Here is a 72089-nt window from a genome sequence, read left to right on the forward strand (position 1 = left end):
AACTGTTTTCAAGTTTTTTCAATTTTACCCCCGTGGGATATATATTCTACCACACACATTTGGAACTCTCCTGGGGTACCCTCACACATATTATTCCCTCATTTAGTGGATATTTTCACAAAAAAGTGAAATTTTCAAAAATCCAGAAAATTGGCTGAAAACGACTAAATATCAAGTACTCATTGGGCGAATCGATCTGGAACTGAAATCGAAACGCTCACTGAAATTTCCCCTATCTGAAAGTCTGATAAACCCCGGAAAAAGGACAGTCCAAAAAAAAAATTATTTTCAACTTTTTTCAATTTTACCCCCGTGGGATATATATTCTACCCACACACATTTGGAACTCTCCTGGGGTACCCTCACACATATTATTCCCTCATTTAGTGGATATTTTCACAAAAAAGTGAAATTTTCAAAAATCCAAAATATTGGATGAAAACGACTAAATATCAAGGACTCATTGGGCGAATCGCTCTGGAACTGAAATTGGAACGCTCACTGACATTTGCCCTATCTGAAAGCCTGATAAACGCCGGAAAAATGACTAAGTACCAAAAAATAAATTATTCAACTTTTTTCAATTTTACCCCCGTGGGATATATATTCTACCGACACATATTTGGAACTCTCCTGGGGTGTCCTCACACATATTATTCCCTCATTTAGTGGATATTTTCACAAAAAAGTGAAATTTTCAAAAATCCAGAAAATTGGCTGAAAACGACTTAATATCGAGGACTCATAGGGCGAATCGCTCTGGAACTGAAATCGAACGCTCACTGACATTTCCCCTATCTGAAAGACTGATAAACGCCGGAAAAATGACAGTCCCAAAAAAAAAATTTTTCAACTTTTTTCAATTTTACTCCCGTGGGATATATATTCTACCCACACACATTTGGAACTCTCCTGGGGTACCCTCACACATATTATTCCCTCATTTAGTGGATATTTTCACAAAAAAGTGAAATTTTCAAAAATCCAGAAAATTGGCTGAAAATGACTAAATATCAAGGACTCTTGGGCGAATCGCTCTGGAACTGAAATCGGAACGCTCACTGACATTTACCATTTCTGAAAGTCTGATAAACGCCGGAAAAATGACTAAGTCCCCCAAAAAATTTTTTCAACTTTTTTCAATTTTACCCCCGTGGGATATATATTCTACCCACACACTTTTGGAACTCTCCTGGGGTACCCTCACACATATTATTCCCTCATTTAGTTGATATATTCACAAAAAAGTGAAATTTTCAAAAATCCAGAAAATTGGCTGAAAACGACTTAATATCAAGGACTCATTGGGCGAATCGCTCTGGAACTGAAATCGGAACGCTCACTGACATTTCCCCTATCTGAAAGTCTGATAAACGCCGGAAAAATTACTAAGTCCAAAAAAAAATTATTTTCAACTTTTTTCAATTTTACCCCCGTGGGATATATATTCTACCCACACACATTTGGAACTCTCCTGGGGTACCCTCACACATATTATTCCCTCATTTAGTGGATATTTTCACAAAAAAGTGAAATTTTCAAAAATCCAAAATATTGGATGAAAACGACTAAATATCAAGGACTCAATGGGAGAATCGCTCTGGAACTGAAATTGGAACGCTCACTGACATTTGCCATTTCTGAAAGTCTGATAAACGCCGGAAAAATTACTAAGTCCCCAAAAAATTTTTTTAAACTTTTTTCAATTTTACCCCCGTGGGATATTTATTCTACACACACACATTTGGAACTCTCCTGGGGTACCCTCACACATATTGTTCCCTCATTTAGTGGATATTTTCACAAAAAAGTGAAATTTTCAAAAATCCAGAAAATTGGCTGAAAATGACTAAATATTAAGGACTCATTGGGCGAATCGCTCTGGAACTGAAATCGGAACGCTCACTGACATTTCCCCTATCTGAAAGTCTGATAAAACGCCGGAAAAATGACTAAGTCAAAAAAAAAAATATTTTCAACTTTTTTCAATTTTACCCCCGTGGGATATATATTCTACCCACACACATTTGCAACTCTCCTGGGGTACCCTCACACATATTATTCCCTCATTTAGTGGATATTTTCACAAAAAAGTGAAATTTTCAAAAATCCAGAAAATTGGCTGAAAACGACTAAATATCAAGGACTCATTGGGCGAATTGATATGTAATTGAAATCGGAATGCTCACTGACATTTCCCCTATCTGAAAGTCTGATAAACGCCGGAAAAATGACAGTCCAAAAAAAAAATTATTTTCAACTTTTTTCAATTTTACCCCCGTGGGATATATATTCTACCCACACACATTTGGAACTCTCCTGGGGTACCCTCACACATATTATTCCCTCATTTAGTGGATATTTTCACAAAAAAGTGAAATTTTCAAAAATCCAGAAAATTGGCTGAAAACGACTTAATATCAAGGACTCATTGGGCGAATCGCTCTGGAACTGAAATCGGAACGCTCACTGACATTTGCCATTTCTGAAAGTCTGATAAACGCCGGAAAAATGACTAAGTCCCCCAAAAAATTTTTTAAACTTTTTTCAATTTTACCACCGTGGGATATATATTCTACCCACACACATTTGGAACTCTCCTGGGGTACCCTCATACATATTTTTCCCTCATTTAGTGGATATTTTCACAAAAAAGTGAAATTTTCATAAATCCAAAATATTGGCTGAAAACGACTAAATATCAAGGACTCATTGGGCGAATCGCTGAGGAACTGAAATCGGAACGCTCACTGACATTTGCCCTATCTGAAAGTCTGATAAACGCCGGAAAAATTACTAAGTCCCCAAAAAATTTTTTTTACACTTTTTCAATTTTACCCCTGTGGGATATATATTCTACCCACACACATTTGGAACTCTCCTGGGGTACCCTCACACATATTATTCCCTCATTTAGTGGATATTTTCACAAAAAAGTGAAATTTTCAAAAATCCAGAAAATTGGCTGAAAACGCCTAAATATTAAGGACTCATTGGGCGAATCGCTCTGGAACTGAAATCGGAACGCTCACTGACATTTCCCTTATCTTAAAGTCTGATGAACGCCGGAAAGATGATTAATTCCCCAAAAAAAATGTTTTCAACTTTTTTCAATTTTACCCCCGTGGGATATATATTCTACCCACACACATTTGTAACTCTCCTGGGGTACCCTCACACATATTATTCCCTCATTTAGTTGATATTTTCACAAAAAAGTAAAATTTTCAAAAATCCAGAAAATTGGCTGAAAACGACTAAATATCAAGGACTCATTGGGCGAATTGCTCTGGAACTGAAATCGGAACGTTCACTGACATTTCCCTTATCTGAAAGTCTGATAAACGCCGGAAAAATGACAAAGTCCCCAAAAAAAAATTTTTCAACTTTTTTCAATTTTACCCCCGTGGGATATATATTCTACCCACACACATTTGGAACTCTCCTGGGGTACCCTCACACATATTATTCCCTCATTTAGTGGATATTTTCACAAAAAAGTGAAATTTTGAAAAATCCAGAAAATTGGCTGAAAACGACTAAATATTAAGGACTCATTGGACGAATCGCTCTGGAACTAAAATCGGAACGCTCACTGACATTTGCCCTATCTGAAAGTCTGATGAACGCCGGAAATATGACTAAGTCCAAAAAAAAATTATTTTCAACTTTTTTCAATTTTACCCCCGTGGGATATATATTCTACCCACACACATTTGGAACTCTCCTGTGGTACCCTCACACATATTATTCCCTCATTTAGTGGATATTTTCACAAAAAAGTGAAATTTTCAAAAATCCAGAAAAATGGCTGAAAACTACTTAATATCAAGGACTCATTGGGCGAATCGCTCTGGAACTGAAATCGGAATGCTCACTGACATTTGCCATATCTGAAAGTCTGATAAACGCCGGAAAAATAACTAAGTCCCAAAAAAAAACATTTTTCAACTTTTTTCAATTTTACCCCCGTGGGATATATATTCTACCCACACACATTTGGAACTCTCCTTGGGTACCCTCACACATATTATTCCCTCATTTAGTGGATATTTTCACAAAAAAGTGAAATTTTCAAAAATCCAGAAAATTGGCTGAAAACGAATAAATATTAAAGACTCATTGGGTGAATCGCTCTGGAACTGAAATCGGAACGCTCACTGACATTTCCCCTATCTGAAAGTCTGATAAACGCCGGAAAAATTACTAAGTCCAAAAAAAAATTATTTTCAACTTTTTTCAATTTTACCCCCGTGGGATATATATTCTACCCACACACATTTGGAACTCTCCTGGGGTACCCTCACACATATTATTCCCTCATTTAGTGGATATTTTCACAAAAAAGTGAAATTTTCAAAAATCCAAAATATTGGATGAAAACGACTAAATATCAAGGACTCAATGGGAGAATCGCTCTGGAACTGAAATTGGAACGCTCACTGACATTTGCCATTTCTGAAAGTCTGATAAACGCCGGAAAAATTACTAAGTCCCCAAAAAATTTTTTTTAAACTTTTTTCAATTTTACCCCCGTGGGATATTTATTCTACACACACACATTTGGAACTCTCCTGGGGTACCCTCACACATATTGTTCCCTCATTTAGTGGATATTTTCACAAAAAAGTGAAATTTTCAAAAATCCAGAAAATTGGCTGAAAATGACTAAATATTAAGGACTCATTGGGCGAATCGCTCTGGAACTGAAATCGGAACGCTCACTGACATTTCCCCTATCTGAAAGTCTGATAAAACGCCGGAAAAATGACTAAGTAAAAAAAAAAAATATTTTCAACTTTTTTCAATTTTACCCCCGTGGGATATATATTCTACCCACACACATTTGCAACTCTCCTGGGGTACCCTCACACATATTATTCCCTCATTTAGTGGATATTTTCACAAAAAAGTGAAATTTTCAAAAATCCAGAAAATTGGCTGAAAACGACTAAATATCAAGGACTCATTGGGCGAATTGATATGTAATTGAAATCGGAATGCTCACTGACATTTCCCCTATCTGAAAGTCTGATAAACGCCGGAAAAATGACAGTCCAAAAAAAAAATTATTTTCAACTTTTTTCAATTTTACCCCCGTGGGATATATATTCTACCCACACACATTTGGAACTCTCCTGGGGTACCCTCACACATATTATTCCCTCATTTAGTTGATATTTTCACAAAAAAGTAAAATTTTCAAAAATCCAGAAAATTGGCTGAAAACGACTAAATATTAAGGACTCATTGGGCGAATTGCTCTGGAACTGAAATCGGAACGTTCACTGACATTTCCCTTATCTGAAAGTCTGATAAACGCCGGAAAAATGACAAAGTCCCCAAAAAAAAATTTTTCAACTTTTTTCAATTTTACCCCCGTGGGATATATATTCTACCCACACACATTTGGAACTCTCCTGGGGTACCCTCACACATATTATTCCCTCATTTAGTGGATATTTTCACAAAAAAGTGAAATTTTCAAAAATCCAGAAAATTGGCTGAAAACGACTAAATATTAAGGACTCATTGGGCGAATCGCTCTGGAACTGAAATCGGAATGCTCACTGACATTTCCCCTATCTGAAAGTCTGATAAACGCCGGAAAAATGACTAAGTCCCAAAAAAAAATTTTTTCAACTTTTTTCAATTTTACCCCCGTGGGATATATATTCTACCCACACACATTTGGAACTCTCCTGGGGTACCCTCACACATATTATTCCCTCATTTAGTAGATATTTTCACAAAAAAGTGAAATTTTCAAAAATCCAGAAAATTGGCTGAAAACGACTAAATATCAAGGACTCATTGGGCGAATCGCTCTGGAACTGAAATTGGAACGCTCACTGACATTTCCCCTATCTGAAAGTCTGATAAACGCCGGAAAAATGACTAAGTCCAAAAAAAAAAATATTTTGAACTTTTTTCAATTTTACCCCCGTGGGATATATATTCTACCCACACACATTTGGAACTCTCCTGGGGTACCCTCTCACATATTATTCCCTCATTTAGTGGATATTTTCGCAAAAAAGTGAAATTTTCAAAAATCCAGAAAATTGGCTGAAAACGACTTAATATCAAGGACTCATTGGGCGAATCGCTCTGGAACTGAAATCGGAACGCTCACTGACATTTGCCATTTCTGAAAGTCTGATAAACGCCGGAAAAATGACTAAGTCCCCCAAAAAATTTTTTAAACTTTTTTCAATTTTACCACCGTGGGATATATATTCTACCCAAACACATTTGGAACTCTCCTGGGGTACCCTCATACATATTTTTCCCTCATTTAGTGGATATTTTCACAAAAAAGTGAAATTTTCATAAATCCAAAATATTGGCTGAAAACGACTAAATATCAAGGACTCATTGGGCGAATCGCTGAGGAACTGAAATCGGAACGCTCACTGACATTTGCCCTATCTGAAAGTCTGATAAACGCCGGAAAAATTACTAAGTCCCCAAAAAATTTTTTTTACACTTTTTCAATTTTACCCCTGTGGGATATATATTCTACCCACACACATTTGGAACTCTCCTGGGGTACCCTCACACATATTATTCCCTCATTTAGTGGATATTTTCACAAAAAAGTGAAATTTTCAAAAATCCTGAAAATTGGCTGAAAACGACTAAATATTAAGGACTCATTGGGCGAATCGCTCTGGAACTGAAATCGGAACGCTCACTGACATTTCCCTTATCTTAAAGTCTGATGAACGCCGGAAAGATGATTAATTCCCCAAAAAAAATGTTTTCAACTTTTTTCAATTTTACCCCCGTGGGATATATATTCTACCCACACACATTTGTAACTCTCCTGGGGTACCCTCACACATATTATTCCCTCATTTAGTTGATATTTTCACAAAAAAGTAAAATTTTCAAAAATCCAGAAAATTGGCTGAAAACGACTAAATATCAAGGACTCATTGGGCGAATTGCTCTGGAACTGAAATCGGAACGTTCACTGACATTTCCCTTATCTGAAAGTCTGATAAACGCCGGAAAAATGACAAAGTCCCCAAAAAAAAATTTTTCAACTTTTTTCAATTTTACCCCCGTGGGATATATATTCTACCCACACACATTTGGAACTCTCCTGGGGTACCCTCACACATATTATTCCCTCATTTAGTGGATATTTTCACAAAAAAGTGAAATTTTGAAAAATCCAGAAAATTGGCTGAAAACGACTAAATATTAAGGACTCATTGGACGAATCGCTCTGGAACTAAAATCGGAACGCTCACTGACATTTGCCCTATCTGAAAGTCTGATGAACGCCGGAAATATGACTAAGTCCAAAAAAAAATTATTTTCAACTTTTTTCAATTTTACCCCCGTGGGATATATATTCTACCCACACACATTTGGAACTCTCCTGTGGTACCCTCACACATATTATTCCCTCATTTAGTGGATATTTTCACAAAAAAGTGAAATTTTCAAAAATCCAGAAAAATGGCTGAAAACTACTTAATATCAAGGACTCATTGGGCGAATCGCTCTGGAACTGAAATCGGAATGCTCACTGACATTTGCCATATCTGAAAGTCTGATAAACGCCGGAAAAATAACTAAGTCCCAAAAAAAAACATTTTTCAACTTTTTTCAATTTTACCCCCGTGGGATATATATTCTACCCACACACATTTGGAACTCTCCTTGGGTACCCTCACACATATTATTCCCTCATTTAGTGGATATTTTCACAAAAAAGTGAAATTTTCAAAAATCCAGAAAATTGGCTGAAAACGAATAAATATTAAAGACTCATTGGGTGAATCGCTCTGGAACTGAAATCGGAACGCTCACTGACATTTCCCCCATCTGAAAGTCTGATAAACGCCGGAAAAATGACTAAGTCCAAAAAAAAAATTATTTTCAACTTTTTTCAATTTTACCCCCGTGGGATATATATTCTACCCACACACATTTGGAACTCTCCTGGGGTACCCTCACACATATTATTCCCTCATTTAGTGGATATTTTCACAAAAAAGTGAAATTTTCAAAAATCCAGAAAATTGGCTGAAAACGACTAAATATTAAGGACTCATTGGGCGAATCGCTCTGGAACTGAAATCGGAACGCTCACTGACATTTCCCCTATCTGAAATTCTGATAAACGCCGGAAAAATGAGAAAGTAAAAAAAAAAATTATTTTCAACTTTTTTCAATTTTACCCCCGTGGGATATATATTCTACCCACACACATTTGGAACTCTCCTGGGGTACCCTCACACATATTATTCCCTCATTTAGTGGATATTTTCACAAAAAAGTGAAATTTTCATAAATCCAAAATATTGGCTGAAAACGACTAAATATCAAGGACTCATTGGGCGAATCGCTCTGGAACTGAAATCGGAACGCTCACTGTCATTTGCCATTTCTGAAAGTCTGATAAACGCCGGAAAAATGACTAAGTCCCCAAAAAAATTTTTTAAACTTTTTTCAATTTTACCCCCGTGGGATATTTATTCTACACACACACATTTGGAACTCTCCTGGAGTACCCTCACACATATTATTCCCTCATTTAGTGGATATTTTCACAAAAAAGTGAAATTTTCAAAAATCCAGAAAATTGGCTGAAAATGACTAAATATTAAGGACTCATTGGGCGAATCGCTCTGGAACTGAAATCGGAACGCTCACTGACATTTCCCCTATCTGAAAGTCTGATAAACACCGGAAAAATGACTAAGTCAAAAAAAAAATTATTTTCAACTTTTTTCAATTTTACCCCCGTGGGATATATATTCTACCCACACACATTTGGAACTCTCCTGGGGTACCCTCACACATATTATTCCCTCATTTAGTGGATATTTTCACAAAAAAGTGAAATTTTCAAAAATCCAAAATATTGGATGAAAACGACTAAATATCAAGGACTCATTGGGCGAATCGCTCTGGAACTGAAATTGGAATGCTCACTGACATTTGCCCAATCTGAAAGCCTGATAAACGCCGGAAAAATGACTAAGTCCTAAAAAAAAATTTTTTGATCTTTTTTCAATTTTACCCCCGTGGGATATATATTCTACCCACACACATTTGCAACTCTTCTGGGGTACCCTCACACATATTATTCCCTCATTTAGTGGATATTTTCACAAAAAAGTGAAATTTTCAAAAATCCAAAATATTGGATGAAAACGACTAAATATCAAGGACTCATTGGGCGAATCGCTCTGGAACTGAAATTGGAACGCTCACTGACATTTGCCCTATTTGAAAGTCTGATAAACGCCGGAAAAATGACTAAAGGCCCTGTCACACATAACGAGATCGCTAGCGAGATCGTTGATACATCACAGTTTTGAGATCGCTGGAGAGATCGTTCGGGAGCCGTCAAACATGCATAACTTGCCAACGATTTCAGCCGCCCCAGCGATCTAACTAACGATCTCGTTGGTCGCTGGGACACTGTCACACAGCAGCTATTTCAACGATCCACATAACGATACACACTTTGAGGGACTGTACTGTGACAGAAAGGCGTGCATAAAATTACCTTTCCGCGCCCACTCATCTCCGATTGGTAGACGCTACTGCGTTCTGATTGGCGGCCGGGTTTTAAAAAAAAGGCAACGTTGGGGCAATTCCGCTCCCTTGTTCCTATCTGCGCTCTGCTTTCGGATCGTAGCAGTGTTCTCCGGGCAAGTTTCGTCCATCTGGGATTTGTTGCAGCCTTGTCAGCGTCCTGATTTTTGGATCCTAGTTGCGTTCTACTGCTGTGATTCCATTCATTTGTGGATTTTCTTCAGCTGTGACTGAACATTGTCTTTTGGGTTCTTCAGGCACTGTATTGCTTTGTTTCCACGGTAAGTTATTTTAGTGGATTTTTATCACACTCAATAAGTATATATTTGCTTATACATTGGAGGCCATTTTTAGTCAGCAAATGGTGTGTAGTACTTTTTACTTTGTTTTAAAACGTTTCATGTATGCTCACTGTATTGCTATCCTTTTCAGATGGCTTTCAAAAGTGAAGAGTTTGTGAGGGAAATGATTGACCTCTACCGCTCCCTGCCGTGCCTTTGGCAAATAAAATCAACAGACTACTGCAATAGAGAGAAAAAGAGGGAGGCCTACCAGCAATTGATTTCCCTCTTTAAAAGGCATGGCCCCAACGAGAAGGTGGATGAAGAGCTGGTGAAGAGAAAGATCCAGGGTCTACGCACCGTATATAAGAAAGAACTCAACCGGGTGGAGAAATCAAAGAAGTCAGGTACCGGCACAGATGAGGTTTATGTGCCGACATTATGGTATTATGATTTGCTTGCCTTCACCCGTGACCAGGAGCTACCTCGGCGAATGGCGTGTACGATGCGGCCGACCCCAGAAGAAGACCCCGACATACGGACTGACTCCCCTGTTGAAGATGTAAGTACCTTCTTTGCTTCCCTGTAAATAGCATTTATACTTTCAATGTACATGCCATAGTTTAGCCGCCCCTCATATTTGTTTTTTAGTGCACGTGTACCCATGCTGGTCATAACATACCTGCTGGATGTTGTAACCAAATCTTAACTTTAATTTTGTGTTCCCACAGCACCATCGGCAAGATGACGACATCTCGGCTACGGAACGTGGTATGGAGGAGGCGAGTGTTATGTCAAGGAATGAGGAACCTATGGCATCGGTGAATGAAGACCCTATGGCCTCTACAAGTGAAGACCTTGTGCCTCGGCGACAGAGAAAATCAAGGAAAAGAAAGGCCAGCTTGCCGCCATCGCCAGATCTAGTATCTCTGGCGAACAAGATTCTACTTCTGCAGACCCAGGACAAGCGGGACAGCTTTGCAACATATGGTGGCGAGAGACTACAGAGGCTGGATGACCGACAGAGGGCGCATGCAGAAAGGGTCATGTTTGAGACTTTAAATAAAGCGGCAGCCGGTGAACTTAATGAAACGTCTACTGTACATACTCTGATTGACCCTGGCCATTTTCAACAACATTCTTGGACCCATAGGCCGGACCCACTTCACAGCACACCAGTGCAGAGGATCCGGCGTCCACAAAGCCTTGCCCCCCCCCCCACAGTATCCCATGTGTTCTGATTCTTTTGTTTCCCCCAGGCACGGATACACAAATACAGGTAATCGATATGAAGAACTGTAGTGATGTTTCATTTCAATTTTTTTTTATCATTTTGTAAATATTGTTAATTTAATACTTATTTAAATTGTTAAAATTGTTTATATTTTTGTTTGTTTATAAAAAAAAGTTATATTGTCCTCTTTTTTAACTTTACCCCTGCCCTCTGATCTCACCCTGATTGAAATAAAAATGTTTTTTGGTTGCCTTATTTTCTGCTTTACCTCTTCCCGAGGGTGGGACCCCTCACCCCTGCCCTCCGATCCCTTCCCAATCTCCGTTCCCTCCCCTCCATTCTCTACCGTCTATTCCCATCCCTGCTCTCCGCTGGTGATCACCTCCTCCCCTTCTCCTCCTCCGGCTCCAGGCTTTATCACCTGTCTTCTGTCTTCTCCCTGTGTCCTCTGGTCTTCTTCACAGCTGGTTTTCTTCCCCTCCTCTTCCTACTTCCCTTCTTTTAGTCTTTGGGGTCATAGTCATGGTGCACGGTATGGCAATGATCTGCCATACCATGCACCATGAGTCTGACTCAGATTATAGGTTGTATATACTAGATTCTTGATAGGGCGTTGATCCAGGGAACTAGTCTGATTGCCGTATGTGGAGTCAGGAAGGAATTTTTTTTCCCAAAACGGAGCATGGGTTTTTTTTGCCTTCCTCTGGATCAACATGTTAGGTCTTCCTTATAGTTTTCATACTATGTTCCTATTCTTTCCTCTTCTCTCTTCTTCTTGAATTAGCTGGCATCTGTGAAAGCCGACTTCAGATGGCTTTCCTGCCCCCACACAACTTCAGCAAATAATATCAATAAGTAGGCGGCAATGAAAGCCGACTTCAGACGGCTTTCCTGCCCCTACACTACTTCAGCTGATAACATCAATTAGTAGACAGCTATTAAAGCCGACTTCAGACGGCTTTCCTGCCCCCACACAACTTCAGCTGATAATATCAATAAGTAGGCGGCAATGAAAGCCGACTTCAGACGGCTTTCCTGCCCCTACACTACTTCAGCTGATAACATCAATTAGTAGACAGCTATTAAAGCCGACTTCAGACGGCTTTCCTGCCCCCACACAACTTCAGCTAATAATATCAATAAGTAGGCGGCAATGAAAGCCGACTTCAGACGGCTTTCCTGCCCCTACACTACTTCAGCTGATAACATCAATTAGTAGACAGTTATTAAAGCCGACTTCAGATGGCTTTCCTGCCCCCACACAACTTCAGCTGATAACATCAATAAGTAGGCGGCAATGAAAGCCTACTTCAGACTGCTTTCCTGCCCCTACACAACTTCAGCTGATAACATCAATAAGCAGGAGGGTGTGAAAGCCGACATTGGAGTGGGCTTTACTGCCCCTGCACTGCTTGTTAGGCAGTATCACACAGGATAGGATTAGATACACAACCCGTCAGGCAGTATCACACAGGATAGGATTAGATACACAACTCTTTAGGCAGTATATCACAGGATAGGATTAGATACACAACCCGTCAGGCAGTATCACACAGGATAGGATTAGATACACAACTCTTTAGGCAGTATCACACAGGATAGGATTAGATACACAACTCTTTAGGCAGTATCACACAGGATAGGATTAGATACACAACCCGTCAGGCAGTATCACACAGGATAGGATTAGATACACAACTCTTTAGGCAGTATCACACAGGATAGGATTAGATACACAACCCGTCAGGCAGTATCACACAGGATAGGATTAGATACACAACCCGTCAGGCAGTATCACACAGGATAGGATTAGATACACAACCTGTCAGGCAGTATCACACAGGATAGGATTAGATACACAACCCGTCAGGCAGTATCACACAGGATAGGATTAGATACACAAGCCGTCAGGCAGTATCACACAGGATAGGATTAGATACACAAAACGTCAGGCAGTATCACACAGGATAGGATTAGATGTAACAAAGTGTAGACAATAGTGGATATAAACTAATTTTTTTTTATAAAAATATAAAAAATATAACCAACCAAATAATATCAACTACATAACAAAAAAGAATTTATTGGCTGCCGTGACGGTCATGGGCTGCCACAAATCTTGCCAGCATCACTCCGTGCTGGTGGATCTCTTCACTCAGTCTCCGTTGTGATGCCAGGAGATCTTGTAGTGTTGGGATTTCTACGGAGGTAATAGTTAAACTTAAAAGTCCAATAATTCTGTACATTCATCAAATTAAGGCTATGTGCCCACGATGCACCACTCCCGGGTACCATCCACACATTAGAACGCGCTAATTACGCAAGTACAGATGCAGTATTGCGGAATTGGCGCATTATAATGCAAGTCAATGGCGACGCAAAAAAACCACCTTATGCAAAATAATTGGTAATGCTGCGTTTTTTTCCGCAATGATAATGTGCAGCGGAAATTTCCGCAGCATGTGCACAGCACATGCGGATTATCATTGGGGAACATGGCAGGCCTTCTACCATGCGCTTTTAATGCGTTTCCACAGCAGCAAAAACGCTGCAGAAACACCTTAAAAAACGCATCGTGGGCACACAGCCTATCAGGTACATGTTTGGTATTTAACACTTACGGTTTTCAGGTTGCTCGGATGATGACGAGCTTAAGGACCACCCGGATCCCCTGGCACCACCGGCTAGAGAAAGACACAACACTTAATAGTACATGACAACCCTATACTTTCCAAGTTGTATGGACCGTATTTTATGTCAAAGCATTACCGAAAGATGAAGCTGCACCTATATCACGGAGTGATGCTGGCGAGCTGGCAGAGGAATGCTGCTGGGGCTCCAGGGCTGGAGGTGACTCCCTTGGGGACTCTGGGGCTGCAGGCGCTGGAAAACAAATAACATTAGATACCTAAGGTGATTGCAGTTGTAACTAATGTACTGCCATATATTGTGTTAACATATTTTAAAACCACTCACCACTGCGGGGCAGGGACCGTGACCGGATGCTGACGATTCGGTCGGCAGACCTATATTTCAGGTCCGCCAGCTTTTTACGGATTTGGGTAGCAGAGCGCTGCACCCCAAATCTCCGGAACAGGCCCCGACCGATCCTCTGCAGCACCGCCTGCTTATGGAGCACTGGATGCTCAGAGTGCACATGGCACTCATAATCAAGTGCATCCAGATGCTCCACAAGGTAGCACACCTCAGCATCACCCCAAGGAGATGCCCTGACCCTGGATGCCATAATGCTCTTAATAAGCTAGGCCGCAACTACGTCGTTAGACCCGCCCACGACGCATGAACGTCGGTAACCACGCCCACGACGCATGAACGTCGCCAATAAACCCGCGGTTTATTAGAGAACCCTATTGTGACTTGAATTATTAGCGTGTCGGACTAGAGACGCTGTATTGATAATGCGACATCTGTAGAACGCAGCAGTGTCTGTATTGTGACGGTCACACAGGAACACTGGTGTTTAGGTGGTTTTATGTAGAAATATGTATCTATATTTTTATGTCGGTATGCATACTTCTGTGTCTGTGAGTATGTGTGTGTATAGCTGGTTATCTGTATATAAGTGTGGATATGGGTGTAGATTTTTATGTATCTGAATATGTATGTGTATATGGATGTATATATGGATGTATACATACGAGTACAACAGTGGTGTACCGCCATTGGTGGCAGGCCACATAACTGCTATGGGGCCCGTGGCCGTAGGGGGCCCGTGAGCCAGCGGACCCCATAGCAGTCTCCCCCATTCTGTACCCCACGCTCCTCTGTTTGATTGCCGCCACCGCCCACTGCCACTGTGTTCAGACATGGCCAACACCTTTAATTGTGCTTGAGTGGGCCCTGCTGCGGCATTACTACAAGGCACAGCCGCACAACACACTACACGCAGCCATTACTGAGTACAGTGCCGGTGGGTGGCGGTTAATCAAACAGCGGCGCGGCAACGCTGCTACGATGCACCACGCTGTGTCAGACAGTGGAGCTGCCAGCTGCTGTCGTGATGAGAGAGACTCGCTGCAGAGACTGAAGCAGCGGGGAATACGGAGTGGTAAGTATGTATTTATATATTTTTGTAAATCAGTCAGTACTGATAATACTGGAGGACTGGGGCTGCCTTTTACCCTATGGGGGGCTGCATTATACTGTGTGCTCTCCCATCCTGGTATACAGGGCTGCGGAGTCGATAAGCCAAACCGACTCCTCAATTTCCATTACTCCGACTCCACCTCCCTCATACATGGCTCATGTGATACATTAGGGTCATTACACTGTGCATGTGGAGGCTAAAAAGGAGGAAGTCACCATCGGGGTATCATACTGTGTTAAGGGGGACACTTTTGTTGGCATCACATTTTTATGGGGCTATGAAAGAGTAATTTAGGAGTTCAGAAAGGAAGAAAGGCTGGAAGGTTGTGGGATCTGCTCTTCTGTGTCCCCAACAATTATTTCCTTTTTTTTTTTCTTTTTTTTTTGTGGGGGGGGGTCCCAATTATAACTTCTGCTATGAGCTCCCATGATTCCTATGTCCGCCCCTGTAGTACACGTATGTGTATACGGGCCCTTACTATTGAAACAATGATAAACAAATCTTTTGCAAAGTTAAACACAGTTTATTACACAAATCAATACAAAACTGAAAGTAGTGTATAATTGTCAGTAGTTGCCCACTATAAGTTCTGATGTTGCCAAGTAACAGCACCAGGACCGTTAAAATACTGGCAGTAGTTGTCGCGGCTGGTCTTCGCATCCTGGGTGTTTCTGCCATATCCCACTGGTTGAAGGCCTGCAATTGCAGGATCGTTTGAACGCCATTCACCGAGCTCCACTTCCCCATTGGCTAGGTCCACAGAGTCCACGAAGCCAGGCGGACAGTACGTAATTGCATCACGTCGACGAAGAAAGTTGTGAAGTGTGCAACAGGCCAAAACAACAGAGTCTATTGATGCAAGCTTCATGTTAATTGGCGTGTGAAAAACTCTGAAGCGGTTGGCCATGATACCGAAGGCATTTTCGACAACACGACGTGCCCTTGACAAACGATAATTGAAAATTCTTCTTTCCTGGGTAAGACTTTTTTGGGGGAACGGTTTAATAAGATTGGGATGAAGTGGGAAGGCTTCATCGCCGACAAAAACAAAATTAAGGTTACCTGTAGTCTCTGAGTTGGGAGGCAAGTGTAGGTCACAGTTGTCCAATCGCTCTCCAAAAAGTGTGTGCTCTAAAACACCACCATTAGAAACCCTGCCGTTCATGCCAACATCTACATTTATAAATTCGTAATTGGCATTAACAAGGGCCATCATGATGATGCTGAAATAGCCCTTATAATTATAAAAATAGGATCCGCTATTTGGTGGCTGAGTGATTCGGACATGTTTCCCGTCCAAAGCCCCACCACAGTTAGGGAACTGCCACAGCTGCTCAAAATCAGAGGCAATCTTTTTCCATTCCTCCTCCGTGTTGGGAAACTGTATGTAACTACGTAGACTGTGGTAAATTGCATTACATGTCTCCGGGATTAGAACACTGAGCATGGGCCTTGAAATGGCTGCAGAAAAATGCAAGTCTTGGAGTGAGCGTCCGGTGGCCAGGAATCTCAGTGTGACTGCCAATCTTTCATCTGCCGGAATGGCAGCACGCATCGCTGTATCCTTCCGTTGAATACGTGGCGTAACTCGTTCCAATAACTCTTTAAAAGATTCCTCTGACATCCTCAGATAGTTGCGGAAATCATGAGGGTTCTTCTCCTGAAGCTCTCTTACAAGTTGCATGTGGGACAATTCAGACCTCTTCTGCAGCCACTCTCTGGTCCACATGCGATGCTTTCGTTTGGAACGCCTCTGTAGCTCTCGTGCCTCATCTTGACTCCGAGCTTCCTCAACCAGCAATGCAGCAACCACAATAGCACACTGCCCGTCGTCCATGATGTGCAAACTGCAAACATAACATGAAAAGATGAGAACACTTTCAACAAAACAATTAACACAAGTATTGAAACTGTATATAAAAAATATCATGGAAAACCATATTCCATTCTGTTAGTGAGCATGACAGAAAATGCGCTGTGTGGGTGCATGTGCATGAGACCCCTAAAATATCTGCCCATGCAAAAGCATACATATATATATATATATACAAATAGAAGCCAAGCCCTCCCTCCCTGAAAAGCAAAGATAACAGATAATTAGTAAATGTGTGATAAAAGATTAAAAAATGGAAACGCATTTGAGACCTCAAACAATACCTACCTTACTAAAGATGTCTGATATGTTCAAAGCGGAGTCACAGCTGGAGAACGCTGCAATGATCCGCAAAAATCAGCACTAGTCCAATGAACGGATATTAGTAGCCCGGAGAACTCTGGTAGGATCTGCAATAAGCACAAGGTCAGAAACAAAGGACGGAATCGCTATTCTGTTGCCTTTTTTATGCACGTCCGGAAATGAGAACGCCGTAGCGACCACCAATCGGGGACGAGGGGCGCGGAATAGTCCAATTTATACACGCCTACGTGTCTGAGTTCTGAATCGCTGGACGAGGTCGTTGGCTAGGTGTCAAATACAGCGATGCACACTGCCCAGCGGGAGTGCAACGACCCAGGAATGGTCCAGGGAGCTTTGTAACGATTAACGATCTCGCAGCAGGGGCCTGGTCGTTGCTACCTGTCAAACGTAGCGAGATCGCTAGCGATGTCGCTGTTGCGTCACAAAACCCGTGACGTATCAACGATCTCGCTAGCGATCTCGTTATGTGTGACAGGGCCTTAAGTCCCAAAAAAAAAATGTTTCAACTTTTTTCAATTTTACCCCCGTGGGATATATATTCTACCCACACATATTTGGAACTCTCCTGGGGTGCCCTCACACATATTATTCCCTTATTTAGTGGATATTTTCACAAAAAAGTGAAATTTTCAAAAATCCAGAAAATTGGCTGAAAACGACTTAATATCAAGGACTCATTGGGCGAATCGCTCTGGAACTGAAATCGGAACGCTCACTGACATTTCCCATATCTGAAAGTCTGATAAACGCCGGAGAAATGACAGTCCCAAAAAAAAATTTTTTCAACTTATTTCAATTTTACCCCCGTGGGATATATATTCTACCCACACACATTTGGAACTCTCCTGGGGTACCCTCACACATATTATTCCCTCATTTAGTGGATATTTTCACAAAAAAGTGAAATTTTCAAAAATCCAGAAAATTGGCTGAAAACGACTAAATATTAAGGACTCATTGGGCGAATCGCTCTGGAACTGAAATCGGAACGCTCACTGACATTTCCCATATCTGAAAGTCTGATAAACGCCGGAAAAATGACAGTCCCAAAAAAAATTTTTTCAACTTTTTTCAATTTTACCCCCGTGGGATATATATTCTACCCACACACATTTGGAACTCTCCTGGGGTACCCTCACACATATTATTCCCTCATTTAGTGGATATTTTCACAAAAAAGTGAAATTTTCAAAAATCCAGAAAATTGGCTGAAAACGACTAAATATTAAGGACTCATTGGGCGAATCGCTCTGGAACTGAAATCGGAATGCTCACTGACATTTCCCCTCTCTGAAAGTCTGATAAACGCCGGAAAAATGACTAAGTCCCAAAAAAAAATTTTTTCAACTTTTTTCAATTTTACCCCCGTGGGATATATATTCTACCCACACACATTTGGAACTCTCCTGGGGTACCCTCACACATATTATTCCCTCATTTAGTGGATATTTTCACGAAAAAGTGAAATTTTCAAAAATCCAAAAAAATGGCTGAAAACGACTTAATATCAAGGACTCATTGGGCGAATCGCTCTGGAACTGAAATCGGAATGCTCACTGACATTTGCCATTTCTGAAAGTCTGATAAACGCCGGAAAGATGACTAATTCCCCCAAAAAAATGTTTTCAACTTTTTTCAATTTTACCCCCGTGGGATACATATTCTACCCACACACATTTGTAACTCTCCTGGGGTACCCTCACACATATTATTCCCTCATTTAGCGGATATTTTCACAAAAAAGTGAAATTTTCAAAAATCCAGAAAATTGGCTGAAAAGACTAAATATCAAGGACTCATTGGGCGAATCGCTCTGGAACTGAAGTCGGAACGCTCACTGACATTTCCCTTATCTGAAAGTCTGATGAACGCCGGAAATATGACTAAGTCCAAAAAAAAATTATTTTCAACTTTTTTCAATTTTACCCCCGTGGGATATATATTCTACACACACACATTTGGAACTCTCCTGGGGTACCCTCACACATATTATTCCCTCATTTAGTGGATATTTTCACAAAAAAGTGAAATTTTCAAAAATCCAGAAAATTGGCTGAAAACTAGTTAATATCAAGGACTCATTGGGCGAATCGCTCTGGAACTGAAATCCGAACGCTCACTGACATTTGCCATATCTGAAAGTCTGATAAATGCCGGAAAAATAACTAAGTCCAAAAAAAAAATTTTTTCAACTGTTTTCAATTTTACCCACGTGGGAAATATATTCTACCCACACACATTTGGAACTCTCCTGGGGTACCCTCACACATATTATTCCCTCATTTAGTGGATATTTTCACAAAAAAGTGAAATTTTCATAAATCCAAAATATTGGCTGAAAACGACTAAATATCAAGGACTCATTGGGCGAATCGCTCAGGAACTGAAATCGGAACGCTCACTGACATTTGCCCTATCTGAAAGTCTGATAAACGCCGGAAAAATGACTAAGTCCCAAAAAAAATTTTTTACACTTTTTCAATTTTACCCCCGTGGGATATATATTCTACCCACACACATTTGGAACTCTCCTGGGGTACCCTCACACATATTATTCCCTCATTTAGTGGATATTTTCACAAAAAAGTGAAATTTTCAAAAATCCAGAAAATTGGCTGAAAACGACTAAATATTAAGGACTCATTGGGCGAATCACTCTGGAACTGACATCGGAACGCTCACTGACATTTCCCTTATCTGAAAGTCTGATGAACGCCGGAAATATGACTAAGTCCAAAAAAAAATTATTTTCAACTTTTTTCAATTTTACCCCGTGGGATATATATTCTACCCACACACATTTGGAACTCTCCTGTGGTACCCTCACACATATTATTCCCTCATTTAGTGGATATTTTCACAAAAAAGTGAAATTTTCAAAAATCCAGAAAAATGGCTGAAAGCGACTTAATATCAAGGACTCATTGGGCGAATCGCTCTGGAACTGAAATCGGAATGCTCACTGACATTTGCCATATCTGAAAGTCTGATAAACGCCAGAAAAACGACTAAGTCCCAAAAAAAAATTATTTTCAACTTTTTTCAATTTTACCCCCATGGGATATATATTCTACCCACACACATTTGTAACTCTCCTGGGGTACCCTCACACATACTATTCCCTCATTTAGTGGATATTTTCACAAAAAAGTGAAATTTTCATAAATCCAAAATATTGTCTGAAAACGACTAAATATCAAGGACTCATTGGGCGAATCGCTCAGGAACTGAAATCGGAACGCTCACTGACATTTGCCGTATCTGAAAGTCTGATAAACGCCGGAAAAATGACTAAGTCCCAAAAAAATTTTTTTACACTTTTTCAATTTTACCCCCGTGGGATATATATTCTACCCACACACATTTGGAACTCTCCTGGGGTACCCTCACACATATTATTCCCTCATTTAGTGGATATTTTCACAAAAAAGTGAAATTTTCAAAAATCCAGAAAAATGGCTGAAAGCGACTTAATATCAAGGACTCATTGGGAGAATCGCTCTGGAACTGAAATCGGAATGCTCACTGACATTTGCCATATCTGAAAGTCTGATAAACGCCGGAAAAATAACTAAGTCCAAAAAAAAAATTTTTTCAACTTTTTTCAATTTTACCCCCGTGGGATATATATTGTACCCACACATATTTGGAACTCTCCTGGGGTGCCCTCACACATATTATTCCCTCATTTAGTGGATATTTTCACAAAAAAGTGAAATTTTCAAAAATCCAGAAAATTGGCTGAAAAGACTAAATATCAAGCACTCATTGGGCGAATCGCTCTGGAACTGAAATCGGAACGCTCACTGACATATCCCCTATCTGAAAGTCTGATAAACGCCGGAAAAATGACTAAGTCCAAAAAAAAAATTATTTTCAACTTTTTTCAATTTTACCCCCGTGGGATATATATTCTACCCACACACATTTGTAACTCTCCTGGGGTACCCTCACACATATTATTCCCTCATTTAGTGGATATTTTCACAAAAAAGTGAAATTTTCAAAGATCCAGAAAATTGGCTGAAAACGACTCAATATCAATGAATCATTGGGCGAATCGCTCTGGAACTGAAATCGGAATGCTCACTGACATTTGCCATTTCTGAAAGTCTGATAAACGCCAGAAAAAAGACTAAGTCCCCAAAAAAAATTTTTTCAACTTTTTTCAATTTTACCCCCGTGGGATATATATTCTACCCACACACATTTGGAACTCTCCTGGGGTGCCCTCACACATATTATTCCCTCATTTAGTGGATATTTTCACAAAAAAGTGAAATTTTCAAAAATCCAGAAAATTGGCTGAAAACGACTAAATATTAAGGACTCATTGGGCGAATCGCTCTGGAACTGAAGTCGGAACGCTCACTGACATTTGCCATATCTGAAAGTCTGATAAATGCCGGAAAAATAACTAAGTCCAAAAAAAAAATTTTTTCAACTGTTTTCAATTTTACCCACGTGGAAATATATTCTACCCACACACATTTGGAACTCTCCTGGGGTACCCTCACACATATTATTCCCTCATTTAGTGGAAATTTTCACAAAAAAGTGAAATTTTCAAAAATCCAGAAAATTGGCTGAAAACGACTTAATATCAAGGACCCATTGGGCGAATTGCTCTGGAACGGAAATCGGAACGCTCTCTGACATTTGCCATTTCTGAAAGTCTGATAAACGCCAGAAAAATAACTAAGTCCAAAAAAAAATGTTTTCAACTTTTTTCAATTTTTCCCACGTGGGATATATATTCTACACACACACACTTGGAACTCTCCTGGGGTACCCTCACACATTATTCCCTCATTTAGTGGATATTTTCACAAAAAAGTGAAATTTTCAAAAATCCAGAAAATTGGCTGAAAACTACTTAATATCAAGGACTCATTGGGCGAATCGCTCTGGAACTGAAATCGGAACGCTCACTGACATTTGCCATATCTGAAAGTCTGATAAACTCAGGAAAAATAACTAAGTCGAAAAAAAAAAATTTTTCAACTTTTTTCAATTTTACCCACGTGGGAAATATATTCTACACACACACATTTGAAACTCTCCAGGGGTACCCTCACACATATTATTACCTCATTTAGTGGATATTTTCACAAAAAAGTGAAATTTTCAAAATTCCAAAATATTGGCTGAAAACGACTAAATATCAAGGACTCATTGGGCGAATCGCTCTTGAACTGAAATCAGAATGCTCACTGACATTTGCCCTATCTGAAAGTCTGATAAACGCCAGAAAAATAACTAAGTCCAAAAAAAAATGTTTTCAACTTTTTTCAATTTTTCCCACGTGGGATATATATTCTACACACACACATTTGGAACTCTCCTGGGGTACCCTCACACATATTATTCCCTCATTTAGTGGATATTTTCACAAAAAAGTGAAATTTTCAAAAATCCAGAAAATTGGCTGAAAACTACTTAATATCAAGGACTCATTGGGCGAATCGCTCTGGAACTGAAATCGGAACGCTCAATGACATTTGCCATATCTGAAAGTCTGATAAACGCAGGAAAAATAACTAAGTCGAAAAAAAAAATTTTTTCAGCTTTTTTCAATTTTACCCACGTGGGAAATATATTCTACGCACACAAATTTGAAACTCTCCAGGGGTACCCTCACACATATTATTCCCTCATTTAGTGGATATTTTCACAAAAAAGTGAAATTTTCAAAAATCCAGAAAATTAGCTAAAAACGACAAAATATTAAGGACTCATTGGGCGAATCGCTCTGGAACTGAAATCGGAATGCTCACTGACATTTCCCTTATCTGAAAGTCTGATGAACGCCGGAAATATGACTAAGTCCAAAAAAAAATTATTTTCAACTTTTTTCAATTTTACCCCCGTGGGATATATATTCTACCCACACACATTTGGAACTCTCCTGGGGTACCCTCACACATATTATTCCCTCATTTAGTGGATATTTTCACAAAAAAGTGAAATTTTCAAAAATCCAGAAAATTGGCTGAAAACGACTTAATATCAAGGACTCATTGGGCGAATCGCTCTGGAACTGAAATCGGAACGCTCACTGACATTTGCCATTTCTGAAAGTCTGATAAATGCCGGAAAAATGACTAAGTCCCCAAAAAAATTTTTTCAACTTTTTTCAATTTTACCCCCGTGGGATATATATTCTACCCACACACATTTGGAACTCTCCTGGGGTACCCTCACACATATTATTCCCTCATTTAGTGGATATTTTCACAAAAAAGTGAAATTTTCATAAATCCAAAATATTGGCTGAAAACGACTAAATATCAAGGACTCATTGGGCGAATTGCTCTGGAACTGAAATCGGAACGTTCACTGACATTTCCCTTACCTGAAAGTCTGATAAACGCCGGAAAAATGACTAAGTCCCCAAAAAAAAATTTTTCAACTTTTTTCAATTTTACCCCCGTGGGATATATATTCTACCCACACACATTTGGAACTCTCCTGGGGTACCCTCACACATATTATTCCCTCATTTAGTGGATATTTTCACAAAAAAGTGAAATTTTCATAAATCCAAAATATTGGCTGAAAACGACTAAATATCAAGGACTCATTGGGCGAATTGCTCTGGAACTGAAATCGGAACGTTCACTGACATTTCCCTTATCTGAAAGTCTGATAAACGCCGGAAAAATGACTAAGTCCCCAAAAAAAAATTTTTCAACTTTTTTAAATTTTACCCCCGTGGGATATATATTCTACCCACACACATTTGGAACTCTCCTGGGGTACCCTCACACATATTATTCCCTCATTTAGTGGATATTTTCACAAAAAATTGAAATTTTCAAAAATCCAGAAAATTGGCTGAAAACGACTAAATATTAAGGACTCATTGGGCGAATCGCTCTGGAACTGAAATCGGAACTCTCACTGACATTTCCCCTATCTGAAAGTCTGATAAACGCCGGAAAAATGACTAAGTCCCCAAAAAAAAAATTTTCAACTTTTTTCAATTTTACCCCCGTGGGATATATATTCTACCCACACACATTTGGAACTCTCCTGGGGTACCCTCACACATATTATTCCCTCATTTAGTGGATATTTTCACAAAAAAGTGAAATTTTCATAAATCCAAAATATTGGCTGAAAACGACTAAATATCAAGGACTCATTGGGCGAATTGCTCTGGAACTGAAATCGGAACGCTCACTGACATTTCCCCTATCTGAAAGTCTGATAAACGCCGGAAAAATGACTAAGTCCAAAAAAAAAATTTTTCAACTTTTTTCAATTTTACCCCCGTGGGATATATATTCTACCCACACACATTTGGAACTCTCCTGGGGTACCCTCACACATATTATTCCCTCATTTAGTGGATATTTTCACAAAAAAGTGAAATTTTCATAAATCCAAAATATTGGCTGAAAACGACTAAATATCAAGGACTCATTGGGCGAATTGCTCTGGAACTGAAATCGGAACGTTCACTGACATTTCCCTTACCTGAAAGTCTGATAAACGCCGGAAAAATGACTAAGTCCCCAAAAAAAATTTTTTCAACTTTTTTCAATTTTACCCCCGTGGGATATATATTCTACCCACACACACTTGGAACTCTCCTGGGGTACCCTCACACATATTATTCCCTCATTTAGTGGATATTTTCACAAAAAAGTGAAATTTTCAAAAATCCAGAAAATTGGCTGAAAACGAATAAATATCAAGGACTCATTGGGCGAATCGCTCTGGAACTGAAATCGGAATGCTCACTGACATTTCCCCTATCTGAAAGTCTGATAAACGCCAGAAAAATGACTAAGTCCAAAAAAAAAATTATTTTCAACTTTTTTCAATTTTACCCCCGTGGGATATATATTCTACCCACACACATTTGAAACTCTCCTGGGGTACCCTCACACATATTATTCCCTCATTTAGTGGATATTTTCACAAAAAAGTGAAATTTTCATAAATCCAAAATATTGGCTGAAAACGACTAAATATCAAGGACTCATTGGGCGAATTGCTCTGGAACTGAAATCGGAACGTTCACTGACATTTCCCTTATCTGAAAGTCTGATAAACGCCGGAAAAATGACTAAGTCCCCAAAAAAAAATTTTTCAACTTTTTTAAATTTTACCCCCGTGGGATATATATTCTACCCACACACATTTGGAACTCTCCTGGGGTACCCTCACACATATTATTCCCTCATTTAGTGGATATTTTCACAAAAAATTGAAATTTTCAAAAATCCAGAAAATTGGCTGAAAACGACTAAATATTAAGGACTCATTGGGCGAATCGCTCTGGAACGGAAATCGGAACTCTCACTGACATTTCCCCTATCTGAAAGTCTGATAAACGCCGGAAAAATGACTAAGTCCCAAAAAAAAAAGTTTTCAACTTTTTTCAATTTTACCCCCGTGGGATATATATTCTACCCACACACATTTGGAACTCTCCTGGGGTACCCTCACACATATTATTCCCTCATTTAGTGGATATTTTCACAAAAAAGTGAAATTTTAAAAAATCCAGAAAATTGGCTGAAAACGACTAAATATCAAGGACTCTTTGGGCGAATCGCTCTGGAACTGAAATCGGAACGCTCACTGACATTTCCCCTATCTGAAAGTGTGATAAACGCCGGAAAAATGACTAAGTCCAATAAAAAAAATTTTTTCAACTTTTTTCAATTTTACCCCCGTGGGATATATATTCTACCCACGCACATTTGGAACTCTCCTGGGGTACCCTCACACATATTATTCCCTCATTTAGTGGATATTTTCACAAAAAAGTGAAATTTTCATAAATCCAAAATATTGGCTGAAAACGACTAAATATCAAGGACTCATTGGGCGAATTGCTCTGGAACTGAAATCGGATTGTTCACTGACATTTCCCTTATCTGAAAGTCTGATAAACGCCGGAAAAATGACTAAGTCCCCAAAAAAAAATTTTTCAACTTTTTTCAATTTTACCCCCGTGGGATATATATTCTACCCACACACATTTGGAACTCTCCTGGGGTACCCTCACACATATTATTCCCTCATTTAGTGGATATTTTCACAAAAAAGTGAAATTTTCAAAAATCCAGAAAATTGGCTGAAAACGACTAAATATTAAGGACTCATTGGGCGAATCACTCTGGAACTGAAATCGGAACTCTCACTGACATTTCCCTTATCTGAAAGTCTGGTGAACGCCGGAAATATGACTAAGTCCAAAAAAAAATTATTTTCAACTTTTTTCAATTGTACCCCCGTGGGATATATATTCTACCCACACACATTTGGAACTCTCCTGTGGTACCCTCACACATATTATTCCCTCATTTAGTGGATATTTTCACAAAAAAGTGAAATTTTCAAAAATCCAGAAAAATGGCTGAAAGCGACTTAATATCAAGGACTCATTGGGAGAATCGCTCTGGAACTGAAATCGGAATGCTCACTGACATTTGCCATATCTGAAAGTCTGATAAACGCCGGAAAAATAACTAAGTCCAAAAAAAAATTTTTTCAACTTTTTTCAATTTTACCCCCATGGGATATATATTGTACCCACACATATTTGGAACTCTCCTGGGGTGCCCTCACACATATTATTCCCTCATTTAGTGGATATTTTCACAAAAAAGTGAAATTTTCAAAAATCCAGAAAATTGGCTGAAAAGAGTAAATATCAAGCACTCATTGGGCGAATCGCTCTGGAACTGAAATCGGAACGCTCACTGACATATCCCCTATCTGAAAGTCTGATAAACGCCGGAAAAATGACTAAGTCCAAAAAAAAAATTATTTTCAACTTTTTTCAATTTTACCCCCGTGGGATATATATTCTACCCACACACATTTGTAACTCTCCTGGGGTACCCTCACACATATTATTCCCTCATTTAGTGGATATTTTCACAAAAAAGTGAAATTTTCAAAAATCCAGAAAAATGGCTGAAAGCGACTTAATATCAAGGACTCATTGGGAGAATCGCTCTGGAACTGAAATCGGAATGCTCACTGACATTTGCCATATCTGAAAGTCTGATAAACGCCGGAAAAATAACTAAGTCCAAAAAAAAAATTTTTTCAACTTTTTTCAATTTTACCCCCGTGGGATATATATTGTACCCACACATATTTGGAACTCTCCTGGGGTGCCCTCACACATATTATTCCCTCATTTAGTGGATATTTTCACAAAAAAGTGAAATTTTCAAAAATCCAGAAAATTGGCTGAAAAGAGTAAATATCAAGCACTCATTGGGCGAATCGCTCTGGAACTGAAATCGGAACGCTCACTGACATATCCCCTATCTGAAAGTCTGATAAACGCCGGAAAAATGACTAAGTCCAAAAAAAAAATTATTTTCAACTTTTTTCAATTTTACCCCCGTGGGATATATATTCTACCCACACACATTTGTAACTCTCCTGGGGTACCCTCACACATATTATTCCCTCATTTAGTGGATATTTTCACAAAAAAGTGAAATTTTCAAAAATCCAGAAAATTGGCTGAAAACGACTCAATATCAAGGACTCATTGGGCGAATCGCTCTGGAACTGAAATCGGAATGCTCACTGACATTTGCCATTTCTGAAAGTCTGATAAACGCCAGAAAAAAGACTAAGTCCCCAAAAAAATTTTTTTCAACTTTTTTCAATTTTACCCCCGTGCGATATATATTCTACCCACACACATTTGGAACTCTCCTGGGGTGCCCTCACACATATTATTCCCTCATTTAGTGGATATTTTCACAAAAAAGTGAAATTTTCAAAAATCCAGAAAATTGGCTGAAAACGACTAAATATTAAGGACTCATTGGGCGAATCGCTCTGGAACTGAAGTCGGAACGCTCACTGACATTTGCCATATCTGAAAGTCTGATAAATGCCGGAAAAATAACTAAGTCCAAAAAAAAAATTTTTTCAACTGTTTTCAATTTTACCCACGTGGGAAATATATTCTACCCACACACATTTGGAACTCTCCTGGGGTACCCTCACACATATTATTCCCTCATTTAGTGGAAATTTTCACAAAAAAGTGAAATTTTCAAAAATCCAGAAAATTGGCTGAAAACGACTTAATATCAAGGACCCATTGGGCGAATCGCTCTGGAACGGAAATCGGAACGCTCTCTGACATTTGCCATTTCTGAAAGTCTGATAAACGCCAGAAAAATAACTAAGTCCAAAAAAAAAATGTTTTCAACTTTTTTCAATTTTTCCCACGTGGGATATATATTCTACACACACACATTTGGAACTCTCCTGGGGTACCCTCACACATATTATTCCCTCATTTAGTGGATATTTTCACAAAAAAGTGAAATTTTCAAAATTCCAAAATATTGCCTGAAAACGACTAAATATCAATGACTCATTGGGCGAATCGCTCTTGAACTGAAATCAGAATGCTCACTGACATTTGCCCTATCTGAAAGTCTGATAAACGCCGGAAAAATGACTAAGTCCCCAAAAAAAATGTTTTCAACTTTTTTCAATTTTACCCCCGTGGGATATATATTCTACCCACACGCATTTGGAACTCTCCTGGGGTACCCTCACACATATTATTCCCTCATTTAGTGGATATTTTCACAAAAAAGTGAAATTTTCAAAAATCCAGAAAATTGGCTGAAAACGACAAAATATTAAGGACTCATTGGGCGAATCGCTCTGGAACTGAAATCAGAACGCTCACTGACATTTGCCATTTCTGAAAGTCTGATAAACGCTAGAAAAATAACTAAGTCCAAAAAAAAATTATTTTCAACTTTTTTCAATTTTACCCCCGTGGGATATATATTCTACCCACACACATTTGGAACTCTCCTGGGGTACCCTCACACATATTATTCCCTCATTTAGTGGATATTTTCACAAAAAAGTGAAATTTTCAAAAATCCAGAAAATTGGCTGAAAACGACTTAATATCAAGGACTCATTGGGCGAATCGCTCTGGAACTGAAATCGGAACGCTCACTGACATTTGCCATTTCTGAAAGTCTGATAAATGCCGGAAAAATGACTAAGTCCCCAAAAAAATTTTTTCAACTTTTTTCAATTTTACCCCCGTGGGATATATATTCTACCCACACACATTTGGAACTCTCCTGGGGTACCCTCACACATATTATTCCCTCATTTAGTGGATATTTTCACAAAAAAGTGAAATTTTCATAAATCCAAAATATTGGCTGAAAACGACTAAATATCAAGGACTCATTGGGCGAATTGCTCTGGAACTGAAATCGGAACGTTCACTGACATTTCCCTTACCTGAAAGTCTGATAAACGCCGGAAAAATGACTAAGTCCCAAAAAAAAAATTTTTCAACTTTTTTCAATTTTACCCCCGTGGGATATATATTCTACCCACACACATTTGTAACTCTCCTGGGGTACCCTCACACATATTATTCCCTCATTTAGTGGATATTTTCACAAAAAAGTGAAATTTTCGAAAATCCAGAAAATTGGCTGAAAACGAATAAATATCAAGGACTCATTGGGCGAATCGCTCTGGAACTGAAATCGGAATGCTCACTGACATTTCCCCTATCTGAAAGTCTGATAAACGCCGGAAAAATGACTAAGTCCAAAAAAAAAATTATTTTCAACTTTTTTTAATTTTACCCCCGTGGGATATATATTCTACCCAAACACATTTGTAACTCTCCTGGGGTACCCTCACACATATTATTCCCTCATTTAGTGGATATTTTCACAAAAAAGTGAAATTTTCAAAAATCCAGAAAATTGGCTGAAAACGACTCAATATCAAGGACTCATTGGGCGAATCGCTCTGGAACTGAAATCGGAATGCTCACTGACATTTGCCATTTCTGAAAGTCTGATAAACGCCAGAAAAAAGACTAAGTCCCCAAAAAAATTTTTTTCAACTTTTTTCAATTTTACCCCCGTGGGATATATATTCTACCCACACACATTTGGAACTCTCCTGGGGTGCCCTCACACATATTATTCCCTCATTTAGTGGATATTTTCACAAAAAAGTGAAATTTTCAAAAATCCAGAAAATTGGCTGAAAACGACTAAATATTAAGGACTCATTGGGCGAATCGCTCTGGAACTGAAGTCGGAACGCTCACTGACATTTGCCATATCTGAAAGTCTGATAAATGCCGGAAAAATAACTAAGTCCAAAAAAAAAATTTTTTCAACTGTTTTCAATTTTACCCACGTGGGAAATATATTCTACCCACACACATTTGGAACTCTCCTGGGGTACCCTCACACATATTATTCCCTCATTTAGTGGAAATTTTCACAAAAAAGTGAAATTTTCAAAAATCCAGAAAATTGGCTGAAAACGACTTAATATCAAGGACCCATTGGGCGAATCGCTCTGGAACGGAAATCGGAACGCTCTCTGACATTTGCCATTTCTGAAAGTCTGATAAACGCCAGAAAAATAACTAAGTCCAAAAAAAAAATGTTTTCAACTTTTTTCAATTTTTCCCACGTGGGATATATATTCTACACACACACATTTGGAACTCTCCTGGGGTACCCTCACACATATTATTCCCTCATTTAGTGGATATTTTCACAAAAAAGTGAAATTTTCAAAATTCCAAAATATTGCCTGAAAACGACTAAATATCAATGACTCATTGGGCGAATCGCTCTTGAACTGAAATCAGAATGCTCACTGACATTTGCCCTATCTGAAAGTCTGATAAACGCCGGAAAAATGACTAAGTCCCCAAAAAAAATGTTTTCAACTTTTTTCAATTTTACCCCCGTGGGATATATATTCTACCCACACGCATTTGGAACTCTCCTGGGGTACCCTCACACATATTATTCCCTCATTTAGTGGATATTTTCACAAAAAAGTGAAATTTTCAAAAATCCAGAAAATTGGCTGAAAACGACAAAATATTAAGGACTCATTGGGCGAATCGCTCTGGAACTGAAATCAGAACGCTCACTGACATTTGCCATTTCTGAAAGTCTGATAAACGCTAGAAAAATAACTAAGTCCAAAAAAAAATTATTTTCAACTTTTTTCAATTTTACCCCCGTGGGATATATATTCTACCCACACACATTTGGAACTCTCCTGGGGTACCCTCACACATATTATTCCCTCATTTAGTGGATATTTTCACAAAAAAGTGAAATTTTCAAAAATCCAGAAAATTGGCTGAAAACGACTTAATATCAAGGACTCATTGGGCGAATCGCTCTGGAACTGAAATCGGAACGCTCACTGACATTTGCCATTTCTGAAAGTCTGATAAATGCCGGAAAAATGACTAAGTCCCCAAAAAAATTTTTTCAACTTTTTTCAATTTTACCCCCGTGGGATATATATTCTACCCACACACATTTGGAACTCTCCTGGGGTACCCTCACACATATTATTCCCTCATTTAGTGGATATTTTCACAAAAAAGTGAAATTTTCATAAATCCAAAATATTGGCTGAAAACGACTAAATATCAAGGACTCATTGGGCGAATTGCTCTGGAACTGAAATCGGAACGTTCACTGACATTTCCCTTACCTGAAAGTCTGATAAACGCCGGAAAAATGACTAAGTCCAAAAAAAAAATTATTTTCAACTTTTTTCAATTTTACCCCCGTGGGATATATATTCTACCCACACACATTTGGAACTCTGCTGGGGTACCCTCACACATATTATTCCCTCATTTAGTGGATATTTTCACAAAAAAGTGAAATTTTCGAAAATCCAGAAAATTGGCTGAAAACGAATAAATATCAAGGACTCATTGGGCGAAACGCTCTGGAACTGAAATCGGAATGCTCACTGACATTTCCCCTATCTGAAAGTCTGATAAACGCCAGAAAAATGACTAAGTCCAAAAAAAAAATTATTTTCAACTTTTTTCAATTTTACCCCCGTGGGATATATATTCTACCCACACACATTTGGAACTCTCCTGGGGTACCCTCACACATATTATTCCCTCATTTAGTGGATATTTTCACAAAAAAGTTAAATTTTCATAAATCCAAAATATTGGCTGAAAACGACTAAATATCAAGGACTCATTGGGCGAATTGCTCTGGAACTGAAATCGGAACGTTCACTGACATTTCCCCTATCTGAAAGTCTGATAAACGCCGGAAAAATGACTAAGTCCAAAAAAAAAATTTTTCAACTTTTTTCAATTTTACCCCCGTGGGATATATATTCTACCCACACACATTTGGAACTCTCCTGGGGTACCCTCACACATATTATTCCCTCATTTAGTGGATATTTTCACAAAAAAGTGAAATTTTAAAAAATCCAGAAAATTGGCTGAAAACGACTAAATATCAAGGACTCTTTGGGCGAATCGCCCTGGAACTGAAATCAGAACGCTCACTGACATTTCCCCTATCTGAAAGTCTGATAAACGCCGGAAAAATGACTAAGTCCAATAAAAAAATTATTTTCAACTTTTTTCAATTTTACCCCCGTGGGATATATATTCTACCCACACACATTTGGAACTCTCCTGGGGTACCCTCACACATATTATTCCCTCATTTAGTGGATATTTTCACAAAAAAGTGAAATTTTCATAAATCCAAAATATTGGCTGAAAACGACTAAATATCAAGGACTCATTGGGCGAATTGCTCTGGAACTGAAATCGGAACGTTCACTGACATTTCCCCTATCTGAAAGTCTGATAAACGCCGGAAAAATGACTAAGTCCAAAAAAAAAATTTTTCAACTTTTTTCAATTTTACCCCCGTGGGATATATATTCTACCCACACACATTTGGAACTCTCCTGGGGTACCCTCACACATATTATTCCCTCATTTAGTGGATATTTTCACAAAAAAGTGAAATTTTAAAAAATCCAGAAAATTGGCTGAAAACGACTAAATATCAAGGACTCTTTGGGCGAATCGCCCTGGAACTGAAATCAGAACGCTCACTGACATTTCCCCTATCTGAAAGTCTGATAAACGCCGGAAAAATGACTAAGTCCAATAAAAAAATTATTTTCAACTTTTTTCAATTTTACCCCCGTGGGATATATATTCTACCCACACACATTTGGAACTCTCCTGGGGTACCCTCACACATATTATTCCCTCATTTAGTGGATATTTTCACAAAAAAGTGAAATTTTCATAAATCCAAAATATTGGCTGAAAACGACTAAATATCAAGGACTCATTGGGCGAATCGCTCTGGAACTGAAATCGGAACGCTCACTGACATTTCCCCTATCTGAAAGTCTGATAAACGCCGGAAAAATGACTAAGTCCAAAAAAAAAATTTTTTCAACTTTTTTCAATTTTACCCCCGTGGGATATATATTCTACCCACACACATTTGGAACTCTCCTGGGGTACCCTCACACATATTATTCCCTCATTTAGTGGATATTTTCACAAAAAAGTGAAATTTTCAAAAATCCAGAAAATTGGCTGAAAACGACTTAATATCAAGGACTCATTGGGCGAATCGCTCTGGAACTGAAATCGGAACGCTCACTGACATTTGCCATTTCTGAAAGTCTGATAAATGCCGGAAAAATGACTAAGTCCCCAAAAAAAATTTTTCAACTTTTTTCAATTTAACCCCCGTGGGATATATATTCTACCCACACACATTTGGAACTCTCCTGGGGTACCCTCACACATATTATTCCCTCATTTAGTGGATATTTTCACAAAAAAGTGAAATTTTCATAAATCCAGAAAATTGGCTGAAAACGACTAAATATCAAGGACTCTTTGGGCGAATCGCTCTGGAACTGAAATCGGAACGCTCACTGACATTTCCCCTATCTGAAAGTCTGATAAACGCCGGAAAAATGACTAAGTCCAATAAAAAAATTATTTTCAACTTTTTTCAATTTTACCCCCGTGGGATATATATTCTACCCACACACATTTGGAACTCTCCTGGGGTACCCTCACACATATTATTCCCTCATTTAGTGGATATTTTCACAAAAAAGTGAAATTTTCATAAATCCAAAATATTGGCTGAAAACGACTAAATATCAAGGACTCATTGGGCGAATTGCTCTGGAACTGAAATTGGATTGTTCACTGACATTTCCCTTATCTGAAAGTCTGATAAACGCCGGAAAAATGACTAAGTCCCCAAAAAAAAATTTTTCAACTTTTTTCAATTTTACCCCCGTGGGATATATATTCTACACACACACATTTGGAACTCTCCTGGGGTACCCTCACACAGATTATTCCCTCATTTAGTGGATATTTTCACAAAAAAGTGAAATTTTCATAAATCCAGAAAATTGGCTGAAAACGACTAAATATCAAGGACTCTTTGGGCGAATCGCTCTGGAACTGAAATCGGAACGCTCACTGACATTTCCCCTATCTGAAAGTCTGATAAACGCCGGAAAAATGACTAAGTCCAATAAAAAAATTATTTTCAACTTTTTTCAATTTTACCCCCGTGGGATATATATTCTACCCACACACATTTGGAACTCTCCTGGGGTACCCTCACACATATTATTCCCTCATTTAGTGGATATTTTCACAAAAAAGTGAAATTTTCATAAATCCAAAATATTGGCTGAAAACGACTAAATATCAAGGACTCATTGGGCGAATCGCTCTGGAACTGAAATCGGAATGCTCACTGACATTTCCCCTATCTGAAAGTCTGATAAACGCCAGAAAAATGACTAAGTCCAAAAAAAAAATTATTTTCAACTTTTTTCAATTTTACCCCCGTGGGATATATATTCTACCCACACACATTTGGAACTCTCCTGGGGTACCCTCACACATATTATTCCCTCATTTAGTGGATATTTTCACAAAAAAGTGAAATTTTAAAAAATCCAGAAAATTGGCTGAAAACGACTAAATATCAAGGACTCATTGGGCGAATCGCTCTGGAACTGAAATCGGAACGCTCACTGACATTTCCCCTATCTGAAAGTCTGATAAACGCCGGAAAAATGACTAAGTCCAAAAAAAAATTTTTTTCAACTTTTTTCAATTTTACCCCCGTGGGATATATATTCTACCCACACACATTTGGAACTCTCCTGGGGTACCCTCACACATATTATTCCCTCATTTAGTGGATATTTTCACAAAAAAGTGAAATTTTCAAAAATCCAGAAAATTGGCTGAAAACGACTTAATATCAAGGACTCATTGGGCGAATCGCTCTGGAACTGAAATCGGAACGCTCACTGACATTTGCCATTTCTGAAAGTCTGATAAATGCCGGAAAAATGACTAAGTCCCCAAAAAAAATTTTTCAACTTTTTTCAATTTAACCCCCGTGGGATATATATTCTACCCACACACATTTGGAACTCTCCTGGGGTACCCTCACACATATTATTCCCTCATTTAGTGGATATTTTCACAAAAAAGTGAAATTTTCATAAATCCAGAAAATTGGCTGAAAACGACTAAATATCAAGGACTCTTTGGGCGAATCGCTCTGGAACTGAAATCGGAACGCTCACTGACATTTCCCCTATCTGAAAGTCTGATAAACGCCGGAAAAATGACTAAGTCCAATAAAAAAATTATTTTCAACTTTTTTCAATTTTACCCCCGTGGGATATATATTCTACCCACACACATTTGGAACTCTCCTGGGGTACCCTCACACATATTATTCCCTCATTTAGTGGATATTTTCACAAAAAAGTGAAATTTTCATGAATCCAAAATATTGGCTGAAAACGACTAAATATCAAGGACTCATTGGGCGAATTGCTCTGGAACTGAAATCGGATTGTTCACTGACATTTCCCTTATCTGAAAGTCTGATAAACGCCGGAAAAATGACTAAGTCCCCAAAAAAAAATTTTTCAACTTTTTTCAATTTTACCCCCGTGGGATATATATTCTACACACACACATTTGGAACTCTCCTGGGGTACCCTCACACATATTATTCCCTCATTTAGTGGATATTTTCACAAAAAAATTGAAATTTTCAAAAATCCAGAAAATTGGCTGAAAACGACTAAATATTAAGGACTCATTGGGCGAATCGCTCTGGAACTGAAATCGGAACGCTCACTGACATTTCCCCTATCTGAAAGTCTGATAAACGCCGGAAAAATGACTAAGTCCAAAAAAAAAATTTTTTCAACTTTTTTCAATTTTACCCCCGTGGGATATATTTTCTACCCACACACATTTGGAACTCTCCTGGGGTACCCTCACACAGATTATTCCCTCATTTAGTGGATATTTTCACAAAAAAGTGAAATCTTCAAAAATCCAGAAAATTGGCTGAAAACGACTTAATATCAAGGACTCATTGGGCGAATCGCTCTGGAAATGAAATCGGAACGCTCACTGACATTTGCCATTTCTGAAAGTCTGATAAATGCCGGAAAAATGACTAAGTCCCCAAAAAAAATTTTTCAACTTTTTTCAATTTAACCCCCGTGGGATATATATTCTACCCACACACATTTGGAACTCTCCTGGGGTACCCTCACACATATTATTCCCTCATTTAGTGGATATTTTCACAAAAAAGTGAAATTTTCATAAATCCAAAATATTGGCTGAAAACGACTAAATATCAAGGACTCATTGGGCGAATTGCTCTGGAACTGAAATCGGAACGTTCACTGACATTTCCCTTACCTGAAAGTCTGATAAACGCCTGAAAAATGACTAAGTCCCCAAAAAAAAATTTTTCAACTTTTTTCAATTTTACCCCCGTGGGATATATATTCTACTCACACACATTTGGAACTCTCCTGGGGTACCCTCACACATATTATTCCCTCATTTAGTGGATATTTTCACAAAAAAGTGAAATTTTCATAAATCCAAAATATTGGCTGAAAACGACTAAATATCAAGGACTCATTGGGCGAATTGCTCTGGAACTGAAATCGGATTGTTCACTGACATTTCCCTTATCGGAAAGTCTGATAAACGCCGGAAAAATGACTAAGTCCCCAAAAAAAAATTTTTCAACTTTTTTCAATTTTACCCCCGTGGGATATATATTCTACACACACACATTTGGAACTCTCCTGGGGTACCCTCACACATATTATTCCCTCATTTAGTGGATATTTTCACAAAAAAATTGAAATTTTCAAAAATCCAGAAAATTGGTTGAAAACGACTAAATATTAAGGACTCATTGGGCGAATCGCTCTGGAACTGAAATCGGAACGCTCACTGACATTTCCCCTATCTGAAAGTCTGATAAATGCCGGAAAAATGACTAAGTCCAAAAAAAAAATTTTTTCAACTTTTTTCAATTTTACCCCCGTGGGATATATATTCTACCCACACACATTTGGAACTCTCCTGGGGTACCCTCACACATATTATTCCCTCATTTAGTGGATATTTTCACAAAAAAGTGAAATTTTCAAAAATCCAGAAAATTGGCTGAAAACGACTTAATATCAAGGACTCATTGGGCGAATCGCTCTGGAACTGAAATCGGAACGCTCACTGACATTTGCCATTTCTGAAAGTCTGATAAATGCCGGAAAAATGACTAAGTCCCCAAAAAAAATTTTTCAACTTTTTTCAATTTAACCCCCGTGGGATATATATTCTACCCACACACATTTGGAACTCTCCTGGGGTACCCTCACAAATATTATTCCCTCATTTAGTGGATATTTTCACAAAAAAGTGAAATTTTCATAAATCCAAAATATTGGCTGAAAACGACTAAATATCAAGGACTCATTGGGCGAATTGCTCTGGAACTGAAATCGGAACGTTCACTGACATTTCCCTTACCTGAAAGTCTGATAAACGCCTGAAAAATGACTAAGTCCCAAAAAAAAAATTTTTCAACTTTTTTCAATTTTACCCCCGTGGGATATATATTCTACCCACACACATTTGGAACTCTCCTGGGGTACCCTCACACATATTATTCCCTCATTTAGTGGATATTTTCACAAAATAGTGAAATTTTCGAAAATCCAGAAAATTGGCTGAAAACGAATAAATATCAAAGACTCATTGGGCGAATCGCTCTGGAACTGAAATCGGAATGCTCACTGACATTTCCCCTATCTGAAAGTCTGATAAACGCCAGAAAAATGACTAAGTCCAAAAAAAAAATTATTTTCAACTTTTTTCAATTTTACCCCCGTGGGATATATATTCTACCCACACACATTTGGAACTCTCCTGGGGTACCCTCACACATATTATTCCCTCATTTAGTGGATATTTTCACAAAAAAGTGAAATTTTAAAAAATCCAGAAAATTGGCTGAAAACGACTAAATATCAAGGACTCATTGGGCGAATCGCTCTGGAACTGAAATCGGAACGCTCACTGACATTTCCCCTATCTGAAAGTCTGATAAACGCCGGAAAAATGACTAAGTCCAAAAAAAAATTTTTTTCAACTTTTTTCAATTTTACCCCCGTGGGATATATATTCTACCCACACACATTTGGAACTCTCCTGGGGTACCCTCACACATATTATTCCCTCATTTAGTGGATATTTTCACAAAAAAGTGAAATTTTCAAAAATCCAGAAAATTGGCTGAAAACGACTTAATATCAAGGACTCATTGGGCGAATCGCTCTGGAACTGAAATCGGAACGCTCACTGACATTTGCCATTTCTGAAAGTCTGATAAATGCCGGAAAAATGACTAAGTCCCCAAAAAAAATTTTTCAACTTTTTTCAATTTAACCCCCGTGGGATATATATTCTACCCACACACATTTGGAACTCTCCTGGGGTACCCTCACACATATTATTCCCTCATTTAGTGGATATTTTCACAAAAAAGTGAAATTTTCATAAATCCAGAAAATTGGCTGAAAACGACTAAATATCAAGGACTCTTTGGGCGAATCGCTCTGGAACTGAAATCGGAACGCTCACTGACATTTCCCCTATCTGAAAGTCTGATAAACGCCGGAAAAATGACTAAGTCCAATAAAAAAATTATTTTCAACTTTTTTCAATTTTACCCCCGTGGGATATATATTCTACCCACACACATTTGGAACTCTCCTGGGGTACCCTCACACATATTATTCCCTCATTTAGTGGATATTTTCACAAAAAAGTGAAATTTTCATAAATCCAAAATATTGGCTGAAAACGACTAAATATCAAGGACTCATTGGGCGAATTGCTCTGGAACTGAAATCGGATTGTTCACTGACATTTCCCTTATCTGAAAGTCTGATAAACGCCGGAAAAATGACTAAGTCCCCAAAAAAAAATTTTTCAACTTTTTTCAATTTTACCCCCGTGGGATATATATTCTACACACACACATTTGGAACTCTCCTGGGGTACCCTCACACATATTATTCCCTCATTTAGTGGATATTTTCACAAAAAAATTGAAATTTTCAAAAATCCAGAAAATTGGCTGAAAACGACTAAATATTAAGGACTCATTGGGCGAATCGCTCTGGAACTGAAATCGGAACGCTCACTGACATTTCCCCTATCTGAAAGTCTGATAAACGCCGGAAAAATGACTAAGTCCAAAAAAAAAATTTTTTCAACTTTTTTCAATTTTACCCCCGTGGGATATATTTTCTACCCACACACATTTGGAACTCTCCTGGGGTACCCTCACACAGATTATTCCCTCATTTAGTGGATATTTTCACAAAAAAGTGAAATCTTCAAAAATCCAGAAAATTGGCTGAAAACGACTTAATATCAAGGACTCATTGGGCGAATCGCTCTGGAAATGAAATCGGAACGCTCACTGACATTTGCCATTTCTGAAAGTCTGATAAATGCCGGAAAAATGACTAAGTCCCCAAAAAAAATTTTTCAACTTTTTTCAATTTAACCCCCGTGGGATATATATTCTACCCACACACATTTGGAACTCTCCTGGGGTACCCTCACACATATTATTCCCTCATTTAGTGGATATTTTCACAAATAAGTGAAATTTTCATAAATCCAAAATATTGGCTGAAAACGACTAAATATCAAGGACTCATTGGGCGAATTGCTCTGGAACTGAAATCGGAATGTTAACTGACATTTCCCTTACCTGAAAGTCTGATAAACGCCTGAAAAATGACTAAGTCCCAAAAAAAAAATTTTTCAACTTTTTTCAATTTTACCCCCGTGGGATATATATTCTACCCACACACATTTGGAACTCTCCTGGGGTACCCTCACACATATTATTCCCTCATTTAGTGGATATTTTCACAAAAAAGTGAAATTTTCGAAAATCCAGAAAATTGGCTGAAAACGAATAAATATCAAGGACTCATTGGGCGAATCGCTCTGGAACTGAAATCGGAACGCTCACTGACATTTGCCATTTCTGAAAGTCTGATAAATGCCGGAAAAATGACTAAGTCCCCAAAAAAAATTTTTCAACTTTTTTCGATTTAACCCCCGTGGGATATATATTCTACCCACACACATTTGGAACTCTCCTGGGGTACCCTCACACATATTATTCCCTCATTTAGTGGATATTTTCACAAAAAAGTGAAATTTTCATAAATCCAAAATATTGGCTGAAAACGACTAAATATCAAGGACTCATTGGGCGAATTGCTCTGGAACTGAAATCGGATTGTTCACTGACATTTCCCTTATCTGAAAGTCTGATAAACGCCGGAAAAATGACTAAGTCCCCAAAAAAAAATTTTTCAACTTTTTTCAATTTTACCCCCGTGGGATATATATTCTACACACACACATTTGGAACTCTCCTGGGGTACCCTCACACATATTATTCCCTCATTTAGTGGATATTTTCACAAAAAAATTGAAATTTTCAAAAATCCAGAAAATTGGCTGAAAACGACTAAATATTAAGGACTCATTGGGCGAATCGCTCTGGAACTGAAATCGGAACGCTCACTGACATTTCCCCTATCTGAAAGTCTGATAAATGCCGGAAAAATGACTAAGTCCAAAAAAAAAATTTTTTCAACTTTTTTCAATTTTACCCCCGTGGGATATATATTCTACCCACACACATTTGGAACTCTCCTGGGGTACCCTCACACATATTATTCCCTCATTTAGTGGATATTTTCACAAAAAAGTGAAATTTTCAAAAATCCAGAAAATTGGCTGAAAACGACTTAATATCAAGGACTCATTGGGCGAATCGCTCTGGAACTGAAATCGGAACGCTCACTGACATTTGCCATTTCTGAAAGTCTGATAAATGCCGGAAAAATGACTAAGTCCCCAAAAAAAATTTTTCAACTTTTTTCAATTTAACCCCCGTGGGATATATATTCTACCCACACACATTTGGAACTCTCCTGGGGTACCCTCACAAATATTATTCCCTCATTTAGTGGATATTTTCACAAAAAAGTGAAATTTTCATAAATCCAAAATATTGGCTGAAAACGACTAAATATCAAGGACTCATTGGGCGAATTGCTCTGGAACTGAAATCGGAACGTTCACTGACATTTCCCTTACCTGAAAGTCTGATAAACGCCTGAAAAATGACTAAGTCCCAAAAAAAAAATTTTTCAACTTTTTTCAATTTTACCCCCGTGGGATATATATTCTACCCACACACATTTGGAACTCTCCTGGGGTACCCTCACACATATTATTCCCTCATTTAGTGGATATTTTCACAAAAAAGTGAAATTTTCGAAAATCCAGAAAATTGGCTGAAAACGAATAAATATCAAAGACTCATTGGGCGAATCGCTCTGGAACTGAAATCGGAATGCTCACTGACATTTCCCCTATCTGAAAGTCTGATAAACGCCAGAAAAATGACTAAGTCCAAAAAAAAAATTATTTTCAACTTTTTTCAATTTTACCCCCGTGGGATATATATTCTACCCACACACATTTGGAACTCTCCTGGGGTACCCTCACACATATTATTCCCTCATTTAGTGGATATTTTCACAAAAAAGTGAAATTTTAAAAAATCCAGAAAATTGGCTGAAAACGACTAAATATCAAGGACTCATTGGGCGAATCGCTCTGGAACTGAAATCGGAACGCTCACTGACATTTCCCCTATCTGAAAGTCTGATAAACGCCGGAAAAATGACTAAGTCCAAAAAAAAATTTTTTTCAACTTTTTTCAATTTTACCCCCGTGGGATATATATTCTACCCACACACATTTGGAACTCTCCTGGGGTACCCTCACACATATTATTCCCTCATTTAGTGGATATTTTCACAAAAAAGTGAAATTTTCAAAAATCCAGAAAATTGGCTGAAAACGACTTAATATCAAGGACTCATTGGGCGAATCGCTCTGGAACTGAAATCGGAACGCTCACTGACATTTGCCATTTCTGAAAGTCTGATAAATGCCGGAAAAATGACTAAGTCCCCAAAAAAAATTTTTCAACTTTTTTCAATTTAACCCCCGTGGGATATATATTCTACCCACACACATTTGGAACTCTCCTGGGGTACCCTCACACATATTATTCCCTCATTTAGTGGATATTTTCACAAAAAAGTGAAATTTTCATAAATCCAGAAAATTGGCTGAAAACGACTAAATATCAAGGACTCTTTGGGCGAATCGCTCTGGAACTGAAATCGGAACGCTCACTGACATTTCCCCTATCTGAAAGTCTGATAAACGCCGGAAAAATGACTAAGTCCAATAAAAAAATTATTTTCAACTTTTTTCAATTTTACCCCCGTGGGATATATATTCTACCCACACACATTTGGAACTCTCCTGGGGTACCCTCACACATATTATTCCCTCATTTAGTGGATATTTTCACAAAAAAGTGAAATTTTCATAAATCCAAAATATTGGCTGAAAACGACTAAATATCAAGGACTCATTGGGCGAATTGCTCTGGAACTGAAATCGGATTGTTCACTGACATTTCCCTTATCTGAAAGTCTGATAAACGCCGGAAAAATGACTAAGTCCCCAAAAAAAAATTTTTCAACTTTTTTCAATTTTACCCCCGTGGGATATATATTCTACCCACACACATTTGGAACTCTCCTGGGGTACCCTCACACAGATTATTCCCTCATTTAGTGGATATTTTCACAAAAAAGTGAAATCTTCAAAAATCCAGAAAATTGGCTGAAAACGACTTAATATCGAGGACTCATTGCGCGAATCGCTCTGGAACTGAAATCGGAACGCTCACTGACATTTGCCATTTCTGAAAGTCTGATAAATGCCGGAAAAATGACTAAGTCCCCAAAAAAAATTTTTCAACTTTTTTCAATTTAACCCCCGTGGGATATATATTCTACCCACACACATTTGGAACTCTCCTGGGGTACCCTCACACATATTATTCCCTCATTTAGTGGATATTTTCACAAAAAAGTGAAATTTTCATAAATCCAAAATATTGGCTGAAAACGACTAAATATCAAGGACTCATTGGGCGAATTGCTCTGGAACTGAAATCGGAATGTTCACTGACATTTCCCTTACCTGAAAGTCTGATAAACGCCTGAAAAATGACTAAGTCCAAAAAAAAAATTATTTTCAACTTTTTTCAATTTTACCCCCGTGGGATATATATTCTACCCACACACATTTGGAACTCTCCTGGGGTACCCTCACACATATTATTCCCTCATTTAGTGGATATTTTCACAAAAAAGTGAAATTTTCGAAAATCCAGAAAATTGGCTGAAAACAAATAAATATCAAGGACTCATTGGGCGAATCGCTCTGGAACTGAAATCGGAATGCTCACTGAAATTTCCCCTATCTGAAAGTCTGATAAACGCCAGAAAAATGACTAAGTCCAAAAAAAAAATTATTTTCAACTTTTTTCAATTTTACCCCCGTGGGATATATATTCTACCCACACACATTTGGAACTCTCCTGGGGTACCCTCACACATATTATTCCCTCATTTAGTGGATATTTTCACAAAAAAGTGAAATTTTAAAAAATCCAGAAAATTGGCTGAAAACGACTAAATATCAAGGACTCATTGGGCGAATTGCTCTGGAACTGAAATCGGAACGTTCACTAACATTTCCCTTATCTGAAAGTTTGATAAACCCCGGAAAAATGACTAAGTCCAAAAAAAAAATATTTTCAACTTTTTTCAATTTTACCCCCGTGGGATATATATTCTACCCACACACATTTGGAACTCTCCTGGGGTACCTTCACACATATTATTCCCTCATTTAGTGGATATTTTCACAAAAAAGTGAAATTTTCATAAATCCAAAATATTGGCTGAAAATGACTAAATATCAAGGACTCATTGGTCGAATTGCTCTGGAACTGAAATCGGAATGTTCACTAACATTTCCCTTATCTGAAAGTTTGATAAACCCCGGAAAAATGACTAAGTCCCAAAAAAAAAATTTTTCAACTTTTTTCAGTTTTACCCCAGTGGATATATATTCTACCCACACACATTTGGAACTCTCCTGGGGTACCCTCACACATATTATTCCCTCATTTAGTGGATATTTTCACAAAAAAGTGAAATTTTCAAAAATCCAGAAAATTGGCTGAAAACGACTAGATATTAAGGACTCATTGGGCGAATCGCTCTGGAACTGAAATCGGAATGCTCACTGACATTTCCCCTATCTGAAAGTCTGATAAACGCCGGAAAAATGACTAAGTAAAAAAAAAAAATATTTTCAACTTTTTTCAATTTTACCCCCGTGGGATATATATTCTACCCACACACATTTGGAACTCTCCTGGGGTACCCTCACACATATTACTCCCTCATTTAGTGGATATTTTCACAAAAAAGTGAAATTTTCATAAATCCAAAATATTGGCTGAAAACGACTAAATATCAAGGACTCATTGGGCGAATCGCTCTGGAACTGAAATCGGAACGCTCACTGACATTTCCAATATCTGAAAGTCTGATAAACGCCGGAAAAATGACAAAGTCCAAAAAAAAAATATTTTCAACTTTTTTCAATTTTACCCCCGTGGGATATATATTCTACCCACACACATTTGGAACTCTCCTGGGGTACCCTCACACATATTATTCCCTCATTTAGTGGATATTTTCACAAAAAAGTTAAATTTTCATAAATCCAAAATATTGGCTGAAAATGACTAAATATCAAGGACTCATTGGTCGAATTGCTCTGGAACTGAAATCGGAACGTTCACTAACATTTCCCTTATCTGAAAGTTTGATAAACCCCGGAAAAATGACTAAGTCCCAAAAAAAAAATTTTTCAACTTTTTTCAATTTTACCCCCGTGGATATATATTCTACCCACACACATTTGGAACTCTCCTGGGGTACCCTCACACATATTATTCCCTCATTTAGTGGATATTTTCACAAAAAAGTGAAATATTCAAAAATCCAGAAAATTGGCTGAAAACGACTAGATATTAAGGACTCATTGGGCGAATCGCTCTGGAACTGAAATCGGAATGCTCACTGACATTTCCCCTATCTGAAAGTCTGATAAACGCCGGAAAAATGACTAAGTCCAAAAAAAAAATATTTTCAACTTTTTACACTTTTACCCCCGTGGGATATATATTCTACCCACACACATTTGGAACTCTCCTGGAGTACCCTCACACATATTATTCCCTCATTTAGTGGATATTTTCACAAAAAATTGAAATTTTCAAAAATCCAAAATATTGGATGAAAACGACTAAATATCTAAGACTCATTGGGCGAATCGCTCTGGAACTGAAATCGGAACGCTCACTGACATTTGCCATTTCTGAAAGTCTGATAAACGCCGGAAAAATGACTAAGTCCCCAAAAAAAATTTTTCAACTTTTTTCAATTTTACCCCCGTGGGATAAATATTCTACCCACACACATTTGGAACTCTCCTGGGGTACCCTCACACATATTATTCCCTCATTTAGTGGATATTTTCACAAAAAAGTGAAATTTTCAAAAATCCAAAATATTGGATGAAAACGACTAAATATCAAGGACACATTGGGCGAATCGCTCTGGAACTGAAATCGGAACGCTCGCTGACATTTCCCCTATCTGAAAGTCTGATAAACGCTGGAAAAATGACTAAGTCCAAAAAAAAAATTATTTTCAACTTTTTTCAATTTTACCCCCGTGGGATATATATTCTACCCACACACATTTGGAACACTCCTGGGGTACCCTCACACATATTATTCCCTCATTTAGTGGATATTTTCACAAAAAAGTGAAATTTTCAAAAATCCAGAAAATTGGCTGAAAACGACTTAATATCAAGGACTCATTGGGCGAATCGGTCTGGAACTGAAATCGGAACGCTCACTGACATTTGCCATTTCTGAAACTCTGATAAACGCCGGAAAAATGACTAAGTCCCCCAAAAAATTTTTCAACTTTTTTCAATTTTACCCCTGTGGGATATATATTCTACCCACACACAGTTGGAACTCTCCTGGGGTACCCTCACACATATTTTTCCCTCATTTAGTGGATATTTTCACAAAAAAGTGAAATTTTCATAAATCCAAAATATTGGCTGAAAATGACTAAATATCAAGGACTCATTGGTCGAATTGCTCTGGAACCGAAATCGGAACGTTCACTAACATTTCCCTTATCTGAAAGTCTGATAAACGCCGGAAAAATGACTAAGTCCCAAAAAAAAAATTTTTCAACTTTTTTCAATTTTATCCCCGTGGATATATATTCTACCCACACACATTTGGAACTCTCCTGGGGTACCCTCACACATATTATTCCCTCATTTAGTGGATATTTTCACAAAAAAGTGAAATTTTCAAAAATCCAGAAAATTGGCTGAAAACGACATGATATTAAGGACTCATTGGGCGAATCGCTCTGGAACTGAAATCGGAACCCTCACTGACATTTCCCCTATCTGAAAGTCTGATAAACGCCGGAAAAATGATTAAGTCCAAAAAAAAATTATTTTCAACTTTTTTCAATTTTACCCCCGTGGGATATATATTCTACCCACACACATTTGGAACTCTCCTGGGGTACCCTCACTCATATCATTCCCTCATTTAGTGGATATTTTCACAAAAAAGTGAAATTTTCAAAAATCCAAAATATTGGATGAAAACGACTAAATATCAAGGACTCATTGGGCGAATCGCTCTGGAACTGAAATCGGAACGCTCACTGACATTTCCCCTATCTGAAAGCCTGATAATTGCCGGAAAAATGACTAAGTCCCAAAAAAAAAATTTTTCAACTTTTTTCAATTTTACCCCCGTGGGATATATATTCTACCCATACACATTTGGAACTCTCCTGGGGTACCCTCACACATATTATTACCTCATTTAGTGGATATTTTCACAAAAAAGTAAAATTTTCAAAAATCCAGAAAATTGACTGAAAACGACTAGATATTAAGTACTCATTGGGAGAATCGCTCTGGAATTGAAATCGGAACGCTCACTGACATTTCCCCTATCTGAAAGTCTGATAAACGCCGGAAAAATGACTAAGTCCCCAAAAAAATATGTTTCAACTTTTTTCAATTTAACCCCCGTGGGATATATATTCTACCCACACACATTTGGAACTCTCCTGGGGTACCCTCACACATATTATTCCCTCATTTAGTGGATATTTTCACAAAAAAGTGAAATTTTCATAAATCCAAAATATTGGCTGAAAACGACTAAATATCAAGGACTCATTGGGCGAATTGCTCTGGAACTGAAATCGGAACGTTCACTGACATTTCCCTTACCTGAAAATATGATAAACGCCTGAAAAATGACTAAGTCCCAAAAAAAAAATTTTTCTACTTTTTTCAATTTTACCCCCGTGGGATATATATTCTACCCACACACATTTGGAACTCTCCTGGGGTACCCTCACACATATTATTCCCTCATTTAGTGGATATTTTCACAAAAAAGTGAAATTTTCGAAAATCCAGAAAATTGGCTGAAAACGAATAAATATCAAGGACTCATTGGGCGAATCGCTCTGGAACTGAAATCGGAATGCTCACTGACATTTCCCCTATCTGAAAGTCTGATAAACGCCAGAAAAATGACTAAGTCCAAAAAAAAAATTATTTTCAACTTTTTTCAATTTTACCCCCGTGGGATATATATTCTACCCACACACATTTGAAACTCTCCTGGGGTACCCTCACACATATTATTCCCTCATTTAGTGGATATTTTCACAAAAAAGTGAAATTTTAAAAAATCCAGAAAATTGGCTGAAAACGACTAAATATCAAGGACTCTTTGGGCGAATCGCTCTGGAACTGAAATCGGAACGCTCACTGACATTTCCCCTATCTGAAAGTCTGATAAACGCCGGAAAAATGACTAAGTCCAAAAAAAAAATTATTTTCAACTTTTTTGAATTTTACCCCCGTGGGATATATATTCTACCCACACACATTTGGAACTCTCCTGGGGTACCCTCACACATATTATTCCCTCATTTAGTGGATATTTTCACAAAAAAGTGAAATTTTCATAAATCCAAAATATTGGCTGAAAACAACTAAGTATCAACGACTCATTGGGCGAATTGCTCTGGAACTGAAATCGGAACGTTCACTAACATTTCCCTTATCTGAAAGTTTGATAAACCCCGGAAAAATGACTAAGTCCCAAAAAAAAAATTTTTCAACTTTTTTCAATTTTACCCCCGTGTGATATATATTCTACCCACACACATTTGGAACTCTCCTGGGGTACCTTCACACATATTATTCCCTCATTTAGTGGATATTTTCACAAAAAAGTGAAATTTTCATAAATCCAAAATATTGGCTGAAAATGACTAAATATCAAGGACTCATTGGTCGAATTGCTCTGGAACTGAAATCGGAACGTTCACTAACATTTCCCTTATCTGAAAGTTTGATAAACCCCGGAAAAATGACTAAGTCCCAAAAAAAAAATTTTTCAACTTTTTTCAATTTTACCCCCGTGGATATATATTCTACCCACACACATTTGGAACTCTCCTGGGGTACCCTCACACATATTATTCCCTCATTTAGTGGATATTTTCACAAAAAAGTGAAATATTCAAAAATCCAGAAAATTGGCTGAAAACGACTAGATATTAAGGACTCATTGGGCGAATCGCTCTGGAACTGAAATCGGAATGCTCACTGACATATGCCCTATCTGAAAGTCTGATAAACGCCGGAAAAATGACTAAGTCCCCAAAAAAAATTTTTCAACTTTTTTCAATTTTACCCCCGTGGGATAAATATTCTACCCACACACATTTGGAACTCTCCTGGGGTACCCTCACACATATTATTCCCTCATTTAGTGGATATTTTCACAAAAAAGTGAAATTTTCAAAAATCCAAAATATTGGATGAAAACGACTAAATATCAAGGACTCATTGGGCGAATCGCTCTGGAACTGAAATCGGAACGCTCACTGACATTCGCCATTTCTGAAAGTCTGATAAACGCCAGAAAAATAACTAAGTCCAAAAAAAAAATTTTTTCAACTATTTTCAATTTTACCCACGTGGGATATATATTCTACCCACACACATTTGGAACTCTCCTGGGGTACCCTCACACATATTATTCCCTCATTTAGTGGATATTTTCACAAAAAAGTGAAATTTTCAAAAATCCAAAATATTGGATGAAAACGACTAAATATCAAGGACACATTGGGCGAATCGCTCTGGAACTGAAATCGGAACGCTCGCTGACATTTCCCCTATCTGAAAGTCTGATAAACGCTGGAAAAATGACTAAGTCCAAAAAAAAAATTATTTTCAACTTTTTTCAATTTTACCCCCGTGGGATATATATTCTACCCACACACATTTGGAACACTCCTGGGGTACCCTCACACATATTATTCCCTCATTTAGTGGATATTTTCACAAAAAAGTGAAATTTTCAAAAATCCAGAAAATTGGCTGAAAACGACTTAATATCAAGGACTCATTGGGCGAATCGGTCTGGAACTGAAATCGGAACGCTCACTGACATTTGCCATTTCTGAAACTCTGATAAACGCCGGAAAAATGACTAAGTCCCCCAAAAAATTTTTCAACTTTTTTCAATTTTACCCCTGTGGGATATATATTCTACCCACACACAGTTGGAACTCTCCTGGGGTACCCTCACACATATTTTTCCCTCATTTAGTGGATATTTTCACAAAAAAGTGAAATTTTCATAAATCCAAAATATTGGCTGAAAATGACTAAATATCAAGGACTCATTGGTCGAATTGCTCTGGAACCGAAATCGGAACGTTCACTAACATTTCCCTTATCTGAAAGTCTGATAAACGCCGGAAAAATGACTAAGTCCCAAAAAAAAAATTTTTCAACTTTTTTCAATTTTATCCCCGTGGATATATATTCTACCCACACACATTTGGAACTCTCCTGGGGTACCCTCACACATATCATTCCCTCATTTAGTGGATATTTTCACAAAAAAGGGAAATTTTCAAAAATCCAGAAAATTGGCTGAAAACGACAAGATATTAAGGACTCATTGGGCGAATCGCTCTGGAACTGAAATCGGAACCCTCACTGACATTTCCCCTATCTGAAAGTCTGATAAACGCCGGAAAAATGACTAAGTAAAAAAAAAAAATATTTTCAACTTTTTTCAATTTTACCCCCGTGGGATATATATTCTACCCACACACATTTGGAACTCTCCTGGGGTACCCTCACACATTTTACTCCCTCATTTAGTGGATATTTTCACAAAAAAGTGAAATTTTCATAAATCCAAAATATTGGCTGAAAACAACTAAGTATCAACGACTCATTGGGCGAATTGCTCTGGAACTGAAATCGGAACGTTCACTAACATTTCCCTTATCTGAAAGTCTGATAAATGCCGGAAAAATGACTAAGTCCCCAAAAAAATTTTTTCAACTTTTTTCAATTTTACCCCCGTGGGATATATATTCTACCCACACACATTTGGAACTCTCCTGGAGTACCCTCACACATATTATTCCCTCATTTAGTGGATATTTTCACAAAAAAGTTAAATTTTCATAAATCCAAAATATTGGCTGAAAATGACTAAATATCAAGGACTCATTGGTCGAATTGCTCTGGAACTGAAATCGGAACGTTCACTAACATTTCCCTTATCTGAAAGTTTGATAAACCCCGGAAAAATGACTAAGTCCCAAAAAAAAAATTTTTCAACTTTTTTCAATTTTACCCCCGTGGATATATATTCTACCCACACACATTTGGAACTCTCCTGGGGTACCCTCACACATATTATTCCCTCATTTAGTGGATATTTTCACAAAAAAGTGAAATATTCAAAAATCCAGAAAATTGGCTGAAAACGACTAGATATTAAGGACTCATTGGGCGAATCGCTCTGGAACTGAAATCGGAATGCTCACTGACATATGCCCTATCTGAAAGTCTGATAAACGCCGGAAAAATGACTAAGTCCCCAAAAAAAATTTTTCAACTTTTTTCAATTTTACCCCCGTGGGATAAATATTCTACCCACACACATTTGGAACTCTCCTGGGGTACCCTCACACATATTATTCCCTCATTTAGTGGATATTTTCACAAAAAAGTGAAATTTTCAAAAATCCAAAATATTGGATGAAAACGACTAAATATCAAGGACTCATTGGGCGAATCGCTCTGGAACTGAAATCGGAACGCTCACTGACATTCGCCATTTCTGAAAGTCTGATAAACGCCAGAAAAATAACTAAGTCCAAAAAAAAAATTTTTTCAACTATTTTCAATTTTACCCACGTGGGATATATATTCTACCCACACACATTTGGAACTCTCCTGGGGTACCCTCACACATATTATTCCCTCATTTAGTGGATATTTTCACAAAAAAGTGAAATTTTCAAAAATCCAAAATATTGGATGAAAACGACTAAATATCAAGGACACATTGGGCGAATCGCTCTGGAACTGAAATCAGAACGCTCGCTGACATTTCCCCTATCTGAAAGTCTGATAAACGCTGGAAAAATGACTAAGTCCAAAAAAAAAATTATTTTCAACTTTTTTCAATTTTACCCCCGTGGGATATATATTCTACCCACACACATTTGGAACACTCCTGGGGTACCCTCACACATATTATTCCCTCATTTAGTGGATATTTTCACAAAAAAGTGAAATTTTCAAAAATCCAGAAAATTGGCTGAAAACGACTTAATATCAAGGACTCATTGGGCAAATCGGTCTGGAACTGAAATCGGAACGCTCACTGACATTTGCCATTTCTGAAACTCTGATAAACGCCGGAAAAATGACTAAGTCCCCCAAAAAATTTTTCAACTTTTTTCAATTTTACCCCTGTGGGATATATATTCTACCCACACACAGTTGGAACTCTCCTGGGGTACCCTCACACATATTTTTCCCTCATTTAGTGGATATTTTCACAAAAAAGTGAAATTTTCATAAATCCAAAATATTGGCTGAAAATGACTAAATATCAAGGACTCATTGGTCGAATTGCTCTGGAACCGAAATCGGAACGTTCACTAACATTTCCCTTATCTGAAAGTCTGATAAACGCCGGAAAAATGACTAAGTCCCAAAAAAAAAATTTTTCAACTTTTTTCAATTTTATCCCCGTGGATATATATTCTACCCACACACATTTGGAACTCTCCTGGGGTACCCTCACACATATTATTCCCTCATTTAGTGGATATTTTCACAAAAAAGGGAAATTTTCAAAAATCCAGAAAATTGGCTGAAAACGACAAGATATTAAGGACTCATTGGGCGAATCGCTCTGGAACTGAAATCGGAACCCTCACTGACATTTCCCCTATCTGAAAGTCTGATAAACGCCGGAAAAATGATTAAGTCCAAAAAAAAATTATTTTCAACTTTTTTCAATTTTACCCCCGTGGGATATATATTCTACCCACACACATTTGGAACTCTCCTGGGGTACCCTCACTCATATCATTCCCTCATTTAGTGGATATTTTCACAAAAAAGTGAAATTTTCAAAAATCCAAAATATTGGATGAAAACGACTAAATATCAAGGACCCATTGGGCGAATCGCTCTGGAACTGAAATCGGAACGCTCACTGACATTTCCCCTATCTGAAAGCCTGATAATTGCCGGAAAAATGACTAAGTCCCAAAAAAAAAATTTTTCAACTTTTTTCAATTTTACCCCCGTGGGATATATATTCTACCCATACACATTTGGAACTCTCCTGGGGTACCCTCACACATATTATTACCTCATTTAGTGGATATTTTCACAAAAAAGTAAAATTTTCAAAAATCCAGAAAATTGGCTGAAAGCGACTAGATATTAAGTACTCATTGGGAGAATCGCTCTGGAATTGAAATCGGAACGCTCACTGACATTTCCCCTATCTGAAAGTCTGATAAACGCCGGAAAAATGACTAAGTCCCCAAAAAAATATGTTTCAACTTTTTTCAATTTAACCCCCGTGGGATATATATTCTACCCACACACATTTGGAACTCTCCTGGGGTACCCTCACACATATTATTCCCTCATTTAGTGGATATTTTCACAAAAAAGTGAAATTTTCATAAATCCAAAATATTGGCTGAAAACGACTAAATATCAAGGACTCATTGGGCGAATTGCTCTGGAACTGAAATCGGAACGTTCACTGACATTTCCCTTACCTGAAAATATGATAAACGCCTGAAAAATGACTAAGTCCCAAAAAAAAAATTTTTCTACTTTTTTCAATTTTACCCCCGTGGGATATATATTCTACCCACACACATTTGGAACTCTCCTGGGGTACCCTCACACATATTATTCCCTCATTTAGTGGATATTTTCACAAAAAAGTGAAATTTTCGAAAATCCAGAAAATTGGCTGAAAACGAATAAATATCAAGGACTCATTGGGCGAATCGCTCTGGAACTGAAATCGGAATGCTCACTGACATTTCCCCTATCTGAAAGTCTGATAAACGCCAGAAAAATGACTAAGTCCAAAAAAAAAATTATTTTCAACTTTTTTCAATTTTACCCCCGTGGGATATATATTCTACCCACACACATTTGGAACTCTCCTGGGGTACCCGCACACATATTAATCCCTCATTTAGTGGATATTTTCACAAAAAAGTGAAATTTTCATAAATCCAAAATATTGGCTGAAAACGACTAAATATCAAGGACTCATTGGGCGAATCGCTCTGGAACTGAAATCGGAACGCTCACTGACATTTCCCCTATCTGAAAGTCTGATAAACGCCGGAAAAATGACTAAGTCCAATAAAAAAATTATTTTCAACTTTTTTCAATTTTACCCCCGTGGGATATATATTCTACCCACACATATTTGGAGCTCTCCTGGGGTACCCTCACACATATTATTCCCTCATTTAGTGGATATTTTCACAAAAAAGTGAAATTTTCATAAATCCAAAATATTGGCTGAAAACGACTAAATATCAAGGACTCATAGGGCGAATTGCTCTGGAACTGAATTCGGATTGTTCACTGACATTTCCCTTATCTGAAAGTCTGATAAACGCCGGAAAAATGACTAAGTCCCAAAAAAAAAATTTTTCAACTTTTTTCAATTTTACCCCCGTGGGATATATATTCTACACACACAGATTTGGAACTCTCCTGGGGTACCCTCACACATATTATTCCCTCATTTAGTGGATATTTTCACAAAAAAATTGAAATTTTCAAAAATCCAGAAAATTGGCTGAAAACGACTAAATATTAAGGACTCATTGGGCGAATCGCTCTGGAACTGAAATCGGAACGCTCACTGACATTTCCCCTATCTGAAAGTCTGATAAACGCCGGAAAAATGACTAAGTCCAAAAAAAAATTTTTTCAACTTTTTTCAATTTTACCCCCGTGGGATATATATTCTACCCACACACATTTGGAACTCTCCTGGGGTACCCTCACACATATTATTCCCTCATTTAGTGGATATTTTCACAAAAAAGTGAAATTTTAAAAAATCCAGAAAATTGGCTGAAAACGACTAAATATCAAGGACTCTTAGGGCGAATCGCTCTGGAACTGAAATCGGAACGCTCACTGACATTTCCCCTATCTGAAAGTCTGATAAACGCCGGAAAAATGACTAAGTCCAAAAAAAAAATTATTTTCAACTTTTTTCAATTTTACCCCCGTGGGATATATATTCTACCCACACACATTTGGAACTCTCCTGGGGTACCCTCACACATATTATTCCATCATTTAGTGGATATTTTCACAAAAAAGTGAAATTTTCATAAATCCAAAATATTGGCTGAAAACAACTAAGTATCAACGACTCATTGGGTGAATTGCTCTGGAACTGAAATCGGAACGTTCACTAACATTTCCCTTATCTGAAAGTTTGATAAACCCCGGAAAAATGACTAAGTCCCAAAAAAAAAATTTTTCAACTTTTTTCAATTTTACCCCCGTGTGATATATATTCTACCCACACAAATTTGGAACTCTCCTGGGGTACCTTCACACATATTATTCCCTCATTTAGTGGATATTTTCACAAAAAAGTGAAATTTTCATAAATCCAAAATATTGGCTGAAAATGACTAAATATCAAGGACTCATTGGTCGAATTGCTCTGGAACTGAAATCGGAATGTTCACTAACATTTCCCTTATCTGAAAGTTTGATAAACCCCGGAAAAATGACTAAGTCCCAAAAAAAAAATTTTTCAACTTTTTTCAATTTTACCCCCGTGGATATATATTCTACCCACACACATTTGGAACTCTCCTGGGGTACCCTCACACATATTATTCCCTCATTTAGTGGATATTTTCACAAAAAAGTGAAATTTTCAAAAATCCAGAAAATTGGCTGAAAACGACTAGATATTAAGGACTCATTGGGCGAATCGCTCTGGAACTGAAATCGGAATGCTCACTGACATTTCCCCTATCTGAAAGTCTGATAAACGCCGGAAAAATGACTAAGTAAAAAAAAAAAATATTTTCAACTTTTTTCAATTTTACCCCCGTGGGATATATATTCTACCCACACACATTTGGAACTCTCCTGGGGTACCCTCACACATATTACTCCCTCATTTAGTGGATATTTTCACAAAAAAGTGAAATTTTCATAAATCCAAAATATTGGCTGAAAACGACTAAATATCAAGGACTCATTGGTCGAATTGCTCTGGAACTGAAATCAGAACGTTCACTAACATTTCCCTTATCTGAAAGTTTGATAAACCCCGGAAAAATGACTAAGTCCCAAAAAAAAAATTTTTCAACTTTTTTCAATTTTACCCCCGTGGATATATATTCTACCCACACACATTTGGAACTCTCCTGGGGTACCCTCACACATATTATTCCCTCATTTAGTGGATATTTTCACAAAAAAGTGAAATTTTCAAAAATCCAGAAAATTGGCTGAAAACGACTAGATATTAAGGACTCATTGGGCGAATCGCTCTGGAACTGAAATCGGAATGCTCACTGACATTTCCCCTATCTGAAAGTCTGATAAACGCCGGAAAAATGACTAAGTCCAAAAAAAAAATATTTTCAACTTTTTTCACTTTTACCCCCGTGGGATATATATTCTACCCACACACATTTGGAACTCTCCTGGAGTACCCTCACACATATTATTCCCTCATTTAGTGGATATTTTCACAAAAAAGTGAAATTTTCATAAATCCAAAATATTGGCTGAAAACAACTAAGTATCAACGACTCATTGGGCGAATTGCTCTGGAACTGAAATCGGAACGTTCACTGACATTTCCCTTATCTGAAAGTCTGATAAACGCCGGAAAAATGACTAAGTCCCCAAAAAAAATTTTTCAACTTTTTTCAATTTTACCCCCGTGGGATATATATTCTACCCACACACATTTGGAACTCTCCTGGGGTACTCTCACCCATATTATTCCCTCATTTAGCGGATATTTTCACAAAAAAGTGAAATTTTCAAAAATCCAGAAAATTGGCTGAAAACGACTAGATATTAAGGACTCATTGGGCGAATCGCTCTGGAACTGAAATCGGAACGCTCACTGACAGTTCCCCTATCTGAAAGTCTGATAAACGCCGGAAAAATGACTAGATAAAAAAAAAAAATATTTTCAACTTTTTTCAATTTTACCCCCGTGGGATATATATTCTACCCACACACATTTGGAACTCTCCTGGGGTACCCTCACACATATTACTCCCTCATTTACTGGATATTTTCACAAAAAAGCGAAATTTTCATAAATCCAAAATATTGGCTGAAAACGACTAAATATCAAGGACTCATTGGGCGAATCGCTCTGGAACTGAAATCGGAACGCTCACTGACATTTCCCCTATCTGAAAGTCTGATAAACGCCGGAAAAATGACTAAGTCCAAAAAAAAAATATTTTCAACTTTTTTCAATTTTACCCCCGTGGGATATATATTCTACCCACACACATTTGGAACTCTCCTGGGGTACCCTCACACATATTATTCCCTCATTTAGTGGATATTTTCACAAAAAAGTGAAATTTTCATAAATCCAAAATATTGGCTGAAAACAACTAAGTATCAACGACTCATTGGGCGAATTGCTCTGGAACTGAAATCGGAACGTTCACTGACATTTCCCTTATCTGAAAGTCTGATAAACGCCGGAAAAATAACTAAGTCCCCCAAAAAAATTTTTCAACTTTTTTCAATTTTACCCCCGTGGGATATATATTCTACCCACACACATTTGGAACTCTCCTGGGGTACCCTCACACATATTATTCCCTCATTTAGTGGATATTTTCACAAAAAAGTGAAATTTTCATAAATCCAAAATATTGGCTGAAAATGACTAAATATCAAGGACTCATTGGTCGAATTGCTCTGGAACTGAAATCGGAACGTTCACTAACATTTCCCTTATCTGAAAGTTTGATAAACCCCGGAAAAATGACTAAGTCCCAAAAAAAAAATTTTTCAACTTTTTTCAATTTTACCCCCGTGGATATATATTCTACCCACACACATTTGGAACTCTCCTGGGGTACCCTCACACATATTATTCCCTCATTTAGTGGATATTTTCACAAAAAAGTGAAATTTTCAAAAATCCAGAAAATTGGCTGAAAACGACTAGATATTAAGGACTCATTGGGCGAATCGCTCTGGAACTGACATCGGAATGCTCACTGACATTTCCCCTATCTGAAAGTCTGATAAACGCCGGAAAAATGACTAAGTCCAAAAAAAAAATATTTTCAACTTTTTTCACTTTTACCCCCGTGGGATATATATTCTACCCACACACATTTGGAACTCTCCTGGAGTACCCTCACACATATTATTCCCTCATTTAGTGGATATTTTCACAAAAAAGTGAAATTTTCATAAATCCAAAATATTGGCTGAAAACAACTAAGTATCAACGACTCATTGGGCGAATTGCTCTGGAACTGAAATCGGAACGTTCACTGACATTTCCCTTATCTGAAAGTCTGATAAACGCCGGAAAAATGACTAAGTCCCCAAAAAAAAATTTTTCAACTTTTTTCAATTTTACCCCCGTGGGATATATATTCTACACACACACATTTGGAACTCTCCTGGGGTACCCTCACACATATTATTCCCTCATTTAGTGGATATTTTCACAAAAAAATTGAAATTTTCAAAAATCCAGAAAATTGGCTGAAAACGACTAAATATTAAGGACTCATTGGGCGAATCGCTCTGGAACTGAAATCGGAACGCTCACTGACATTTCCCCTATCTGAAAGTCTGATAAACGCCGGAAAAATGACTAAGTCCAAAAAAAAAATTTTTTCAACTTTTTTCAATTTTACCCCCGTGGGATATATATTCTACCCACACACATTTGGAACTCTCCTGGGGTACCCTCACACAGATTATTCCCTCATTTAGTGGATATTTTCACAAAAAAGTGAAATCTTCAAAAATCCAAAATATTGGATGAAAACGACTAAATATCAAGGACTCATTGGGCGAATCGCTCTGGAACTGAAATCGGAATGCTCACTGACATTTGCCATTTCTGAAAGTCTGATAAACGCCGGAAAAATGACTAAGTCCCCAAAAAAAATTTTTCAACTTTTTTCAATTTTACCCCCGTGGGATAAATATTCTACCCACACACATTTGGACCTCTCCTGGGGTACCCTCACACATATTATTCCCTCATTTAGTGGATATTTTCACAAAAAATTGAAATTTTCAAAAATCCAAAATATTGGATGAAAACGACTAAATATCAAGGACTCATTGGGCGAATCGCTCTGGAACTGAAATTGGAATGCTCACTGACATTTGCCATTTCTGAAAGTCTGATAAACGCCGGAAAAATGACTAAGTCCCCAAAAAAAATTTTTCAACTTTTTTCAATTTTACCCCCGTGGGATAAATATTCTACCCACACACATTTGGAACTCTCCTGGGGTACCCTCACACATATTATTCCCTCATTTAGTGGATATTTTCACAAAAAAGTGAAATTTTCAAAAATCCAAAATATTGGATGAAAACGACTAAATATCAAGGACACATTGGGCGAATCGCTCTGGAACTGAAATCGGAACGCTCGCTGACAGTTCCCCTATCTGAAAGTCTGATAAACGCCGGAAAAATGACTAAGTCCAAAAAAAAATTGTTTTCAACTTTTTCAATTTTACCCCGTGGGATATATATTCTACCCACACACATTTGGACCTCTCCTGGGGTACCCTCACACATATTATTCCCTCATTTAGTGGATATTTTCACAAAAAATTGAAATTTTCAAAAATCCAAAATATTGGATGAAAACGACTAAATATCAAGGACTCATTGGGCGAATCGCTCTGGAACTGAAATCGGAATGCTCACTGACATTTGCCATTTCTGAAAGTCTGATAAACGCCGGAAAAATGACTAAGTCCCCAAAAAAAATTTTTCAACTTTTTTCAATTTTACCCCCGTGGGATAAATATTCTACCCACACACATTTGGAACTCTCCTGGGGTACCCTCACACATATTATTCCCTCATTTAGTGGATATTTTCACAAAAAAGTGAAATTTTCAAAAATCCAAAATATTGGATGAAAACGACTAAATATCAAGGACTCATTGGGCGAATCGCTCTTGAACTGAAATCGGAACGCTCACTGACATTTCCCCTATCTGAAAGCATGATAATTGCCGGAAAAATTACTAAGTCCCAAAAAAAAAATTTTTCAACTTTTTTCAATTTTACCCCCGTGGGATATATATTCTACCCACACACATTTGGAATTCTCCTGGGGTACCCTCATACATATTATTCCCTCATTTAGTGGATATTTTCACAAAAAAGTGAAATTTTCAAAAATCCAAAATATTGGATGAAAACGACTAAATATCAAGGACACATTGGGCGAATCGCTCTGGAACTGAAATCGGAACGCTCGCTGACATTTCCCCTATCTGAAAGTCTGATAAACGCCGGAAAAATGACTAAGTCCAAAAAAAAAATTATTTTCAACTTTTTTCAATTTTACCCCCGTGGGATATATATTCTACCCACACACATTTGGAACACTCCTGGGGTACCCTCACACATATTATTCCCTAATTTAGTGGATATTTTCACAAAAAAGTGAAATTTTCAAAAATCCAGAAAATTGGCTGAAAACGACTTAATATCAAGGACTCATTGGGCGAATCGGTCTGGAACTGAAATCGGAACGCTCACTGACATTTGCCATTTCTGAAAGTCTGATAAACGCCGGAAAAATGACTAAGTCCCCAAAACAATTTTTCAACTTTTTTCAATTTTACCCCTGTGGGATATATATTCTACCCACACACAGTTGGAACTATCCTGGGGTACCCTCACACATATTTTTCCCTCATTTTGTGGATATTTTCACAAAAAAGTGAAATTTTCATAAATCCAAAATATTGGCTGAAAATGACTAAATATCAAGGACTCATTGGTCGAATTGCTCTGGAACCGAAATCGGAACGTTCACTAACATTTCCCTTATCTGAAAGTCTGATAAACGCCGGAAAAATGACTAAGTCCCAAAAAAAAAATTTTTCAACTTTTTTCAATTTTATCCCCGTGGATATATATTCTACCCACACACATTTGGAACTCTCCTGGGGTACCCTCACACATATTATTCCCTCATTTAGTGGATATTTTCACAAAAAAGTGAAATTTTCAAAAATCCAGAAAATTGGCTGAAAACGACTAGATATTAAGGACTCATTGGGCGAATCGCTCTGGAACTGAAATCGGAACGCTCACTGACATTTCCCCTATCTGAAAGTCTGATAAACGCCGGAAAAATGATTAAGTCCAAAAAAAAATTATTTTCAACTTTTTTCAATTTTACCCCCGTGGGATATATATTCTACCCACACACATTTGGAACTCTCCTGGGGTACCCTCACTCATATCATTCCCTCATTTAGTGGATATTTTCACAAAAAAGTGAAATTTTCAAAAATCCAAAATATAGGATGAAAACGACTAAATATCAAGGACTCATTGGGCGAATCGCTCTGGAACTGAAATCGGAACGCTCACTGACATTTCCCCTATCTGAAAGCCTGATAATTGCCGGAAAAATGACTAAGTCCCAAAAAAAAAATTTTTCAACTTTTTTCAATTTTACCCCCGTGGGATATATATTCTACCCATACACATTTGGAACTCTCCTGGGGTACCCTCACACATATTATTACCTCATTTAGTGGATATTTTCACAAAAAAGTGAAATTTTCAAAAATCCAGAAAATTGGCTGAAAACGACTAGATATTAAGGACTCATTGGGAGAATCGCTCTGGAATTGAAATCGGAACGCTCACTGACATTTCCCCTATCTGAAAGTCTGATAAACGCCGGAAAAATGACTAAGTCCCCAAAAAAAATTTTTCAACTTTTTTCAATTTAACCCCCGTGGGATATATATTCTACCCACACACATTTGGAACTCTCCTGGGGTACCCTCACACATATTATTCCCTCATTTAGTGGATATTTTCACAAAAAAGTGAAATTTTCATAAATCCAAAATATTGGCTGAAAACGACTAAATATCAAGGACTCATTGGGCGAATCGCTCTGGAACTGAAATCGGAACGCTCACTGACATTTCCCCTATCTGAAAGTCTGATAAACGCCGGAAAAATGACTAAGTCCAATAAAAAAATTATTTTCAACTTTTTTCAATTTTACCCCCGTGGGATATATATTCTACCCACACACATTTGGAACTCTCCTGGGGTACCCTCACACATATTATTCCCTCATTTAGTGGATATTTTCACAAAAAAGTGAAATTTTCATAAATCCAAAATATTGGCTGAAAACGACTAAATATCAAGGACTCATTGGGCGAATTGCTCTGGAACTGAAATCGGATTGTTCACTGACATTTCCCTTATCTGAAAGTCTGATAAACGCCGGAAAAATGACTAAGTCCCCAAAAAAAAATTTTTCAACTTTTTTCAATTTTACCCCCGTGGGATATATATTCTACACACACAGATTTGGAACTCTCCTGGGGTACCCTCACACATATTATTCCCTCATTTAGTGGATATTTTCACAAAAAAGTGAAATTTTCATAAATCCAAAATATTGGCTGAAAACTACTAAATATCAAGGACTCATTGGGCGAATCGCTCTGGAACTGAAATCGGAACGCTCACTGACATTTCCCCTATCTGAAAGTCTGATAAACGCCGGAAAAATGACTAAGTCCAATAAAAAAATTATTTTCAACTTTTTTCAATTTTACCCCCGTGGGATATATATTCTACCCACACACATTTGGAACTCTCCTGGGGTACCCTCACACATATTATTCCCTCATTTAGTGGATATTTTCACAAAAAAGTGAAATTTTCATAAATCCAAAATATTGGCTGAAAACGACTAAATATCAAGGACTCATTGGGCGAATTGCTCTGGAACTGAAATCGGATTGTTCACTGACATTTCCCTTATCTGAAAGTCTGATAAACGCCGGAAAAATGACTAAGTCCCCAAAAAAAAATTTTTCAACTTTTTTCAATTTTACCCCCGTGGGATATATTTTCTACACACACAGATTTGGAACTCTCCTGGGGTACCCTCACACATATTATTCCCTCATTTAGTGGATATTTTCACAAAAAAATTGAAATTTTCAAAAATCCAGAAAATTGGCTGAAAACGACTAAATATTAAGGACTCATTGGGCGAATGGCTCTGGAACTGAAATCGGAACGCTCACTGACATTTCCCCTATCTGAAAGTCTGATAAACGCCGGAAAAATGACTAAGTCCAAAAAAAAATTTTTTCAACTTTTTTCAATTTTACCCCCGTGGGATATATATTCTACCCACACACATTTGGAACTCTCCTGGGGTACCCTCACACATATTATTCCCTCATTTAGTGGATATTTTCACACAAAAGTGAAATTTTCAAAAATCCAGAAAATTGGCTGAAAACGACTAGATATTAAGGACTCATTGGGCGAATCGCTCTGGAACTGAAATCGGAATGCTCACTGACATTTCCCCTATCTGAAAGTCTGATAAACGCCGGAAAAATGACTAAGTAAAAAAAAAAAATATTTTCAACTTTTTTCAATTTTACCCCCGTGGGATATATATTCTACCCACACACATTTGGAACTCTCCTGGGGTACCCTCACACATATTACTCCCTCATTTAGTGGATATTTTCACAAAAAAGTGAAATTTTCATAAATCCAAAATATTGGCTGAAAACGACTAAATATCAAGGACTCATTGGGCGAATCGCTCTGGAACTGAAATCGGAACGCTCACTGACATTTCCCCTATCTGAAAGTCTGATAAGCGCCGGAAAAATGACTAAGTCCAAAAAAAAAATATTTTCAACTTTTTTCAATTTTACCCCCGTGGGATATATATTCTACCCACACACATTTGGAACTCTCCTGGGGTACCCTCACACATATTATTCCCTCATTTAGTGGATATTTTCACAAAAAAGTGAAATTTTCATAAATCCAAAATATTGGCTGAAAACAACTAAGTATCAACGACTCATTGGGCGAATTGCTCTGGAACTGAAATCGGAACGTTCACTGACATTTCCCTTATCTGAAAGTCTGATAAACGCCGGAAAAATGACTAAGTCCCCAAAAAAAATTTTTCAACTTTTTTCAATTTTACCCCCGTGGGATATATATTCTACCCACACACATTTGGAACTCTCCTGGGGTACCCTCACACATATTATTCCCTCATTTAGTGGATATTTTCACAAAAAAGTGAAATTTTCATAAATCCAAAATATTGGCTGAAAACGAGTAGATATTAAGGACTCATTGGGCGAATCGCTCTGGAACTGAAATCGGAATGCTCACTGACATTTCCCCTATCTGAAAGTCTGATAAACGCCGGAAAAATGACTAAGTCCAAAAAAAAAATATTTTCAACTTTTTTCACTTTTACCCCCGTGGGATATATATTCTACCCACACACATTTGGAACTCTCCTGGAGTACCCTCACACATATTATTCCCTCATTTAGTGGATATTTTCACAAAAAAGTGAAATTTTCATAAATCCAAAATATTGGATGAAAACGACTAAATATCAAGGACTCATTGGGCGAATCGCTCTGGAACTGAAATCGGAACGCTCACTGACATTCGCCATTTCTGAAAGTCTGATAAACGCCAGAAAAATAACTAAGTCCAAAAAAAAAATTTTTTCAACTATTTTCAATTTTACCCACGTGGGATATATATTCTACCCACACACATTTGGAACTCTCCTGGGGTACCCTCACACATATTATTCCCTCATTTAGTGGATATTTTCACAAAAAAGTGAAATTTTCAAAAATCCAAAATATTGGCTGAAAACGACTTAATATCAAGGACTCATTGGGCGAATCGGTCTGGAACTGAAATCGGAACGCTCACTGACATTTCCCCTATCTGAAAGTCTGATAAACGCCGGAAAAATGACTAAGTCCCCAAAAAAATTTTTCAACTTTTTTCAATTTTACCCCTGCAGGATATATATTCTACCCACACACAGTTGGAACTCTCCTGGGGTACCCTCACACATATTTTTCCCTCATTTAGTGGATATTTTCACAAAAAAGTGAAATTTTCATAAATCCAAAATATTGGCTGAAAATGACTAAATATCAAGGACTCATTGGTCGAATTGCTCTGGAACCGAAATCGGAACGTTCACTAACATTTCCCTTATCTGAAAGTCTGATAAACGCCGGAAAAATGACTAAGTCCCAAAAAAAAAATTTTTCAACTTTTTACAATTTTACCCCCGTGGGATATATATTCTACCCATACACATTTGGAACTCTCCTGGGGTACCCTCACACATATTATTACCTCATTTAGTGGATATTTTCACAAAAAAGTGAAATTTTCAAAAATCCAGAAAATTGGCTGAAAACGACTAGATATTAAGGACTCATTGGGAGAATCGCTCTGGAATTGAAATCGGAACGCTCACTGACATTTCCCCTATCTGAAAGTCTGATAAACGCCGGAAAAATGACTAAGTCCAAAAAAAAATTATTTTCAACTTTTTTCAATTTTACCCCCGTGGGATATATATTATACCCACACACGTTTGGAACTCTCCTGGGGTACCCTCACACATATTATTCACTCATTTAGTGGATATTTTCACAAAAAAGTGAAATTTTCAAAAATCCAGAAAATTGGCTGAAAATGACTAAATATCAAGGACTCATTGGGCGAATCGCTCTGGAACTGAAATCGGAGCGCTCACTGACATTTCCCCTATCTGAAAGACTGAAAAACGCCGGAAAAATGACTAAGTAAAAAAAATATATATTTTCAACTTTTTTCAATTTTACCCCCGTGGGATATATATTATACCCACACACGTTTGGAACTCTCCTGGGGTACCCTCACACATATTATTCCCTCATTTAGTGGATATTTTCACAAAATAGTGAAATTTTCATAAATCCAAAATATTGGATGAAAACGACTAAATATCAAGGACTCATTGAGCGACTCGCTCTGGAACTGAAATCGGAACGCTCACTGACATTTGCCCTATCTGAAAGTCTGATAAACGCCGGAAAAATGACAAAGTCCAAAAAAAAATTATTTTCAACTTTTTTCAATTTTACCCCCGTGGGATATATATTCTACCCACACACATTTGGAACTCTCCTGGGGTACCCTCACACATATTATTCCCTCATTTAGTGGATATTTTCACGAAAAACTGAAATTTTCAAAAATCAAGAAAATTGGCTGAAAACGACTAAATATCAAGGACTCATTGGGCGAATCGCTCTGGAACTGAAATCGGAACACTCACTGACATTTCCCCTATCTGAAAGTCTGATAAATGCCGGAAAAATGACTAAGTCCAAAAAAAAATTATTTTCAACTTTTTTCAATTTTACCCCCGTGGGATATATACTCTACCCACACATATTTGGAACTCTCCTGGGGTACCCTCACACATATTATTCCCTCATTTAGTGGATATTTTCACAAAAAAGTGAAATTTTCAAAAATCCAGAAAATTACCTGAAAATGACTTAATATCAAGGACTCATTGGGCGAATCGCTCTGGAACTGAAATCGGAATGCTCACTGACATTTGCCATTTCTGAAAGTCTGATAAACGGCAGAAAAATAACTAATTCCTAAAAAAAAATTTTTTCAACTTTTTTCAATTTTATCCACGTGGGATATATATTCTACACACACACATTTGGAACTCTCCTGGGGTACCCTCACACATATTATTCCCTCATTTAGTGGATATTTTCACGAAAAAGTTAAATTTTCAAAAATCAAGAAAATTGGCTGAAAACGACTAAATATCAAGGACTCATTGGGCGAATCGCTCTGGAACTGAAATCGGAACGCTCACTGACAGTTCCCCTATCTGAAAGTCTGATAAACGCCGGAAAAATGACTAAGTCCCAAAAAAAAAATTTTTCAACTTTTTTCAATTTTACCCCCGTGGGATATATATTCTACCCATACACATTTGGAACTCTCCTGGGGTACCCTCACACATATTATTACCTCATTTAGTGGATATTTTCACAAAAAAGTGAAATTTTCAAAAATCCAGAAAATTGGCTGAAAACGACTAGATATTAAGGACTCATTGGGAGAATCGCTCTGGAATTGAAATCGGAACGCTCACTGACATTTCCCCTATCTGAAAGTCTGATAAACGCCGGAAAAATGACTAAGTCCCCAAAAAAAATTTTTCAACTTTTTTCAATTTAACCCCCGTGGGATATATATTCTACCCACACACATTTGGAACTCTCCTGGGGTACCCTCACACATATTATTCCCTCATTTAGTGGATATTTTCACAAAAAAGTGAAATTTTCATAAATCCAAAATATTGGCTGAAAACGACTAAATATCAAGGACTCATTGGGCGAATCGCTCTGGAACTGAAATCGGAACGCTCACTGACATTTCCCCTATCTGAAAGTCTGATAAACGCCGGAAAAATGACTAAGTCCAATAAAAAAATTATTTTCAACTTTTTTCAATTTTACCCCCGTGGGATATATATTCTACCCACACACATTTGGAACTCTCCTGGGGTACCCTCACACATATTATTCCCTCATTTAGTGGATATTTTCACAAAAAAGTGAAATTTTCATAAATCCAAAATATTGGCTGAAAACGACTAAATATCAAGGACTCATTGGGCGAATTGCTCTGGAACTGAAATCGGATTGTTCACTGACATTTCCCTTATCTGAAAGTCTGATAAACGCCGGAAAAATGACTAAGTCCCCAAAAAAAAATTTTTCAACTTTTTTCAATTTTACCCCCGTGGGATATATATTCTACACACACAGATTTGGAACTCTCCTGGGGTACCCTCACACATATTATTCCCTCATTTAGTGGATATTTTCACAAAAAAGTGAAATTTTCATAAATCCAAAATATTGGCTGAAAACTACTAAATATCAAGGACTCATTGGGCGAATCGCTCTGGAACTGAAATCGGAACGCTCACTGACATTTCCCCTATCTGAAAGTCTGATAAACGCCGGAAAAATGACTAAGTCCAATAAAAAAATTATTTTCAACTTTTTTCAATTTTACCCCCGTGGGATATATATTCTACCCACACACATTTGGAACTCTCCTGGGGTACCCTCACACATATTATTCCCTCATTTAGTGGATATTTTCACAAAAAAGTGAAATTTTCATAAATCCAAAATATTGGCTGAAAACGACTAAATATCAAGGACTCATTGGGCGAATTGCTCTGGAACTGAAATCGGATTGTTCACTGACATTTCCCTTATCTGAAAGTCTGATAAACGCCGGAAAAATGACTAAGTCCCCAAAAAAAAATTTTTCAACTTTTTTCAATTTTACCCCCGTGGGATATATTTTCTACACACACAGATTTGGAACTCTCCTGGGGTACCCTCACACATATTATTCCCTCATTTAGTGGATATTTTCACAAAAAAATTGAAATTTTCAAAAATCCAGAAAATTGGCTGAAAACGACTAAATATTAAGGACTCATTGGGCGAATGGCTCTGGAACTGAAATCGGAACGCTCACTGACATTTCCCCTATCTGAAAGTCTGATAAACGCCGGAAAAATGACTAAGTCCAAAAAAAAATTTTTTCAACTTTTTTCAATTTTACCCCCGTGGGATATATATTCTACCCACACACATTTGGAACTCTCCTGGGGTACCCTCACACATATTATTCCCTCATTTAGTGGATATTTTCACACAAAAGTGAAATTTTCAAAAATCCAGAAAATTGGCTGAAAACGACTAGATATTAAGGACTCATTGGGCGAATCGCTCTGGAACTGAAATCGGAATGCTCACTGACATTTCCCCTATCTGAAAGTCTGATAAACGCCGGAAAAATGACTAAGTAAAAAAAAAAAATATTTTCAACTTTTTTCAATTTTACCCCCGTGGGATATATATTCTACCCACACACATTTGGAACTCTCCTGGGGTACCCTCACACATATTACTCCCTCATTTAGTGGATATTTTCACAAAAAAGTGAAATTTTCATAAATCCAAAATATTGGCTGAAAACGACTAAATATCAAGGACTCATTGGGCGAATCGCTCTGGAACTGAAATCGGAACGCTCACTGACATTTCCCCTATCTGAAAGTCTGATAAGCGCCGGAAAAATGACTAAGTCCAAAAAAAAAATATTTTCAACTTTTTTCAATTTTACCCCCGTGGGATATATATTCTACCCACACACATTTGGAACTCTCCTGGGGTACCCTCACACATATTATTCCCTCATTTAGTGGATATTTTCACAAAAAAGTGAAATTTTCATAAATCCAAAATATTGGCTGAAAACAACTAAGTATCAACGACTCATTGGGCGAATTGCTCTGGAACTGAAATCGGAACGTTCACTGACATTTCCCTTATCTGAAAGTCTGATAAACGCCGGAAAAATGACTAAGTCCCCAAAAAAAATTTTTCAACTTTTTTCAATTTTACCCCCGTGGGATATATATTCTACCCACACACATTTGGAACTCTCCTGGGGTACCCTCACACATATTATTCCCTCATTTAGTGGATATTTTCACAAAAAAGTGAAATTTTCATAAATCCAAAATATTGGCTGAAAACGAGTAGATATTAAGGACTCATTGGGCGAATCGCTCTGGAACTGAAATCGGAATGCTCACTGACATTTCCCCTATCTGAAAGTCTGATAAACGCCGGAAAAATGACTAAGTCCAAAAAAAAAATATTTTCAACTTTTTTCACTTTTACCCCCGTGGGATATATATTCTACCCACACACATTTGGAACTCTCCTGGAGTACCCTCACACATATTATTCCCTCATTTAGTGGATATTTTCACAAAAAAGTGAAATTTTCATAAATCCAAAATATTGGATGAAAACGACTAAATATCAAGGACTCATTGGGCGAATCGCTCTGGAACTGAAATCGGAACGCTCACTGACATTCGCCATTTCTGAAAGTCTGATAAACGCCAGAAAAATAACTAAGTCCAAAAAAAAAATTTTTTCAACTATTTTCAATTTTACCCACGTGGGATATATATTCTACCCACACACATTTGGAACTCTCCTGGGGTACCCTCACACATATTATTCCCTCATTTAGTGGATATTTTCACAAAAAAGTGAAATTTTCAAAAATCCAAAATATTGGCTGAAAACGACTTAATATCAAGGACTCATTGGGCGAATCGGTCTGGAACTGAAATCGGAACGCTCACTGACATTTCCCCTATCTGAAAGTCTGATAAACGCCGGAAAAATGACTAAGTCCCCAAAAAAATTTTTCAACTTTTTTCAATTTTACCCCTGCAGGATATATATTCTACCCACACACAGTTGGAACTCTCCTGGGGTACCCTCACACATATTTTTCCCTCATTTAGTGGATATTTTCACAAAAAAGTGAAATTTTCATAAATCCAAAATATTGGCTGAAAATGACTAAATATCAAGGACTCATTGGTCGAATTGCTCTGGAACCGAAATCGGAACGTTCACTAACATTTCCCTTATCTGAAAGTCTGATAAACGCCGGAAAAATGACTAAGTCCCAAAAAAAAAATTTTTCAACTTTTTACAATTTTACCCCCGTGGGATATATATTCTACCCATACACATTTGGAACTCTCCTGGGGTACCCTCACACATATTATTACCTCATTTAGTGGATATTTTCACAAAAAAGTGAAATTTTCAAAAATCCAGAAAATTGGCTGAAAACGACTAGATATTAAGGACTCATTGGGAGAATCGCTCTGGAATTGAAATCGGAACGCTCACTGACATTTCCCCTATCTGAAAGTCTGATAAACGCCGGAAAAATGACTAAGTCCAAAAAAAAATTATTTTCAACTTTTTTCAATTTTACCCCCGTGGGATATATATTATACCCACACACGTTTGGAACTCTCCTGGGGTACCCTCACACATATTATTCACTCATTTAGTGGATATTTTCACAAAAAAGTGAAATTTTCAAAAATCCAGAAAATTGGCTGAAAATGACTAAATATCAAGGACTCATTGGGCGAATCGCTCTGGAACTGAAATCGGAGTGCTCACTGACATTTCCCCTATCTGAAAGACTGAAAAACGCCGGAAAAATGACTAAGTAAAAAAAATATATATTTTCAACTTTTTTCAATTTTACCCCCGTGGGATATATATTATACCCACACACGTTTGGAACTCTCCTGGGGTACCCTCACACATATTATTCCCTCATTTAGTGGATATTTTCACAAAATAGTGAAATTTTCATAAATCCAAAATATTGGATGAAAACGACTAAATATCAAGGACTCATTGAGCGACTCGCTCTGGAACTGAAATCGGAACGCTCACTGACATTTGCCCTATCTGAAAGTCTGATAAACGCCGGAAAAATGACAAAGTCCAAAAAAAAATTATTTTCAACTTTTTTCAATTTTACCCCCGTGGGATATATATTCTACCCACACACATTTGGAACTCTCCTGGGGTACCCTCACACATATTATTCCCTCATTTAGTGGATATTTTCACGAAAAACTGAAATTTTCAAAAATCAAGAAAATTGGCTGAAAACGACTAAATATCAAGGACTCATTGGGCGAATCGCTCTGGAACTGAAATCGGAACACTCACTGACATTTCCCCTATCTGAAAGTCTGATAAATGCCGGAAAAATGACTAAGTCCAAAAAAAAATTATTTTCAACTTTTTTCAATTTTACCCCCGTGGGATATATACTCTACCCACACATATTTGGAACTCTCCTGGGGTACCCTCACACATATTATTCCCTCA

General features: G+C 37.5%; 1 protein-coding gene across 1 annotated transcript; it reads left to right on the forward strand.

Annotated features, from left to right (window-relative positions):
- The first annotated feature begins 9971 nt into the window (after nucleotides 1-9971).
- Nucleotides 9972-14496, forward strand: LOC141178567 (uncharacterized). The gene is made up of 3 exons (XM_073660449.1): nucleotides 9972-10407; nucleotides 10577-10873; nucleotides 14470-14496. The coding sequence occupies exons 1-3, from the start codon at nucleotides 9997-9999 to the stop codon at nucleotides 14494-14496; spliced, it is 735 nt and encodes a 244-aa protein (XP_073516550.1). The 5' UTR covers nucleotides 9972-9996.
- The last annotated feature ends 57593 nt before the right edge of the window (nucleotides 14497-72089 follow it).

Source organism: Phyllobates terribilis, unplaced genomic scaffold, assembly GCF_046119375.1.
Source record: "Phyllobates terribilis strain yellow unplaced genomic scaffold, ASM4611937v1 Scaffold_28__1_contigs__length_16237799, whole genome shotgun sequence".
In the NCBI taxonomy this organism is placed as follows: Eukaryota; Metazoa; Chordata; class Amphibia; order Anura; family Dendrobatidae; genus Phyllobates; species Phyllobates terribilis.

What these genes read in the sequence shown, in the direction of transcription:
- LOC141178567 (XM_073660449.1), top strand. Translation starts at nt 9,997, where the DNA reads ATGGCTTTCAAAAGTGAAGAGTTTGTGAGGGAAATGATTGACCTCTAC. An exon ending in CTGACTCCCCTGTTGAAGAT is followed by an intron (nt 10,408 to 10,576) that starts GTAAGTACCTTC and finishes GTGTTCCCACAG; the next exon opens with CACCATCGGCAAGATGACGA. An exon ending in GGCTGGATGACCGACAGAGG is followed by an intron (nt 10,874 to 14,469) that starts GCGCATGCAGAA and finishes TTGAATTATTAG; the next exon opens with CGTGTCGGACTAGAGACGCT.